General features: G+C 57.1%; 1 protein-coding gene across 1 annotated transcript; it reads right to left on the bottom strand.

Moving 5' to 3' along the window:
* Positions 1–354: 354 nt before the first annotated feature.
* Positions 355–27,280, bottom strand: CLMN (calmin). The gene is made up of 11 exons (XM_081107088.1): positions 27,191–27,280; positions 24,909–24,992; positions 22,454–22,546; positions 20,396–20,586; positions 18,140–18,333; positions 17,207–17,289; positions 11,539–13,065; positions 8,347–8,543; positions 4,537–4,597; positions 3,884–3,954; positions 355–1,874 (listed from the first exon to the last, which is right to left on the bottom strand). Exons 1-11 carry the CDS (start codon positions 27,224–27,226, stop codon positions 1,706–1,708), a joined length of 2,706 nt encoding a protein of 901 aa, XP_080963214.1. The 5' UTR covers positions 27,227–27,280; the 3' UTR covers positions 355–1,705.
* Between the last annotated feature and the right edge of the window lie 43,188 nt (positions 27,281–70,468).

Genomic DNA, 70,468 nt, shown 5'->3' on the forward strand with positions numbered 1-70,468 from the left:
GGGGAGAAGGCAGGCTCGAATCAGAGCGGGGTAGAGGCCGGACTCCGCTGCCCAAGCAGATGGGCCATGCGAGTCCTTTTGGCCACGCCGGGGTTCTGTCAACGTGAACCTTGCTGCCTGACATACACGAGTCCTTGGCTTTGCGAGAGCCACACGTGGTTCCTGGAGTGAGAGCGAGGCTGGTCTGTCAGCGGCCAAGGGTCCCCAGCAGGAAGCGGGGACGGGCTTGAGAGTGAATAGAAACTCTTCGTGGGAACATCCGAGAACGAAACAGAGGCTGAGAGTTGGCCTAAAAATCCTGGTTTTGCTTCCAAGAAGGTCATTCTTATCTAACCATTTTCTCCTTTTTTTCTTCAGGACATTCATGGGCACAATGGGAATTCCCTAAAAGGGGTGACTCTGGGCTGGGCGCTGGGCGGCCTGGGGTGCTGGCAAGTCTGCTCCTGGGGAGGTGGGCGACTTTGGCCAATCCCCTCTGCCTCTCGGGGTTCAGCTGGACCAGGTGCTGTCTGAGGGTCCCTCCTGGCCTGACCGCTTGTGGCTGACAAGTGTCACCTGACTTATGTTCTCCGGGGAGGAAGCCACACGGCCCCGGGACCTGCATCTCTGCAGGAAGCAGGCGCAGAGGGAGCCCAGCCGGAGGGTGGGAGGGCGGCTGGGTGCCCTCTCCTCTCCCAAACCGCCTGCCTTTTCAGGAAACCGTTGCGAAGGACCACAAAGGATGCCCGAGCCGAGACCGCACGCCCAGGCAGGAGTGCCAGGCTGTCTTGGGCAGGAACCTGCTGGACCACGTCCAGCTGCACCATCAGCCGGAGCTGGTTCCTGGCCCAGCCTCTTCTGTAGTCGTCCTTCGGCTTTTGCTAGGGCGTCTGGAGTGCCAGGTGGAGCCTTTGGGGGTTAGCACAGACCCCTCAGGAGCCCCCCACGGAAGCCAGGGGGCTGCCTGGGCAAAGTGGGAGGGGTCCCAGGCCTGCCCCGCGTCAGCCAGAACTCTGCTTTTATAGATCATCTAGACTGCCCACACTCCGCCCCAAGAATTCATTTGAAAGGAGGGTTCCGTTGGTGGAAAAGATCTGAAGATCCAGCTCTACCCCAAATCAATCAACGCAGAAGTGAATTAAAACGCACCCCTCCTGCTCAAAACAAACACCGCGGGCGAAACAGCGCCAGCGCCCCTCAGCTCACGTACAGCGGTCGCTTCCCTGTTTGGATTCTGCTTTTCGCAGATGCCTTCCTGGGGGTGGCAGCTGTGTGTCCCCCTCGGATGTCCCCCCAGCCGCCAGACCACACAGGTGCACGGACACCAGGCCCCTTTGCTCCCACGCCCCCTCGGCCCAGAGGCGGCTCTGCCTGGGGCCTCCACCCCCTTTCTCACCGGGAGGGGAGAGGAACCCGAGGCCACCCAGGACCTTGAGGACCGCGTGTGGGACGGGCTGAGCCCGGGCGCTGGCTAGATGCTGACAAAGCAAGGCACGCAGCACAGAGCCCACGGGGGCCCGCACCCCGGAGGCCGAGGACGCGGCCTGAGAGAACGCACGCTCAGGACGCCCAGGAGGAAAAGGAATCGTGAAGGAAAAAAAGCAAGGCGTCCACGTTTGCTGGGAGACCCTCAGCTGTGTGCAGAGGTCCCTGTCCAGGGCCCGGAGACAGTGAGAGAGAAGGCACTCCCGCCGGCCGGTCCGGTCTCTTTATTGCGCGGGCGCGCTCAGAGTCTGTTGACGTCGAGCTGGGGGAAGAGCAGCAGGCAGTACACCAGCAGCCAGAGGAACAGGATGAAGTACATCATGTCCGGCTGCTGGACGAACTGCGTCAGGGAGTCGCTGTGCGGGCTCTGGCTCTCCCGCAGCGAGGCTTCGCCCGAGTGGTTGGCCTTCCTGCAGGAGGGAGACACGGCTGTTACAAGCGGGACCCGGGGGAGCGGACCCCACCGCTCCCATGCTCCCACCTGGCTGCCCAACCGGAGAGCTGCGGGCAGCCCAGGGAGGCGCATGGAGACCCAAGGAGGGCGCTAGGGGCCAGGCGTCTGCAGCACGCAGAGGGAGGGGCTGTGAGCCCATTGCACAGCTGGGCAGACTGAGACTCACTGGGTGGCGGGGCTTGCCCAGGCCACACGAGGACTGTGATAGAGCCGGGCTCTGGCCCAGGTCTCACTCCCAGGCCAGGACACCTTCCTTGCCACCTCAGTGGCCTGAACACCGTTAGACACGGGCAGTTCTGTTATTAGGGACAGAGGGGACTTCCTGGGTCATACAAAGGAAGAGAGCATTCCCTGATGTCAGGTCATTTGAAAACAGCGGTCAGAAACAAATGCCAAAAACCCAAAAACTACCACCAAGTTTGGTTTTGGGCTTTTAAATAATTAATGACTAGATTTGGTTTTGGTCAGATTGGTCTTTCTCCTTTTTTTTCCCCCCCGCAGAAGGCAGCATTAAAGCGACCTTTAGCTTTTGCCTGGTGGATAAAGCCCAGAAGTTCCAAATTTTCACATCTGGTTGGAAGGGGTGCTGGGAGCCTCTGCTTGGAGCTCACTGGGACGTTTTGGGGCTTGTGATGGAAGCTCTGAGAGGGAACCCTACTTCACCCCGACCGTCTCCCGCACAGTGACAGGCCAGGCCAGGCCTGGGCCTAGGAACCCAGCGATTCACATGCGGAAACCCGACAACGGACAGAGTTGCTTTCTCTTTCTCAAAACTGTTTTTAGAGAAAATTTAAACTATATTCTTTATTGCAAAGGTTATAAATGTTCAAAATCACGGAAAACTGCCCGGCTGGTGTGGCTCAGTGGTTGAGCAGCGACCTGTGAACTGGAAGTCACAGCTGGATTCCCGCTCAGGGCATGTGCCCAGGTTGCGGGCTCGATCCCCAGGAGGGGGCGTGCAGGAGGCCGCCGATCAACGATTCTCTCTCATCACTGATGTTTCTCTCCCTCTCCCTTCCTCTCTGAAATCAGTAAAAATGTATTTTACAAAAACAATGTGGAAAACTGACTGCACGTCTCCACCTTGCTGGTTCCATTTTCCGAGTGACCCCCTCATAACAGCTAAGCGCCGTTTCCCCAGGAGTGTGTCGAGCCCGACGGAAAATGTGAGTTCATCTCTCCACGTGACGGCAGGAGAGGGAACGGGTCTGGCCTCCAGTGAGGCGCCGCAGAGGCGGGACTCCGGGCATCACGCTCCTGGGGGCGGGGGAACATTCAGGCAGAGGTTTTCCGTTCCAATCATGTAAGTCCTTCCAAGCCCATTCAAATCCATGGCAGATATTAAAAAAAGATCAGCAAAATGAAGCGAGTCAGCGACTCGCACAGGCACCGGGAGCAGGCCTGGCTTGATGTTAGAGGTTTCCTGGCTCCCTAGGCCCTAAGTGGGCAGCGATGCGGCAGCTTAGCCTAGTTCTCCACGGTAAGAGATACTTTCATGGATATCCTGGCATGTTTGCACTCCCTCTTCATGTCTGCTCTGATGCCATAAAACTGTAAAATCAGCTCAGTGAGCCTCTGAGTATTGTACCTGCAGTGGCGACAGAATGAACAGGGCTGTCAGGCGCATGGCATTCCCAGCATCGCATCCCTTCCTCTCCCGCCTGGCCCTCCCTGGCCCCCAGCACACGCTGCTCACAGGCAGGTGCCCGACCCACGCCTGTCTCTAACGGAGCAGCGCTTTCTGCTCATTAATATCACTCTTCCCTCCCACTCTTCGTCAGTTCCCATTCATCCCCTCGGGGACCGTGAAGCTCTTTGGCATGATCTCAGACTCCATTTTGTTATCGACAAAGCCTCGCTGGGGAATAGCCACCCCGCCCCCACCTTTTGCGGACGGTTGGCTGCACAATTAAAATAGAAAGAGGTTTTTTGAAACCCCACCACCCTTGGAGGGAAGCCACCAACCTGGTTAACATTCGGTTTCTTCTGTCATCCAGATCGGCTGCATTCCTCAACTGAACATAGCTAGAGTGATCCTACAGTGAAATTCATAAACAAAACCCCCGCAACCCAATTAGTAAAGATGAAATCTCTGAAACAGAAAATAAAATGATTTTAAACATACAAAACCGAGCACGCCCCGCTTCTCTCAATATCGTAAACATCTAGTTCCTGAGGCCAAGTGCTCAACCATGTTCCACAGTATTCCACCCTTTACGCCGGCCCACCCCGGACTGGGGGCCCCATCCCCTGAGTCAGGGCCATGGACCATGGTGCTTTGGGTGCCAACACAAGCAGAGCCACGTTGTTGCAAGCGTCAAGGACCCTCCTCTCCCGCTGCACCTGCCATTGAACTTCTCTTTCTGGATATGGTGGGGGTGGGGGCATTGGGTGCATTTTCTTATATAACAAAGAGACCTTTGGGCTTTAAAATCATCACTTTATTTACATCCCCTATGGCCCAAACTGGACATCCGACTGGACTGTGCTTAACAACAAGATTTCAATGTGCTTGCCTTCTATCCAAAAGTATAGTTGTTGCATGCTGGGGAGGAGGAAGGATGGAAAGGAAGTGATTAGCAGTGGCGCTCAGAAGAAGAAGAAATTCGCATACTAACCGATTCCAAAGACCTGTTAGTATGTCGTCGAATGTAAATGCTGGAGTCGCTGTGGCTAGTCCTGAAAAATAAACACACGTTTTGAATTGGTGCCACCAACAGCTCCGCGTGGCTCAGCGGGGCTCCCCCACCTCCCGAAGCTTCTGCATTCGCATTAGGCAAACCGCGACTTCAGACCCAGCGAGGGAGACGAGACCTTCCACCCAGGACGTCCACACGGGCGGGAGAGGGCTACAGACACCAGGATGGATGTGAGACACAGTGAGCAAGCACTGCACACGGAAAGCAAAGCACGTGTTCTCGAAAGTCACAGGATTTCGCAGCAGAAAGGGCTCTCTTTTCCCAGCGGCCCGACGTCTGGGGCCTGCCATACGCCCTCTGCAGGTCCACCCAAGGGTTGGAAGAGCGGAGGTCAGACCTGGGCCACGACCTGGAACCCGTACCCTCCCAAGGCTGCGTCCCAGGCACCGCCTGCCCTCAGCTCGGCTAACCCTTGGCTGGATGCCCGCTTCTCATGCGCGAGGAGGCTGATTTCCTGCCCGTGGCTTTGAGGCTGATGTGGAATAGATCTGACCGTCTATGGTCAGTTTTCCTCGTCTCTAAAATGGATCACTCCCCCCCACCCCCGTACTTCACACAGCTGGGGGTGGGTAACAGGTCAGAGTGGCCCCTCTGGCTGCTCAGCAGGAAAACTAGATGCTGGGTGTCGACGTGCCGGCAGACAGTCACCTCAGCTTCCTCCCGGGAGACCGACTGTGTGGCACCCAGGGGTCCGGAAACAAGGCATCGGATGCAGAGCTGACCCTGAAGGCATTCCCCAGCGAAGCCCCGGTTCGCCCGCCCCCTGCAGCTCTGCCAACGTCAGCCAGCCCTGCCTGCGCACCGGGCACATTTCAGGGACTGCTCGGTGCGGGGCGCCCGGCCAGGCCTCGGGGAAACCTCAGCCCTGTCCTTCACCCAGAGCCTGTGCTTGTTTGTGCTGGTGTCACGGCACCAGAACGCAACAACAACACGCGCCCACAAAGAAAAGAGCCCCCCTGCCGTGTCCTTGAGAGCGGGTGCAGCGCTAGGGCCGGGGTGCAGGCACTCTCTCCCGGATTTGTGATGTTTTCTAGCAAAAAGTGCATCCCCCCCAGGGCGGGGCCTCCCACTCTGCCCACCCCGCTCCCAGATGCGTTCTTCTAGGTGGGCTGTGTCACAGTGCCATCCGCAGGAGACTAAGGTCTGCTCCCTGAACGTGGATCTCCGAGCACGCACAGCACCCTCAGAGCCCATGGGTGTCAGGCACTGGGCCAGGTGCCCAGGCCCCGCCTGCCAGGGAGCCAGCCACTGCCTGTAAGCATACGTTCCTTCCTTTATTTGTCCACCCACAGAACGCCTCCTGAATGCCAGCTGCAGCCAGGCTGTGCTAAGGGCACGGGCAATGCTGATGCGCCCTCCCCTCCCCCAGGGCACTGGCCCACCTCCAGTGAGGAGCCCTGGTAAACATGCTCTTCCACAAGTGATTAGAGAAGCCCTGCTCTGACAAGAGCGGTGGCCGTGAGAACATAGAAAGGCAGGTCAAAGACAGCCTGGAGGAATCCAAGAAGGCTGCCTGGAGGAAGTAGAAGTGAAGCTGGGATGGACCCAAGGGAGCAGCACGGCAGGAGACAGGCAGGGGACAGAGGGTCCTCAAAGGTGAAGGAACTTGGATGAGGGGGTGGGCATTCAAGGACCTCAACTAACACCAGGTGCCTGGAGCGCAGGGAGAAGGGGACAGGGTGCCTGAGGTGGACGGAGATGAAGCTGGGAGGCAGGTCACGAGGGTCCAGCAGGCTGGGGACCCCGGGGCCTTCCTGCCTCGACCAATAGGAAATCACAGGTGGTGACTGAGCCAAGAGACAGTCGGAAAAGCATCCTGGGAAGAGAGATGCCCAGAGCTCAGTCCCATTCAGTCGCCTGGGGCCAGGTCCTGACTTTAAACTCAGCACCATCCACACTGCAGGGAGCAGGTGAGCGGGCCGGGCCCCAGGAGGGCCCCGCGGTCCTCACTAGTCACATCCAGGAGCACACCCGCACATGCCCCGCCCGCCGCTCCTTCCCCCATGCCCACCTCTCCTCCTGCCCCTCGCATGCCACCATGTGTACTGAGCGCCCCGCATGCCAGCCGCCTGCCCAGCTGTTTCCTTCACCTGCGATGCCTTCCCTTCTCTCCCTCTCCCAGGTCCAAATCCCGCAGAATCCTCAGCGCTCACCGCAAATGACAGGCCAGCCCCCATGCCACCCTGACCCTCCATCTGCCTCTGAGGCCTAAACCGTGAAATCCCCACTTGCCTCTTGACACCTGAGGCGTCCGTCCCCTCCAGGCCTAGTCCTGGGAGACCGGAAGGAGCCGTCTTCTCTCTCCAGCTAGGAGGCCCTGGAGGACAGAGCTGAGCCTGCACCCCACTGTGACTGACCTCCTCGGAAGTCCCCAAGCCTCGCGGACACCATCACAGGTGGCTGCCCACACATCACTGAGAACTAACTTAGGGAGGAGGTGAGCGGCCTGACAAGTGACCTCGGCCCCTCCCCAGGCTGTGATCGAGTAGGTGACAGCGGGCCGTGGGCCTCCAGTGTCGGCAGCACGTACAGCAGGCCAGCTCCACTCTAAGACACAGGTGTCTGCTGGACAGTCACGAAACGGGCGGGGAGAGGGACTCTGGAGTCAGGGCCAAAGGTGGTAGCAGTCTCCCATTGTGCCCCTCCCCCCACCCCCCCGAAGCAGGGCAGAGGGGAGGCGGGAGGCTGAGCATCTGCCAGCCACTTCTCGGCTCTCCCGTCTGGGCTTCTCACCACCCCACACGCAAACCTCAACAGCTTCCCTTTGCAGCCAGGATGGCTCCCCCTGCAAGGCCACGAGGGGCCAGGAAAGCTCGTGGTGGTGCGTCCCACAGGTCTGAGTCCGAGACCCAGCTCTGTGGCGTCCTAGGCTGAGGGTGCTGCGAGCCTCCTTGTCCGCCATCATGAGGCACAATCCTAGCCCCTGCCTCTGGGGGTGCCGGGGGAGTTAAAGAGGAAACGCATGGGAGATGCCTGACCACAAGGGCAAACAGAGACCCCGTGACAGGAGTGATAATGGGGAGCGGCCAGGGTCCCCTGGAAGTCAGCAGTTCAGTGTTTTCCCTGGGACGAATCCGGCCCACCTGGTGGCCGGGGAGTGACAGAGTGGATGCACGCTACACACCTCGTGCCCATCAGTTCAAGTTCATGATCCTCCCTGACATAAAGGAACCATCCTGAGGTCTTCAGAACCAAACTCCCGGGCGAAGCCAGGGCGTTCAAGTCCAAATTCCATGTGACGGCTGTGACAGGCCCCTCCGGCCCCATGCGGCTCAGCCCTCCCAAGTCTGGAGGACGCTGATAGTCAGCTACGCCCCATTTCTAACTGCGCAACCCGTGGTCACCTGCGGGCCGGGCCGGCCATTGCTCGGCACACCCCACACCTCCCCGCGGCCCAGCCACGTCTCTGCTCACTGCTCCTCCCCCACAGGGACCTGGAGGAGGCAGGGGCAGGCTCCCGTCTTCCCGCTGTGCTGCTCGTCAGCAGGCCTGGCGACGGTGAGGGCCGGCGGGGACCCAGGTGGAGAGCTGAGGAATCGGTTTCTGATTATGGCAGACGGCCACCTTGCCAGACGAACTTGGTATGAATCGGAAGAACCTTCTTACAAAGTTTCCTTTGCTGCCAGTCCCACCCCCCAACCCCGTCACGTCAGAAACTAACAATGTGCTGGTTCAGAGACCCTCTCTCTCTAGCTGGGTCTCCCGGGTGAGGAGACGGCGACACAGTACCTGGAAGGGACTCTGTGGAAGCCAGGGTCTTCGTCCAGCTCGTCGGAGGACCGCACAGCCCCGGGGGTGAGCAATATTGAACTTTCTACGTCGTCCACATGCTTCTTTTTTTCCTTTTTTTTGCTGCTGACCGATTCTTCCATCACTTTTTCTTCTAAAGCGTTTCTTAAGTTTTCTGAGTTTGGGGATTCCTGGGACTTAAGGACAAGACAACCAAATATAAGTCAGCATTTCATGCTGAGACACCCAGTGGGTGACACCATCCCGCACCTGGACCCAAGGCCCAGAGGGGGCCTCCCTCTCACTCTGCCTCTCCCACGAATTCCCTCCAGCACAGCCTGCCGGGGAAGGGGGGCCATCCGAACTCCTGTCCCCAGTGCAGAGTTCAAATGCTCCCGACAGGTGCGGTGAAATGCCAGGAGGTCTAGAGTCCGCAGACTCTAGTTTCAAACCCTGACCAAGTCAGCTCTCTGACCTTGAGTGGCTGACTTTATCTCTCTGACTCTCAGTTTCCTTGTCTGTCAAACCCTATATAATAAAGAGGTAATATGCAAATTGACCCTCACACCCACACAAGATGGCTGCCTACGACCAGGCCGGCAGGGGGTTAGTGAGGGATGACCAAACGACTGAACAAACAGGCTGCATGGGGCGACCAGGCTGGCAGGGGGGCCGTGAGGGGTGACCAGGCCGGCGGGGGGGGGGGGGGGGAGGCAGTTGGGGATGACCAGGCCAACAGGGGAGGCAGTTGGGGGTGACCAGGCCAGCAGGGGTGGGCAGTTAGGGGCGACCAAGCTGGCAGGGGGGTACAATTGGGGGCAACCAGGCCAGCAGAGGGGGGCAGTAAGAGGCTATCAGGCTGGCAGGGGAAGGGATAGTTGGGGGCAACCAGGCCAGCGGGGTGGGGTGGGGTGCAGGAGTGCAGTTGGGGGCGATTAGGCTGGCAGGGGGGGTAGCAAAGGGCAACCAGGCCAGCAGAGGGGGCAGTTAGGGGCGATCAGGCCGGCACATACAGGCAGCGAGGGACGATCAGGCCAACGGTGGCGGGGCAGTTAGGGTCAACCAGGCAGGCAGGCAGGTGAGTGATTAGGAGCCAGCGGTCTAGAATTGTGAGAGGGATGTCCGACTGCTGGTTTAGGCCCAATCCCCAGGGATCGGGCCTAAACCAGCAGTCGGACATCCCCCGAGGGGTCCTGGATTGGAGAGGATGCAGGCTGGGCTGAAGGGACCACCCCCCCTCCCCGTACACAAATTTCGTGCACCGGGCCTCTAGTGGGTATAATGATGACCAACCTCTTCCCACAACATGATTGTGCTTCCTATAAAGGATGTCCCTCACAACGGGCAATAGTTGGACCCTTCACATAACCATCAGCCGCTTAAACAGAGAAACGACTCCTGGAAGCCAGGGGGGGCCCAAGGGTGCAAGGTCGCCCAAGTTTGGAGACGTGCACACACAGACACACGTACAGCTGGTGGGACGACCCTTCCCTGTGCCCTGGCTGGAGGTGGATTATAGGGCGCCTCTCGCGCTTACTGGATAAGGAACGTTCTTTGAGCCGTGTCTACAGCCAACACTCTGAAACCCGTTGGCAGTGCTCGCGAGTGAAACCAAGAAGCGTGGGAACGCTGGAGCAGTGTCTCGAGAATTCCTTCGGGGCCGGAGGAACCTGCTCCACAGGCGGTGGACTAAGCACTGAGCTGCCGGCCTGCGCAGCCACAGAACAATGGCTTGTGCAGAGAGTAAACCGCCCTTGGCAACTGAAACTCCAGCCTCTCCTCCGTCATCAGTGGTACCTTTCTGAGAGGTGAAATGAGGAGACACCTTTTTTTTTAAAGACTAGAAGAACCTGCCATTTTCTGGTCTCTTTTGAAGGCATATTTTCCTTTTTTCAAGGAGGGCCAGGCATCAGAGAGATGCTCCCTCCTGTGCTGTCCTGGCTGCCCAGGGGCAAGGCTCACAGGCCTCCCCTGCCACTCTGAGCTGCACTCCCTCCCTCGGCGGACCCACAGGGATCAAGGCCAGGGCTACCCTCGGGGCCAACAACAAGGTGGGCTGGAGCGCAGTGGGCACTGCTCGGGGGACAGGTGAGAGCCAGAGGGAGCAGATCAGGGCCGAGGGCAGACCCGGGTCAGTATCAGAGTTCCAGTCTAGGTTCTGGTTTCACTCCCGGCCCAGGGCTCCGCAGCCCCAACCCAAAGCACTGGCCACTGGCTGGGCACACGAGCAGGTGTGCAACCTACTTTCGGCAACTACCGCAAGGAAAGCGGAAGAGATCGAAGCGCCTCATCTGCGATTCCATAGGCCACGTTCAGCCAGCCGGGGGCAGGGGGAGGAGGGCTGAGCCCCTAATTAGCCATTTCAAGTATCACAGAGGGGCAGAGGGTCAACCCGGGCTTTCTTCCCACCAACACTCGGTCCCCTGTCTTTTGTCCTAAGAGAGTTTTTTGGCCCATAACCACCCAGAGAATAGCCCCATTTGCTGTCACGGCCCCCCAGTCTGAGGACCCCAAGACCTGAGCTCACTGAGGGACATTTCTAACCCCTGGATCTTGGGGTTTCTGGCAGGAAGAGCCTTCTGGGACAGGGCTGGTCTCCCACAAGCCCAAAGACAGCAGGTAGAGTGGGTGGAGGACTGGGGTCAGGTCCCTTCACGTGGGGGCAAACGGGGAGATGGCAGCGGGCCCCTGGGGACCCATCCAGCCCTCTTCTCCATCCCAAGATGGACAGAGTGAGTGCCCCTGACTCCCAGGGCAATAGGAGCTCCCACCGCGCTCCTGGGAGCTGCACACCCCTGTCCAGAGCTGGCAAACTGATAAGCACAGTGACCACGCTGGCCTAAACGCTGAGTGCCTCATAAGGCTGCTCGGACCCCCTCCTCCTTCGGCCCCCCAGCGGCAAGCCGGCTCATTCCTCCACCCCTCCACTGCGTGAGCCAGAGCATCGTCGTCTATCTTGGCCTTCAGTGCACCCTACCTTCACCTTTCACCCCAAACTACCACGCAAAACACACCTTCGTCTCCCAATTGCAGGCCGTCAGGGGGTCTCCAGAGCCCAAACCTGAATAGCAAACACGCACCTCTCCTGGGAGAGACCATCCAGCCCGCCAGACTGGCGGGGCCCTGGGAGGGAGGCTGTGCCGGGGCAGGAGCTGAGCTCTGGAGGCAAACTCCCCAGGGGGCGGCCCCTACCTGCTGGCTGGCCGCAGGGGCGCGGGCTGTGGCCTCCCTCTGCTGGTGGTCCTCTGGGGCCAGGGCGGGGGGACGGCCCGAGGCTGGCTTGGCCCCCTGTGCCCCCTGGTCCCCGTCGGGCTCCTGGGTGGGGGCCCGGGGGAGGTCCTCGCCCAGGCCCCCGAAGCTGCCGCTGCTCTCCGAGGCCTCGGGCTCGTCCTCGTCCTCCCTTTGCTCCAGGTCAGACAGGTAGTCCTCCGGGTCTTCAAAGTCCGCGTCTTCGGCTTTGAAATCCTCCTGGCCTTCCGCGTACGCCTCCAGGACGGCGGCCAGGGGCACCTCGTAGTGCGGGTAGTAGAAGAGGTCGTGCGGGATGACGGAGACCTTGGAGAGGGGCGGGGAGGGCCTGAAGTCCAGGCCCTCCCCGCTGTGGCTGCCCAGCGTCTCCAGGCTCACTTGGCTGCTGGGTGGGCTGGAGGGCAAGTCCCGCTCAAACGCGGGGGGGTCCTCGGCCTCCGCCTCCTCCTCCCCGCGCGGGGGCCGCGGGGACTTGCGCTTCGCCTTTTCATACACCTCTGGCTTCCTGCCCCCCGGCTCCTCCTCTGGGGCCACCACACGGCTGTGGTCTTCGTGTCCGGGCTGCCCCGGGGGCTCGTCCGCACCTTCCATCCTGGGGGCGGACGTGCTTCTCCCGTTCCCCCGGTTCTCGGCCTGCTCCTCCGCAGCCTCCGCCTCCGCGGGCCCATCCTCCGCGGGCGGGGGGTCCTCGCTGAAAGCCTGGCTGGTGGAGGCAAAATCGACGAGGTCACTGTTAAATTTAGAGGCTTTCAGGGGTATGCCTTCGAAATCGTCTACCTCGTCCGTGGCCTCTCCGGTCTGCAGCGTCACCTTGATCTCCGAGGAATCGGCCAACATTGTCTCCTCTCCGAGGCGCGCCCGGAGAGTCTGAGAACGGCCGGTCTGACTGTCCGCCGGGCAATCATCGCCCGGGGCCTGGTCCGGGGCTGCCTCCGGCCTTTCCTGGGCGACCTCCGGGCCGTGCCCATCCTGCTTCCACAAGTCCTTGGTCCCCCGCGGGCTACCTTCGAAGCCGCAGTCTTGGCCGTGGACGGGGTCCTTGCTGCAGGAGGCGTCCTTGTAGACGTCCGCCTCAAAGTGCACCATTTTCTTGACCGGCAGGGAGCTGGACCTCTGGCTGTCCTTTCTGGATAAGATGGAAGATTCTGGAGGCGGCTCGCTGAGGCTGCAGGTCCTGCCGGCGGCCCCGAGGGTGTCCCAGTCCGTGCCCTGCTGTGTGACCTCGGTGGGGCTGTTTGCCGGCGTGGGGCCAGAAGCGCCACGCGGGTGGGAGTCCTTCCCGCGCGCGGGCTTGTCGCAGACGAAGACCTTGGAGGGGGGCGGGTGGCTGGTGTCGTGGTTGACGGTGTAGGCCCGCTCCCCGTCGTCAGTCACATAGAAGACGGTGCTCTCCTGCTCCGAGGGCGTTTCTTTAATGCGGACGAAGGTGGACTCGATCGGGGCGTCTTTATCTGGATCCACAAAATCCTCCTGCGGACAAACACAGGGCAACAGGGTGTCAGCAGCACCTTGAAGTACAACGTATCCCCCTCTCAAAGGGCACAGCCCAGAGCAGGAAGGTGGCTTCCGAGCGAATGCTCAGTGTTGTAACTAACGTGCAGATGGTTGCCAAGGACTACTGTTTCTGCCAAAGTATTTCACAAAGACTGCATTTCCCAGCTCTGGATACAAAGAAATCTCAATGCACTAAAGTAAGTAGGATGAGCCCTTCTAAGTGAGCTAAGATTTTCAGCTTTGTTTTTCCAATATATTTTTATTGATTTCAGGGAGGGGGAGAGGGAGAGATAGATCAATGATTCTCTCTCATCATTGATATGAGAGAATCACTGATCAGCTGCCTCCTGCACAGCCCCACTGGGGATTGAACCCACAACCCCGGCATTGCCCTGACCGGGAATCGAACCGTGACCTCCTGTTCCAAGGTTGACGTACAACCTCTGAGCCACACAGGACAGGTGACTGTCAGCTTCGGTGGGCCACTGCCTAGTCTGGGGATGGATAGGAGGAGCGCTGACCCACCTGAGATAAGGAAAGATCAGCCCACCCTTCACTGATTGTGTGGGCAGGTATGAATCTAAAAGGACCCCAAATGCAAAACCAAATCTCCTGACAGTATGATAAGTCTCCCACACGGGGACATTTGCTAAGTAAGAAACAGCTGTGGGCAGGGCTGCAAAGCAGAGAGCGACCTTGGGGTATTGCCGTGGTTGACACCGGGTGCACTGGTGGAATCGGTGTGTTGACCTCATCTTAAAATGATGTGAAACCAGAAAGCCAAAACTAAATAAAACTGCACCATATCCCTTACTGAGTCCTGGGAAGGCCAAAACGATTAGTTCCTCATTGTAAATCCTTGTTTAGGAAAGGACTACATTCTTGGGGGTGGGGGAGAGGGAGGGAATGTTCATTTATACACTCGGTCTGACATAAAAGAAACAATGTTAAGATACCAAGAAGCAGGGGAATGAGACCCATAAAGGAGAGAAACAACCATCATTAGAAGTAGACCCATATATGAGCCAAGATTAGAACTAGCAGATAAAGATGCTGAAATTAACTATTTAACCTATGCTACAAGAAATACACAGGCAGTTCTTTGGGCTGAAGAGAAATGATCATAGAGGGAAGCCAGGATCTGAAGGAGGGAATGAAAAGTGCCTGAAATAGTAAATATAGGGTCAATATAAAAAAACGAAAAAGTTTTCTTAAAAAGCCTCCTACCGCCGAAATCGGTTTGGCTCAGTGAATAGAGCGTCGGCCTGCGGACTGAAAGGTCCCAGGTTTGATTCCGGTCAAGGGCATGTACCTGGGTTGCGGGCACATCCCCGGTGGGGGATGTGCAGGAGGCGGCTGATCGATGTTTCTCTTTCATTGATGTTTCTGACTCTCTATCTCTCTCCCTTCCTCTCTGTAAAAAATCAATTAAAAAAAATATATATATATATATATATATATATATATATATTATTAAGCCTCGTACCTATTTAAAGCAAAAATGTGACAAAGTATTGGGATTAGAATATAGAGACGTGAGGTAAATGACAGTAGTAGCACAAAGGAATGGAGAGGAAGTGAGTGGAATTAAATGTTTACATATATAAAATATATAAAAAATCCATTTTACTACAAGTGTTATAATAGGAATTCAACGTAGACTGAGGTATGTTCAAGATGAGTAATGTAACCCCTAGAACAACTACCAAGAAGATAAAACAAGGAGAGGTAGCTAAAAAGCCCACAGTGGAGCTAAAACGGAAACAAAAGAATAACTGAATCATCCAAACAAGGTTAGGCAGGAAGAACAAAGGAACAGAGCACAGGCAGGACCAGTGGAAAACAAGAGTCAAGACGGTAGATGAAATCTCTGCAAATGGCCGAAAAACACACTAGTTAAATGACGTGCTAATTCTTGTCAGAATGGACAGAAAGCAAGACCTGACGATAAACTGTTTATAAGAGACGTGTTAAAATATTAGCACACACACACACTGCAATGAAAGAGAAGGAAAAAGACATATCGTGCAAACAGCATGAGAAAGCTGCTTTGGCTACATATTTCTATCAGACAAAGTACCCTGCCAGAGAAAGAAAGAACCTGCGTAAAACTACAACCACCGAGTCACCAGGATGCTACACCCATCCTAAATGTGTATGCGTCTATAGCATGGCTTCAGCATCCACACAGCGAAGACTGACAGAGCAAAGAAAAACAAGCCCACAATCACGAGTTGGAGATTTTAAACATTTCTCTCTCACACTCACTGATAGGGAAAGAAGAAATAATAGCAGTATGCCTATAGAGTGTGAGAACAGCACATTAACCAACCCGGCCTAACTGATACTCAAAGAATGTTAATTCTTTCCACGCATAGGACACATTCTTTTCAAGTGCATATGGCACACGTAACCAAAATAAACCGTATATGGGGACAGCAAGCTGGGCACAGTGTCCGGTACACGGACGGCTAGGGCTTAGAGAATGTCTGTTGAAATGAACTACACTCAGCTGAACTGCCAAGGAACAGTCCGATGGTGCCTAGATTAGTGGGGGCTTGTTGTCTGTCGTCCCCTGGGGATGTGTATGGACTGTTCTGTGGCAACGCACTATGTTCTGGGACTCAGGGGAACTTTGTCAGGTCCCATCCTGCTCCACCTCTCCTTCCCCCGCCCTGTCTGCAGCACTGGGGAGAGCCAAGTGTCAGAACTGCTGAATCCTGGCTGTGACCCCTACAAACACCGTAAGTTTGAGTTGATTTCAAACTTTGCCTACATCTTAAGGGCTCAGGGCTAAGTATCCCCGAGTTTAGTCATGGACTAGGAAATTTACAAAATATTATTATATCATACTAGAGGCCTGGTGCACAGATTGGAGCACCGGTGGGGTCCCTTGGCCTGGCCTGCACCCTCTCACAATCCGGAACCCCTCGGGGGATGTCCGACTGCCAGTTTTGGCCCAATCCCCACAGGCCAGGCTGAGGGACCCCGTGGGTGCATAAATGTGTGCACCGGGCCTCTAGTATACATATAAGATCTTTGGTTAATCTCTTCCTGCCCTTCCTTCTGAGGTTCATCAGTCTGTTCCATGTTTCCATGCCTGTGCATTGAGCATTTGCCTATGGTGGTCAGTGTGCATCATAGATATCGGCTGAATGGTCGCTTAGGCTTTTATATTATATAGATACTAGAGGCCTGTTGCACGAAAAGATTCGTGCAATAGGCCTTGCCTTCCCTTGGCTGCCGGCACTAGTGTTCCTCCAGCACCGGGACCCAGGCCTTTGCTCCGGCCGGAGCCGCCTTCAGTCTTTGCTCCGCCGCTTCATGCCTACATATGCAAATTAACCGCCATCTTTGTTGGTGGTTAATTTGCAAATCTCGCTGATTAGCCCATGGGAGGTGTAGTGAACGTACGGTCAATTACCATGTTTGTCTATTATTAGATAGGATTGTATAATGTATACAGCTGCACAATTTAATATATTAGACTATATATTGTATTATTATAAAAATAATAACAGTCCTAGCCTGTTTGGATAGAGTGGATAGAGTGTTGGCTGTGGACTGAAGGGTCCCAGGTTCGATTCCAGTCAAGGGCACACGCTGGGGTTGTAGGCTTGATCCCTAGTAGGGGGCGTGCAGGAGGCAGCCAATCAATGATTCTCTTTCATCATTGATATTTCTATCTCTCTTTCCCTCTCCTTTCCTCTCTGAAAAAATAGAAATACATTTTAAAAAAATTGTTACAGGTGTGTTTTGAACATTGTCTTTTATAAATTTTCACACTCTGATAAAATCTGGTAGACTGCTAAAATGTTCTATCTGACATCTAAAAAATCAAGTAAGTTACCCATATTAATGCGAGCATCTTTTATAACCTTAATACAGTTTGGCATGTGAAGAGGTTTGCGAGAGGCGTAGCTGCCTAACTTCCCGCCCTGCTTTTCACATAATACACATCATACGTGATTTTGAAATTAACGTGGGGCAGGGCAACGCTCAAGGGGCTTGAGATCAAGTTTTGATGATTCCCCCTCCTCAAACAACACAGCCCAAGCCCCAGCTTCAGTGGGTGGAAATGTAGTTTCAGAATTAAAGGCAAGGAAAACCAACATACGGCTTCCAGCTCCGGGAAATGTTCTAGAAACTGTGCCACGTAAGTCACGATAGACTGCTCGTCCGGAGTGTCAACCATGATGTCTGTTAAGAGAGACACAGGCGTTAGAAGGACAGGTGAACATGCGGTCTTCAAAGAGGCCCGCGCAGGACGCCCAGTGTGAGGGATCCGCTGGCCGCCGCGGTTTTTCCCGTCTCACACTGGAGGGAAATCAGGCCGAGAGGGGGAATCTTACTCGGGCGCCCTGAGCCCCGAGCCTCACACTTACTGGACTGAAGGCTGGTGAATGGGGGGCCCGAGTGTAGAACCCAGGACTCCTTATTCCCAAGTTCATCCATTACTCCTCTCCGTCCCACCACCGTGAGCCGCCAGCTCCCGGCAGCTCTGTCAGCGGGTCCGGTCACCCAGGACCTTCCTCGCTGCTGGGGGGAGCCCCACACTAGCCTGGCCCACTGGGGAGCCCATCGGACAGTGAGAGCCAAGGGCCCTGGAGGGGCGTGTCCTTTCCAACCTGCCGCTACACGGATGGGACTGGTCCTGAGGGTAATTGAGAGGCCCCGGGCTTCCTTCAGCGAGATGCTCAGTGAGATGCAGACAGGACTGTTTCTGCAACAGCCCAGGGTGCACCCGTGGCAGGAGAGCCTCGGAAACATCGCGATGCCCAATAGAAATAGGTAATGAAGACACACTAGCCCCATGCAAAACACTTACCCCAAAAGTAAAATGTTAAGTAAAAAAAAGGAGAAACAAAACCATGCATACACGGAATGATCCCATTACGTTTTTTAAAAATGTAGTTAAACGCATAGAAAAGCACTGGAGACATGAGCTCAGCGGCAGGAATGTAGACGTTATAAAAACATCGTCATCAGATTTTTCTGTATTTTCTACCCGGACAGCATGTGTGACGCAGAGCGCGAGAGCCGCCGCTACCTTCCGGCTCCAGGAGCCTGGGGATGTGAAGGGCGTCGTGCGCGATGCGGAAAGCCTTCTCCAGATTCTCCGGCATGGAGTCCTCCAGGGCCGCCTTCATGTCCACCAGGCTGGGGTCGATGGCCTTGATCACAGCCAGGAACGCCAGCCCACTCCTCCAGCTGCCCGCGAAGTCCTGCACCGCCACGCCGTACCTGCGGGAAAGCAGCGGGCGGCCCAGCAGCTCAGCAAAGAGAACCACTGACGGGGTCAGCACGCAGCAGCCTCCCGGGCCCCCAAGTGCGGCTGGAGCTGCGGACCGCACGAGGCCGGGCGCCCCGAGCCCCGAGCCCCGAGCCCCAGAGAGCTGCAGGGAGCCATCACATGTCCCTTCTGGACAAACGGAAGGGGAAGGTACGTGTCTTACAAGGAGGCCGCGCAGGAAGGACCTCGTGTTCCCCGATGTCCAGATAGATAAGGAGCAACGTTATAATGCTCATCTTCGCAGTGACATTCAGAGCAGCAGGCAGCATGCGCTGTGTAAGACAGTGGAGCCAGAAAGTCCCCCTGCACACCCGGCTGCCCCCTCTGGGCTTCCTGGCCGTGGCCTTGGGCAAGTCCTGGCCCTGCCAGGCCTCAGGCTCCTCAGGGATAAACAGGGATCACCGCACGGTGACCTCCTGGTGGCGGTCGCAGAGAATACTAGCTTGAACCCCAAGAGTGGGCATGGCAGGCGGACACCCAATGGGCCACGCAGGCAGCACCTGGGCGCCAGCCACTCAGTGGCAGCTAACGTCGTATGTGAGAGATGCAGAGAGCGGATCCTGCCTCACCGCTTCCTTCAGAAACCATCCCGAGACCTGCCAGTTTCCCCCCGTGGCCACCGAGTTCTCTGGGAAACAAACAGCCCGACCTTTTCCATTTAGGAACCATTAAGATTCACAAGAGGCTGGAAAGCAGCGAGCACCGTCCGCCCCGGAGTATCTCAGCCAGGGCACTGACGCCGGGGCAGACGACCAAAGGCGCTCCAGGCCTTGTGGGTCTCCCCAGCTTCCTTTTCATGGGCGGTGTATGCGCCGTGACATCTTACCACAGGCTCAGAGGCCTGGAGCCACGGCTGGGAGCCATGGAGACTCCGACTGCGGCATCACCCCAAGGACGCCTCCCCTCCTCATCACCCCCACTCTTTTTGGTTGTTTTATTTTTATTAGAGAGAAAGAGAGAGGGAGGGAGAGAAACATGGATGAGAGAGAGAAATGTTGATCGGCTGCCTCCTGCACAGCCCCTACTGGGGTCGAGCCTGCCACATGGACACGTGACCTGACTAGGAATCGAACCATGATCTCCTGGTTCATGGGGTTGATTTCTTTTTAAACAACAGGTAATGACTATTTGCATCCATCAACTCCACTGTGCTCTGCCCCTCAACCAAAGCTCCAAAGACCCAGCCTCACTCCCATCTTTTTTCCTTCACCGTTCCCCCCTGTGCACGGGGAGAAGGGACAGGGTCTCTGTGCAGCGCTTTAACGTGCTGGTGCCACAGGCACTTTCCTGGGGTCTCTATCATCTCAGCCTAACCGCCCTGCCAGGCCGCGGATGGTAAATGACCATCTTGCAGCTGTGGCCGGCGGGGAAAGCGATTCTCCGGGATCCCACCCAGCGTGATCATGGCAGAGCCGAGGTGGCCCTGAGCTGGGGTGGCTTTTGCCCCGCGTGGCCTGGCTTTCTCCCCAGCCTGGCCCACAGCCCAGAGGCCCAGGGGCTGTCGGCCACCGCCAGTTAAAGGCCTGACACCCAACTGCTAAAAGGCCTCACCTGCTACCGCGCAGGGTCAAACAGGAGGCCGGGAACTTGGCTCCAATTCATGGTGTGCATTTTGGAAAGGCCAAACCTAACTCTGATCAGCTGCAGCCTTTACTGTTACTAGTTAAGTGGGTGCAGACTGAGCGACACCTGGGCGCTTGGTAAGGAATGTGTACGTGCGATTAGGATCCAAGAGACAGCCCCACTGTGGGGCTGAACGCGGGGGAAGCCCCTCTGCTTTGTAGTCAGATCCTCCCATGAGCTCTCTGCGAACCACATTCTGCAAATACAGTTCTCTGCGCACAAAACCTGCAGACGCCCCGCGCGGCCGCTCTGACAGGCTCCACGCAGCAGCCGGCAGGAACTGGCGCCTAACGTCATGGCCGCCAGGCCCCCTCCGCCGCCCCCTCCCCCCCCCCCCCGGGAGGTCCTGCTCCCCTGCCTGGCGGCGGCCTGGGCGGGCGCGTGGCTCACTTGCGCGTTTTCCGCTGCACCCACGCCAGCAGGGTCCTGATGGCCTTCCTCTGGTCTTTCACGGACAGCGCCGCGCTCCTCTCGGCCGTGGGCGTGGGTGGGAACGAGGAGTCGGAGTCTGTGCCCCCAGAGCCCGGCGACAGGCTGGACGGTGGCGAGTTTCTGCTGAGGTTGCCCGTGAGCTCCTTAATCTGGAAGGAAAAGAACCGTTTCAGACCCGGAGACAGACCCAGAGCCAACCCTCGTCTGACCCCAGGGACCCCGGGGGCCCCCGAGTGGCGGGAGCAGCTCACGCAGACGGGAGGCCCCTTCCCGACGCCGTGTGGGGGCCACGCCACACGCGAGATGGCCTGCCTATTGCACGTGCCCGGCAGCACACGCAGTGACACAGACCGGGGCGTCACCTCTCCCGAGTCTCTCTCGCTGTGGCTGACTCCGCACACAGGTCATCCTGACCGCCTCCCCTTGTCCTCTCCCATCCTGCCTCTGGCTCCCAGCCCGCTGCCTGTGCTCTTCCGGGTCCTGCTGCTGGAAGGTCCCTTTCCTCCATCACTGAACCCCTGGCCACTCAAAAGGTGGCTCCCATCACGGGGCACGTGGGAGAAAGGCAGACGCGCAGGCCCTGCCCCAGAGTCAGAATCCGCAGTCCACACACACACACACACACACACACCCCTGCGATTCGTGTGCACGGCAAGTCTGAGGAGCACTGGTCTGGCTCTGATGTCACTTCCCGTAGGCTGACGCTGCGGCTGGGAGTCTGCCTCACGGCCCTCTCCCCTCCGAGGTAACTGCCCCTGCGCGGTGCTCTCCCAGCTCTCTGCTCACACCCGGAGGGCGGCCTGCCCCGAGAGCTCTGTGAGATACGGCAGACTCATCTGTGATCCCAGAGGTCATGGCTGAGGACTGGGCATGCCCAGAGCCTGGCACGTAGCGGAAACTCAACAGACAGGTACGACACATTTTCAGGATGTTCCCGGCAGCTCTCGGGGAGTAACTGAGCCTGCAGATAGCACGCCAGCTGCCCGTACGCTTCCCTCACAGCAGCTCTGCACGCTCACCACGCCTATGACCATGGCCCCCCCTTTCCCAGATGTGGAAACTGAGGCTCAGAGAGAGAGGCTTTGGTTTTGGACGTTCAAGGCTCACCTAGAACTTGATCTGTTACATCCAGACTTTGTCTGGGCTCGTCCCTCCCTGATACAGAAGCATTGAGCCCAACCCCCAGCCCATCGCCACCATCTGGGTCACTTTCACTCGGGAGGGCGGTCAAGTGATGCGCCACGCGTTCTATTTCAAACGAGGGGCGTGAGAAGGCGAGGCGGCAGCCCCTGCTCTGGGAGAGGACGCGAGTGTGACTTTCAATGCCGCCTTCGCAGCCCGGCCACGTCCCGCCCTCCCTCCCTTAAGCCTGCATTTCCACGGAGGCGCTGCCGCTGCTACGGGTGGAAGGCCTCCCGCCACGCGCGCCCCTTCCTCCCGCTGTCTCTCGGACGGGCCTTTACCCATCTCTGATGAGCACGGCTCACTCTGGGAGCGTCACTCTACCACATTCAATCGTTGGAAGTATCTCCCCAGTTCTTGTGACACTTTAGAGCAGTGGTTCTCAACCTTCCTCATGCTGCGGCCCTTTCATACAGCTCCTCATGTTGTGGTGACCCCCGATTTCATGGTTACAAATCGAACATTATTAAAGCATAGTGATTCATCACAAAAACAATATGTCATTATAGATGTGTTTTCCGATGACCTTAGGCGACCCCTGTGAAAGGGTCGTTCGACTCCCAAAGGGAGTCTCAACCCACAGGTTGAGAACCGCTGCTTTAGAATGAACTTATTTTTTCAAGATAAATATTTAATTCTTCCATTCCCAAGAGGATGGATAGATGCTTCTGTGAACAGAGCTCTCACCACTTTTAAAATCACGGGGACTCAAATCTTTAGCCTGCTGGACACTGAATCCCACTGTCGCCTCACTCTGGCCCCACTCCATGCTGCGGGCCCTGAGCAGACTGGAGGAGACTGCTGCTGCGCGCTACAGAAAGGCAATGATCGTACCTGGAAGAAGAGGATTATGTTCCATATCAGCCCAAGAACCAAGGAGGGGTTGCCGTCCGCTATTTCTGCCGCGTCGATGCTAACCAGTTTTACCTGCAGGGAAGCAACGGATGAGCTTAGCGGGGTGGCCACGTACGAGGAAAACAGGTGGTTTTCGGATGCCCTCGTGGGCCTGTTTCTCTGTCACCTGCCCTGCTCAGCATTGCCAAGGCCGCCTCTCAGGGCCCAGCGTGCAGAAGTGTGCGGAGGAGTCTTTTATCATCACCTACAGAGGACTTACCCCGCAGACACTAGGCTAAGCTCCTGAAAGTATCACCTCAGTTCGCCCCACACCAACCCCTCCACGCAGGTACTTCGATGAGCCCTGTATTTCAGGTGAGGGAATTCCAGAGAGGGCAGACGTGACGTGCCCAGGGTCGGTCATCTTTTCCAGGACAGGTGGTGAGAGCCCGGCAGGTCTGTGCATGCTACACTATCACCCTCACACCTGCGATTGAACACAGCCGTGGACAAACACAGAGCAATGACATTGGCCATCGTGGGCCCCGATGGGAACGAGAATGACCCGAATGGGTGATCGGACACAGTGTGCCGGATAAGGCTGCTACCCGGAGTTTCGGCATCATTACCAAATAGCCTACTGATTGGCTAAACTGCCCGTCTGAGGAGCCCTGAGGCCATCATCTTCTGATTAAACTGCTGACCCCAGGATGACGCTCTTCGCAATGGTTCTGAAGGCAATGGTTCTCAAAGTGTGGGCCCCAGACTGATCTCCTGGGAACCCCTTAGAAACGCAAATCCTGCCCCAGACCTACTGAATCAGAGGCTCTGGGAGGGCGCCCCATGTGCATTTAAACCGGCCCTCCAGGTGACAACAAGGACCACGCCCTTAGTCACGTCGTTCTGCAAACAAAACCCGAGCCCGCAGATCAGAGAGGAATCTGCAAGACGCTGCAGGCCGCTGTCTGTCATGCCCTCCCCTTGGTTCTCTACACCCTTCATCCACGTGAAAGCCACTCTTCAGGGGACAGAAGGGGGAGGGAAGTCACACTCCATCCCATCCACCCCCTTAAAGCACGTGATTCGCTGGTTTTTTAATGCGTTCACAGGTAAGCACAGCATCACCACAGTCCATTTCTGAACATCGTCATCCCACTGACAACCCTGTCCTCTAGTTCCCTCTCCCTGAGCCCCCGTCCCCTCAACCCTAACCGACCACTAATCACTTCCCGACTCCAGGGACCTCCCTGTCCTGGACGTGTCATAGGAACAGGATCATGGAACACGGCGTCCTCTGAGCCTGGCATCTTTTATAATGTTTTCCATGTCCATCTATGTGGCAGCCGGTACGGGTACTAGGTCCTTTTTCATGGCCGAATAATATTCCACAGATGGGCACTTGGGCGGCTTCCGCCTCTTGGCTCTTCTGAGTGACGCTGCTGTGAACCGTGTGAGCTTTTTGGCCGCCGCCATCTGAAACGCCTCCTGTGCCTGGGCTTTCCCACAGCCTGGGAGGCAGGGCACCTCCCCACTCAAAACCCGAAGTCCTTTCCTCACAAAGCTCCCCTGGCCACCCCAGAAGCCGGGGTGTGGGCAGGGACTGATGCTCGGGAGCCGGCCTTGGACTCTGAATGTGTGACACTGAGTTCATTCCAGGGGCGGTGATGTCCCCTCAGCAGCGGTGGGGACAGTGCGGGGCGGCCATGCCCACTTGGATGGGGGCGTGGGGAGCTTTGCAGTGGGCGCCAGGCATCCCTGGGTTCCGTCTCTGGTCCCCCCAGCTTTGCAGTCGCTCTGTGCGCTCCCAGCATGCTTTCGATACATCCCTTTCCTGCTAAACTCAGCCAATCCGAGCTTCCCTTGCCGGCTGCCAGGGATGCCAAGTGAATGGCTTCCTGGCCAAGCCGCACGGCGGGCAAGCTGCGTGTTTCACCCGGGCTGCCCGCAGAGGCTCCCTGGGGCGCTCCATAACCTCATCCCTCTCGGCCACCCGCCCCATGGAGGACACCAGGCAGCGTCAAAACATAGAAAAAGCGAATGAAAGTCTAGAAAGTTCTATCCAAGAGGGGAGGTATTTGTAAGTTTTCCTGGCTCACTTCGCCCTGCACTTCGCCCTGATGCGGGGTTCTAGGAGGCGGGGTTACACTGCGAGGCTCACCGCGCTCTTAGTCAAAGGCGGGAAAATGTCACCTGACCCTAAAGAGCGGAGACCCCGTCAGCGTCCCGCCCTTCCCACGTGGGGTGCCACGGGAGCTTTGTCCCGATGGAGGCCCGGGGGGGGGGGGGGGCAGGGGCCGCCTCGCCAACAGACGGGTTAGCCGAGTTCCGTTCACTTTGAACGTGGGCTGTAGGCCTTTCCCAGGCTCCCTCTCCACGCTTCCCCGTGACCAGCACTCAGCCACGCGTCCTGGCAGCTGCCGGAAGGGCCTGCTCGCCAGATGGGTCGCATACTTACGTTGCTATCTTCCAAAAACTTAAGTGCTTTCGCTATGTTGTTCAACCGAAAGATGCGGTGGGACGAGGATTTGTACTCGTGGAGCTGAAACAAACCAGACAGCCCGCGTCAGACAGCGCATCCCGGCCCGGGAGCCCGCGGCCGCCGCTCGCCTTCCCCGGCTCACATTAATCTCGGGGAAGTCGGGGGGCCCAGCTGAACCCACCCTTTATTTATGGTTCCTGGGACTTCACAGGGCCGAGCCGGTGAGTGAGGGACCCAGGGGTTAAGCAGGGGACAGATGTGTCAGGCTCTTCTCTCTGACCCAGCTCCTGGCCTTTGATCGGCCTCCCCCTCCAGAGCCCCCAGCGACGTGCTCGCTCCCACTGATGGTTTCTGTCAGAGCAGGAGCCTCTGCAGCAGCTGCTAAATCATCCGCCGGTCCCACCGGGGGCAGATGTTCCGGTTTGCTGGCCAAGAGCTTTGTGAACAGTGATCTCAGGTCAGAGAGAGATGGGGGGGGGGGGGGACAGAGACAGGCAGGGAGGAGGGGGGAGAGAGAGGGAGGGGGAGACACAGAGAGGGAAAGAGACAGACAGAGGGGGGAAGAGAGACAGAAAGAGAAAGAAAAACAGAGAGACAGAGAGAGAGAGAGAGAGGAGGAGGGGTGGGGTGGGAGGGCAGAGACAGGCAGAGGGGAGGGGGGAGAGGGAAGGAGGGAGGGAGGGAGAGAGAGAGAAAGAGAGAAACAGAGACAGAGGCAGAGAGAGACAGAGAGAGCAAGACAGAGGGAGAGAAAGAGACAGACAGAGAAGGGGGAAGAGAGACAGAGATAGAGAGAGACAGAGATAGAGGGAGGGAGAGAGACAGGCAGGCAGAGAGGAGGGGAGAGACACAGAGAGCGAGAGGGGGAGGTGCCTGCAGAAGCCCAGCCCCAGCGATGCCCGCTACACTGGAGCAGCGTCAGGGTGAACATCCCACACCGCACCCCCTCGTGCCCCTCCAGGGCCTGGGCGGGAAGAGCTGACGCCCCCACCCCTCCAGGAGGGTGTTTACAGGGAAAGGCAAGCCAGGCGGTGTCGGTCACCCCGGCCCACACTCGTGGGTTGTGGCTGCATCTCTGTGTCCGCCACCAGGAGCCACGCAGGGCAAATCCAACCCTGATGGGGTCATTCTGGCCAGGTCACTGCCCCCCCCCTCAGGGGACATCTGGCATGTTGAGGGGACGTGTTCGGTTGTCACCCCTCGGGTACCACTGGCACCCAATCGAGTGGGTAGAGACCAAGGATGTTGAACAGCCTGCAGTGCGCAGACGGCCCCCCCATGGGAACCCTCCCACCGAGTCCTCAGAGCACCAGGCGGAGCCGCGGCCGCGAGGGGGACAGGGCCGGCCTGCGCACGGCAGACGCCCCACGTGAAGGGGGTGGGCTCAGATCAAAGTGAAACAGCCTCAAGACCAGCGGGTCCAATTCCATTCTGGTCATAAGTATAAGAAGGCTCTAGAAGCTGGCAGTTCGTTTCAGCCTTGGGATGGATGATAGAATGTGGGTGTAATATACCTTCCCATCATCCCGATTATTTTTTATTTTTTTTTAAATCTTTATTGTTGAAAGTATTACATATGTTCCCCTTCTCCCCCATTGACTGCGGCTAGCTCGCCCCCGCACCCACCGCAGGCCTCCACCCCGCTATTGTCTGTGTCCATGGGCCATGCATATGTGCACACAAGGTCTTTGGTTGATCACTTCACACCCACCCACCCTCCCCCACTTCCCTCTGAGATTCCGCCTCTGTTCCCTGCGTCCATGTCTGTGGATCTATTTTGTTCATCAGCTTATTTTGTTCATTAGGTTCCACTCTGAGTGGGATCGTGTGACACTTGTCTTTCTCTGACGGCTTATTTTGCTTAGCGGGATGCTCTCCAGGGCCTCCATGCTGCTGCAAGGGTAAGAGGTCCTTCTTTTTCTACGGCCATCACCCTGATTCTTAGCTATCGTTCTGGTTAATACAATGGCTGGCCAGTTCTTATTCTTTGCCTTATCATATTCACAGAAAACACGGGGCATTTATTCATCTACTTACTAAAGTATATTTTCTCAAACAAAAAAAAAGAGGGAGATGCTGCCTAGTTACGCGGGATTGTGTCAGTCTTATCACCGAGGAAGGACCGTCACCCACAGTTTGGTGCCACGGGACGTGCGTAGGGCAGGACGCACGTGCACAGGGGTCTGTGCTGCCAGAAGCCTCCAGCACCGCCTCCCTCAGCCTTTTCTTTCCTTCTGACCCTTCCGTGCCGTACGTACCAGGTTTCGCCCGGACAGGACTTCTAACAGCGCCATTAGGATTCTGCCGTCTTGTATGTCAATGAATAAATCTTTAACTTCCAGAGGAGGGTCGCACTGCGCAAGGAGGGGAAGAGGTCGGGCGATTAGAGACCTGTAACTCCCGGAACTAGTCCCCGTGTGTGGCTGTCACTCAAGAGAGAACTTCCCAGCACCCACATCCGTGCACGGGCAGTCAGACCCATCCACAGAGGCTCCTCCTCCCCAGGGGACGCCCGAGCCGCGGGGGGCCTGGGGAGCTGCGGGGAGTCTGTGTCAGGGGCCCCATCAAGCGAGTGACCCTTGGGGACCCTTCTGATACCTTAGACCCCAGTCGTATTACACCCACGCTGCTCTTCAGGGTAGAAAGAGCAGGCATGCCCGAGAGTTACAGCCTCCCATCGGATGAACTAATTCTAGAAGCAGGGCTCACATCAAACGCCCGGGGGCGAGCCCTTCGCCTCAGGTCTGGGGACTCCGAGGCTCCAAGAGGCTGGGTGACATGCCCAGTGTTTGGACGAGTCAGCTCTTTGGTGCAGTCCTGTTCCATCAGGACACACTGGCTGACCACAGTGCCGCCCGACCCACCCCGCAAGGGCGTGACCCTGGCCAGTGACCCTTTGGGCCTCGGTCCAGATGTCAGCAGGGCTCCTCCGTCCCCAGTGCTGCTCGGTCCAAGCATCACGCCTTCCTGAGGGGCCCATGGTCCACGTCTGGAAGTGGGGCACCCCCGGCCGTGGAAGCCGGAAGGAGGCTGGTGTTGATGGACACACAGCTGGACACACAGCTGGCCCGCTGGATGCTGGGAGTTGGATGAAGGGAGAGAATCTTCCCTTCCACCCCCAAGTCTGCAGGTCTGCCAGGATCTCAGCGTTTGAGAGGCTGAATTAGACGTGCATTTATATGCTTAGGTATACAATGCAACACATGCTCATTATAGCAAATTAAACTAATTAAACTTGTTTTAAGAAGTTGATCGGTGGGATGTGACTGCCTCTTGCCTCCACCACACCAGGCCCCCGAGATAAACTGTTCTCTCAGATGCACCTTGCGCCTGTCCCACGAAGAGGCAAGGGGGTTAGACACACCTGAGTTCAAATCCAGGTCTACCCCTGACTGAACTTGGCCTTGGCATTTTCCTTCACCTCCCTGGGCCTGAGTACCCTGGGCTGCAAGGTCGGGCCTGGAATCCGACCCACCACAGGGACGGGAGCTGCAGTGGGGTGAGGTCGTGCAGGTAAAGGCCTGTCCTCCCCCACAGCACCTGTGCCCCAGACCAACACCGCCCATCAAACCAGTTTCCTATGGAGGGGCTGCCTCCCTGCAGGTCTCGGGGTGCCCAGGCACGGATGCCTCAGGGCTGGGAGTCCTGCAGGGAAGTGTCCTTAGCCGGCGCCGCTCCACAGGGAGCCACCCTGTGAGCATCGTCTCTATGCCCCACTGGCTTCTCTCTCTGGGTTCCCAGGGTTGGTAAATGGCACCCTGGGCCCTAGCTCACCAGGTTGTCCCGCTGCCTGAGGAAAAGGCACCTCTCCACGGGGGATCTGGGGGTGGAGGGGCCTGGCCGGGAGGAGTAGACGCCCCACTCCCAGCCGGCATTCTTCTCTGAGCCTAGACCTGGAGGGCCTGCTGTCTAGGTGGCTGTGCCCACCAAGGGTTTGGCTCGATGTGGCCGGGAGCCCACAGGGCTGCTGGAACTGGTCGGTCGGATGCGCCAGTGCAGGGATCTGCAAACTGGGCTTCCCAGGCCCCTAGGCTTCAGCAGAAAGGGTGCCCTCTGGGGGCTGGGGCCAAGGAGGCTGATCCATCGCACCCCCTCCAGCTCCTAGGGGCCTTTCCTCAGGGTCTCATGCAAGAAAGCCTTCTGTGAACTAAAGCTTTAATGCTGCCTGGTGCAGAGCTACTGCAACAGAACCTCCGGAACAGGGTCCATAAACCTGCATGCTAGTGAACCCCACCCGATGCTAATGAGCCCCCATCCAATACTAATGAGCCCCACCCAATGCTAACGAGCCCCACCCAATGCTAATGAGCCCCACCCATTGCTAATGAGCCCCCACCCAATGCTAGTGAGCCCCCATCCAATGCTAATGAGCCCCACCCAATGCTAGTGAGCCCCCACCCAATGCTAATGAGCCCCACCCAATGCTAACGAGCCCCACCCAATGCTAATGAGCCCCACCCATTGCTAATGATCCCCCACCCAATGCTAATGAGCCCCACCCAATGCTAACGAGCCCCACCCAATGCTAATGAGCCCCACCCATTGCTAATGATCCCCCACCCATTGCTAACGAGCCCCACCCAAAGCTAATGAGCCCCACCCAATGCTAATGAGCCCCCATCCAATGCTAATGAGTCCCACCCAATGCTAATGAGGCGCACCCAATGCTAATGAGCCCCGTCCAATGCTAATGAGCCCCGTCCAATGCTAATGAGCCCCACCCAATGCTAATGAGCCCCGTCCAATGCTAATGAGCCCCACCCGATGCTAATGAGGCCCCATTCAATGCTAATGAGCCCCACCCAATGCTAATGAGTCCCACCCAATGCTAATGAGCCCCCACCCAATGCTAATGAGCCCCACCCAATGCTAATGAGCCCCCACCCAATGCTAATGAGCCCCACCCAATGCTAATGAGGCGCACCCAATGCTAATGAGCCCCGTCCAATGCTAATGAGCCCCACCCAATGCTAATGAGCCCCACCCAGTGCTAATGAGCCCCACCCAGTGCTAATGAGCCCCCACGCAGCACAGATTCCCTTTAGTTTCAGGGCTGGGGCCTCTGCAACATTAAACAGTCAGGCTGGTGCTCTCTGCTCCCGGGGACAATGAAAGGGGGTGTCCACAGAGGTGATGAGGACACGGTGTTAAGTGGGGTGGGCAGCTGTGACGCCGGAGACTCACGGTGGAGCTGGGGCCCAGGCACCCTTTCCTCCGGGAAGGCTCCTGCCCGGCCAGCCTTGGAGGCTGTGGTGTCCAAACACAGGGCGATCCCACCCATAGGTGCACAGCAAAGGGCTTCGCTTCCAGGGCAACAGGACTGCCTCTGAGCCACAGGCAGGTTATTTTCTCTGCAAACTGCCGCAGCCCCTTGGGAGCGCTCCGGGCCGAGCACCCGGGCATTGGGTATGGAGCCTTTCCCGGAAACACTTTCCCTGCCAATGGGAGGCAGCGATCGAGAGACCCAAACCAACACCCCCTGAGGGACGGACAAACAACGTTTCCCGTGAGCAGCCCCGACTGTGGCCGAGCCTCATGTGCGAGCAGAACTGGGAGGATCTGGGAGCCTGGGCGGCGGCAGCGCTCGGGCCTTGGCCTCGGTCCATCCTGCGCGGGGGCAGGCGGAGGAATTGAACCGGCTCCAGGACAAACACTCCGGGCCCGAACGTTCCGTGGGCTTCATGAGATCGGTATGGCCGAGCAAACAGCACCCCCAGGGCTTTCTTCATGATCTAACCCTTCGGTAAATGAAGGAATTTTTCCAGAAGCCAGAGCCTCGGTAAATATTTCTGACAGCCTTCAAATTGCAGGTAAGCCCCCTTCCCCCAGGAGGCCTGGGTTTCCTTCCCATGAAAGGCTGCTCTTGAAAGTCTCGGGGTTGGAAACGGGGCTGTTAATTTTGCCCCGTTTATTAGGCATCAGTTCCAGGTGCTGCCTGATTTATCCTCAGAGTGGGCGCGGCCCACCTGCCCGGATGGAGCCGAGCCGGGCCGGGCCGGGGGGAGAAGCCCCCGTAGGATAAATGCTAACGGAGGGATTTGCTCTATTCCCCTCTGTACCTCCCTCTATTTATTTTTTAATTAAAAGCAAAAAAAAAAAAAAAAAAAAAGAACCAGAACGGAAGAAAGCCGCCAGGGCCACACTCTGTCCAGCAGGAGGAACCGCTACCCTCACACTCATCGGGCGAACCGGGAGTTCAGTGAACTCAGGACTGGGATGCGGGCTCCCTTTTTTCCAGAAGTAACACTTCTCTTTACGAGCCCTGGGAAATGCACCCACAGTCAAGTAACTGGCGAGTGATTTTTACCGCTTCACCCACGATAGGGAGGCTCTCCCCTGAAGAGTTCAGGAGCCTCCTGGGTCAAGGGTACCCCATCCCACAGGTGGGGGACAGAGGTGTGGGTGGCCAAGTGCTGCCAGGGAAACATCCCAGGCCCGGAAAATCAACTCCGTGAATGAGAATTTCAGCCAAGAGCCCCACTCCCCACAAACCACATTCATTTTCTCTGCTGCCTAGCTGCTCCCACGGTTCCCTCTCAGGCCCTCATAAGGGTTAAGTCTAGGACAGTCCGCAGTCACTCCTGTCCCGGTGAGGGGGCAGGAGAGAAGGAAGCAGGACCTGCCAGGCTGAGGAGGGAAGGAGGCTGGGGCTGCCTGTCCGGAGACCCAGGCAGTGGGATGTCCGAAGAAAGAAGTGACGCGGGTGGGACGAGTCCTGGTGAGTCAGCTTTCTGATAAAGAGCAAAACAGCTCGGCCGGCGTGGCTCAGGGGCTGAGCATCGACCTATGAACCAAGAGGCGAGTCCTGGTTCGATTCTCCGTCAGGGCACAGGCCCGGATTGCGGGCTGAATCCCCAGTGGGGCATGTGCAGGAGGCAGCCGATCGATGATTCTCTCTCATCATTGATGTTTCTATCTCTCCCTCTCACTTCCTCTCTGAAATCAATCAATAAATAAAAAGGTAGACCTTTCCTTCCCCAACTGGACTGACAGCCCCGGAGGATAGAACCGCGCCTTACTCACCTCCCCGTTCCGGCCGGAGCATGATGCCAGGCTGTGAGAACACGCACTGTGGAGTTTTACATGAATGACGACAACAACCACAAAAACCCACTGCCCCGCGTGCCCTCACCGGGCTCCTGAACCAGACTCGGTTATGGATGAGCCCTTCGTCACCCAGACCCAGGTGCCCGCTTACCTTCTCCAGATGGAGGTTTATCCACCGAGTGAAGGTCCTCTTCTGCACATTCTCCCTCTCCTCTGGGAACAGAGAAACGCGTCAGCCGGGCACAGAGAAACATGGACGAAGCCCCCCTGCTCCTCCCCAGGGGGTCGTGGGCGGATGGCAGGCAGCCCTGAGGGTCCCATGGACGAGCTCAAGGGGCTTGGCAAGAGGTTGGGTGGCACCTGGCATCCACCATCCCCAGCGTGTCCCACAGATGAAGCACCACAAACTGAGACGCACAGAACAAAACGTTCTACACGCCCTCACGCGAGCATTTGGGCCCTCGACCCTGCAGCTTCGTAAGTGCTGGCGGTGGCTCGGCGGTTGAGCGCCAACCTATGAACCAGGAGGTCACGGTTCGATTCCAGTCAGGGCGCAGGCCCGGGTTGCGGGCTCCATCTCCAGTAGGGAGCGTGCAGGAGGCAGCTGATCCATGATTCTCTCTCATCATTGATGTTTCTATCTCTCTTTCCCGTCAATAAAAATATATTTCTTAAAAAAGAAGCGCTGGTGGTAAGATACAAATTAGCCACAGGTGACGGCGCTGCGACCCGTCTGGCCAGAGCCATGGGGCTGAGGAGCGGGGACCCAGGAGAGACGGGGCAGGGGGAGGCCAGCGATTAGGGGTTGGGGTGCAGGCTCTGGGGTGTGCCAGCATGGGGTGGAGAGAACGGACAGGCCTGGGTTTGGATTCTCACTGGGCCCTGTCATCTCCCAGCGGGGTGCTCTTGGCCAGCCGCCCGTCCCACGTGGGACCTGCTCACTCCCAGGCCGCCCCCAGGGACCTGCGATCCCGCAAGTCAACTCAGCACAGCACCTGGCACAACGGCTGTTCACTTACTTTATTTCACATTTTGTTACTATTCTTTCTAGAGCCAAGAAACATGTGACCTCCTCCCAGGAGGAGAGTCCCGCAGGAGCCACAGAGGCCGGAGGGGCCAGAAACCAGACGGCGCCTCCTCCGCCGACAGCACCCCACACAGGCTCCTAGGGAAAGAGCTTCCCTTTCCAGGGGTCCCTGCCATCAACTCTGTTTCCGTGCATCTTTACAACCTGACAGCACTGCCTGCGAGCAGAGTTATCTTACAGATGAACGAAATGGGGCCCAGCCAGGCACCAGGACTGCCCAGGGCACCTGCTGGAGAGGCAGGACTGGGCATCACCCTCAGGTCAGTCTGCCCCCCATGGGCACTTGGAAAGGAGAGGTCTGGGTTCAAATCCCAGCTCTTTCAATTACAGCAAAAACATCGGCAATAACAGTAACAGAGATGGGAACACATTTACCAAGCGCTCGCTCTGTGGCGGGTGCCCATCTGGGCCCTTCACCCTTGTTCACTGTTCTAACCCTCCTACCACCCGTGGAGGCGGACGGGAAACCTGGCACCGGCCCAAGGCCCCACGGCCACGAAGGTCACCACTCCTAGTTTGCAGATGAGGAAACGGAGGGTCAGGTAAGGAACCAGCGACACTGGGACTCGGAGCCGGTGCTGCGCTCCTCCCCCTCCTCCCCAGCCCTGTGGTGGTCCTGGCCTGGCCCCCTGGACCCGAAGGTTGTTTGGAGATGTGGCAGCGGGGTCCCGGGGCTGGGCCCGCCGGCAGCCCTGCCAGCAGCCCCGCCAGCTCAAGACGCTATGCCTCTCAGGAAGCTGACTCTCTAGTCACCGAGTTCTGGGTTTCAACAGCCAGGGACACATCACACATACTTCAGACCATTTCACGTTTCTTTAGAAAACATTTCATAAGCAAATGAGAGGCCATTTATCTCCTGCGGGAGAAAGAGGGCTACAGTTTTCTCTGATGACTGTGGTTCTTTTTTTCCTCTCGGCCTCATTACTGGGTAGATAGTGGCGCCCATAAATCAAATTTTAATATTGTGCCCTTCAATCTTTTTAATTGAAGGGCCAGCAGACAGTAATTATGCTTTATGAGACGGGTTTTTCTCTCTTTTTCCTCCTTTTCTATAAGGGAAGGTCGCTGGCAAGTAGGCCTAAGGGTTAAGTGTCTAATTCTTGTAACTGGTGCGAGGAAGAGGAGGGAGAAAGGGAGTTGAGAGAACTGAGGTAGGGAGGGGGGCCTCTGCTGGGGGCATGAGCTTCAGAGTCTCGGAGCTTTCCAAAAGGTCGGAGACAGCTCCCCAAGCCCCACTGGAGACCTTGGTGCCTCTGCAGCTTTTCCCACAGCTGGGTGTCCATCTCTCTGTTGATGGGCACTTAGCTACTTCCCGTTTTCGCCGTTACGAGCACCTTGTATAAGCGCCCGGCATGTGGCTCTCTGTGCACAGGCCCATGCATACATGTCTCCTGCCTGACAACTAGAAGTGAAACTGCTGGGTCTTAGTGGTAGGCACATTTAAAATTTTAATAGCTACTTCCAAATTGCCCTCCCAAAAGGCTGCCCCAGTTTATACTTTCGCCCCCAACTGTCTTTAAACAAGTTTATGGGGATTGTAAAGTATTTATACACACGTTCTAGCACTCGGGCTGGTTCCTCCATATGGCGTCAGAGAGAGCAAAAGTATGAAACAGAAGTACATTCAGTGGAAGCCTGAGAGGACCTGGGTTAGGCTGCTGGTTTAACTGTGCAGAAAGGTGTAAATAAGGAAGCGGGTATCTGTTAGTCTATATATGCCTCATCCATCCATCCATCTTTCCACCCAACCATGTATCCGTCCTTCCATCTTTCCATCCATCTATCCATCCATCCACCCACCCAACCATGTATCCATCCATCCATCTTTCCACCGAACCATGTATCCATCCTTCCATCTTTCCATCCACCCACCCATCTTTCCTTCCAACCTTGTATCATCCATCCATTCATCCATCCATCCATTCATCCATCCATCCATCTTTCCACCCAACCATGTATCCATCCTTCCATCTTTCCATCCATCCATCCATCCATCTTTCCACGCAACCATGTATCCGTCCTTCCATCTTTCCACCGAACCATGTATCCATCCTTCCATCTTTCCATCTACCCACCCATCTTTCCTTCCAACCTTGTATCATCCACCCACCCATCCATCTTTCCATCCATCCATCCATCCATCCATCCATCCATCCATCCATCCATCTTTCCACCCAACCATGTATCCATCCTTCCATCCATCCATCTTTCCATCCATCCACCCATCCATCCATCCATCTTTCCACCCAACCATGTATCCATCCTTCCATCCATCCATCTTTCCATCCATCCATCCATCCATCCATCCATCCATCCATCCATCCATCCTTCCACCCCACCATATATCCATCCTCCCATCCACGCTTCCTCCCAGCTGATACTTATTCAATGATTATTACATGCCAGGAACTATGCCAGACCCTACGGGCAAAATCAGATAAAGAATTAAGCATTCACAGAATCAGCACTCCTTCCATTCCAGCCATGGCCAGTGGGCACATCTGAGCACAGACAGTTCAGCGTGGACAGCGAAGCTGACCCACAGGAGCACAAGGTGGTGACTGAAGTTATGAGGGAACCATAAGACTAAACCACGGCCTGGCCGGTGTAGCTCAGCGGTTGAGCATTGACCCAAGAACCGGAAGGCCACCAGTTCGATTCCCGGTCAGGGCACATGCCTGGGTCATGGGCTCTATCCCCTGGGGGGCGGGGGGGGGGGGGTGGGTGCAGTAGGCAGCCTATCAGTTATGTTTCTTTCTCATCGATGTTTCTATCTCTCTGTTCCTCTCCCTCTCTCTCTAAAAAATCAATAAAAACATTAAAAAAAAAAAAAGACTAAACCACAAATAACAGACGAGTCCCAAACTGAAACTGGGTGCAGAGACCATATTTTCTGGACCTGAAACTGGGACACATCACTCAATACACAGCAGCGAGAGCGTGTGAATTTGGAACATCACGTGAGAGCCACACGCCATCAGCTGGGCGACCTAGGCAAGTTCATAGCTTTCAAAAACCGTTGCGTCAGTCTTCCCTCTGCAGAAGGAAGGTGACTGTGCCGCTCACCCAGACTTCCATCGGATCACCTCCACTCTCCCTGACACCCCCCCCCCCCCGCCCCACGGGCACGCCCAGCCTCAGCCGCGGTGCCTGGTGTCCCACACAAAGGTCTGCCGCTCTTCAGGGCTCTCTCCGCCTCGAAGCCCCCACCCCCATGCTGCAGGCCTTTGCTACTTCTGGCCTGCCAAGGCTCCATAAACTTTATATAGTTTCCATAAAGCCAACGGCCCCTTTTTTCCACCGCACCTATCACGTTGTAAAGGTGTAGGAAACCATGGCCCGGGAAGGGTCTGGCCTGCTCACACGGCATTTGTGGGGCCCTGTGTGGTTTCCTGGGCAACGAGAGTAGTAACAGTGCTGTAAAATGGCCCTCCCTGGCTCTGCCTGGCTGGCCAGGGTGCCCAGTGCCGGCCAGGGTGGGCGAGGAGGTCACCAGGCCCAGGACTCCGGCTCACCCACCATCGCTATCCCCAGGCGTGAGTGGGGTCCCTGCTTTGCCAAACGCAGACAGTGTGGAAATGAGAAGGCGGGCCTCCCTCCCCTGTGCAAGCTTTCTCAGGAGGTGGGAGCCACGGAGGGAGGGACACAGCTCTGAGCGCAAACACTTTCACTGACACAGCAGGCGTGGCCTTCTTTCCCTCTGCCCACGGTCCCCACGCACCCACATCCTATGTCATGTTTCCTCTGTAAAATGCCTGCTCTTCCCGCCCACGAGGCAGGCGTGGTGGCTGTATCTGTTTATAAAAACTGTACACTGATTACAAACAATTAAAACCATTAGGAAAGCATGTAGAAATATATCTAAAATATCTTGAACTCTCAGCATACACAGAGATCACCACTACTGACATTTTATTGCCTGTCCTCCCGGAAGGGCGCACGCGCACACACACACACACACACACACACACACACACGGAGCTAAGGCTGGAGAGAGATATTACTGCGCACCATTTCAATGTGATCAGTGAACGACACAGTGCTTCTCGAAGCAGGACCCACAGATCACAGCATCAAGGGCTGACAGGCTAATCCCTGGACCCCCGCGCCCCCCCCCCCCCATGACCTACCGACTCACTCCAGCTGGGGGTGACGACGGCACATAGTTTAGGAGGCCGGGTATTAGCTGGGAAGACAAGTGCCACGGCTCCGTGGTCCCCCTTGGGCAGAGTAGGGAAGGCCGTGGCACGTCACCTGGCCCAGGAGAGGCGGCAGGCAGCACGGGGCCCACCGCGGGCACGGGGCCGGGCGGACTGCCACCCCCGCTGGCTCCCGTTCCGTGCGCATCGCTCAGGCAGGAGCGTCGCTTCCGTTCCTTCTGTGGCCCAAGCACTTGCAGGCGGCGGCTGCCGTCACCGAACGCAGTCGGGAGTCTCCGATCCTGGGAGATGGGTCGGGATTCCCCGGCGAGGACTCAGTTCCCAAAGGGAGCCGTCCCTGTGACATCGTCCAGTGGGTCCGTGGGGGCCTCTGCGTCCAGCTCCAGGGCGCTGCCAGGACAGGAGGAGGGAGGGACCCCGACCGACACCGGGATGAAGGCTCTGGGCAAGCTGAAGGAAGCCACTCCCCTCCCCAGGGAAGCTGAGGAGCAGGAGGGGACCTGGGAGTTAGGGAGCCCACCCCGTGCAGCCGCTGGGAAGGCCTGAACGCAGCAGGGGGGGGCTGCGTCACGCTGCTGTCCACTGGCATCCCCGAAGCTGGTCTAGAGCGGTCCCCTTTCCACAGAGGAGGAGGCTGAGGCACAGAGCCTCTCCCTGGAAGATCGGGATTTGAACCCGGGCTCCAGGGTGACGCTGCCCCATGTGCCTCCCACGTTTGCAGGGTCCTCCGGGTGCCCTCAGCCAGGCTGCTGACCTTGGTGCCCCAACACTGTGCAGGTCGGCCAGGGGAGTTCAACCAGGGGAGCCTCTGCCCCCAGGGCACACTGGCAGGGGCTGGAGACACTTCTGATGATCACAGCTGAGGGACATTCCCCTGGCATCTAGCAGGTAGAGGCCCAGGATGCTGCTCAACACCCTACAGTGCCCAGGACGGCGGGAATCACCATAGGACTGCAGTGGTTTTGAGGATCAAATGCATCCCAGCTGCCTTACCCACCACGCGCGGGTGGGTGGCAGAGAGTCCACCAGCCCGACTGCCCCCAGCCCATACATGGGCACCCACGGCCCACGGACAGTGCCCAGGGCAGCCACCCGGGCGGCCCCGGCCTGTCCCCTCCAGCCGCGGTGCCACTGGACTCCCGGGATCCAGGGCGGCTCGGAGAAGAGGCCACCCCGTCTGGACGCGGCCAGGCCCCCGGCCAGGCCCTGCCCGGTGGTTTCGCTCTTTCCCGTCTTTCAACACCTCCCAGAAACACAGCCTCATTACATGGCCCCATGCTGGTTCACTTGAGAAATAAAACTCAGAAACAAATTAAATGGCAATTGCTTTTCAAACAGGAGAGGGGCCAGGCTGCAGGAATCCCGGGCCGGCGTCCTTTGGTTCCGACTCCTGGGGACCACTCCCCGGCCGGCTCTGGCGGCATTAAAGCCGGGGCTCCATGTGGTCTGCACCAGCCGTGATTTTTGCATTTAATTTCCTTTGTTTTTCCTCCTCAAATGTTTGCTCTGACCCAAGTCGCTTTTATCGAGACTTTGGCCATAAAATGTAAAACCCTCCTTGGGACCGCAGACGGAGCAGCAGGCGACTCCTGCACACCAGCGTGCAGCCCTGGCGGCCGAGCAGGCAGCCGCCCCCTCTGCGGCTCCTCCGCACCTTCGCTCCTGTGTCCCTCCTACAGGCCCGGGACGCGGGACCCTGGGCCTCGGGACAAAGACAGAGCAGCCGGCCCGAGCCCGCACAGACCGGTGGTCTCCCACTCCTCGCCCCCACGGAGACAAATAAAACTGCCAAACGCATTCTAACGGGGGACTTCAACCCAATTCTCTCACGGGTCCCAGAGGCCACCAATTAACGGGCCCCGTTCCGCGGCTCTGCCCTGCCTCTCAGCTGCTCCAAAACACATAACGCAGGGCTCCAAAGGGCGAGTCCCAATTACACACCAAATTAAGTTTTAAGCTCCATAGACATATGCAGGGCTGGTGCCTGCAACTAAAATAAAAAACCTGCTCTAGTTTTTTTCCTGAGCGCGACTCTACCCTCAGTGCTAAACCTCAGCCCACCTTGATTCATGACAGATGACGCCAGCCAGCCATAAAACCCCAGCTTAGGGAAAGGGGCTTTACATCCACCCCGATGGGGAGCCGGGGCACCGCCAGCCCCGCAGACGGCCCTGAGGTGAGCAGCCGGCCGAGACGGGCTGCAGTGGTGTTGCCCGGGCGCCCGCACCCACCCAGGCCGCAGACGTGAGGACGCTCAACCCCAGAGAACACTATGCCCCAGGCTCCAGGAGAGGGGAAGGGAGAGAGGGAAGGGAAGGAGGGGAGAGAGAAAAACACTCTCTTCGCACATCAGGAAGTCTCGCCTCAGGTGCACCCCGACATCCCGATCCCTAGGGCACCCAACTTCCTGGCGGGGACCGCACATTTTGGTGATTTTTTAAATTCCACTGTTTACTTGGAAATGTTCTGGTTTCTCGATATAAACTTGAGCAACTTCTAAAGCAGTGTTTTCCCAACCACGTTCTGCTAGTACTAGCGCTAAGCCCTCTAAGGGGAGCCGCTGTGTCTGGAAATATTGCCCATTTCCCGCCGTGGGTACTTATGGTGGGAGGGCAAAGGCTCTGACAAGCCCGGTGATAAAGACATTGGTTTCACTTGTCCAAACTACGCTCACGTGAAGCCAGGCCCCTTTCCTGGGTCCAACTAATCACCACTTCCTTGCAAGCACCCTGCTTTGGAGATGTCGAGGGGTGCTCATTAGCGGGGGGAGATGTTCCGTGGGGTCTGACAGCCACCGAGTTAGGCAGCCACACTTCCTGTGACACAGACCACCACACACTCGCCAAACCTGGCTTCCTCTTCCTCCTGGGCACTCAGCCAAACGACACTTCCCAGCCTCCCTTGAGGCGGCTGGGCTGATGCAGTGTGGACAGGGGGGTGCAGCCATGCCCCCTTCAGACAGGGCCAGCGGTCCTCCGTGCCTTGCGCCACTGCCCAGAGGCAACGCAAAGGACGGAGAAGACAGAGCCACCGGAGGGAGGAGGCCAGGCTCCCGGGACCCCCTGGGACAGGATCGCCCAGTAGAGATGCCCCACGAGGAATGCCATCGTGGGGCCGCTGGGTGAGTGAGAAATCCTCTTGGCCGTCATTTTGGGTTGTTGCTGTAGCAGTTGCCCACCCTGGCGAATAACACTGCCGGGGGTGAGAACCAGCGCCCCTGCGAGGAAGGAAGGGAGGAAGGGAGGAAGGCAACGTTTCTCAAGCCCCTTCCAGGCAGGGAGGCTCCCGTGACGTCCGCTGTGAGTCCTCGCGGCAACCTCGACAGGCAAGAATGACGGGGACTGTCTCGGAGAGGAAGGCACTGGCCCCGGCATTCGGTGGGAAAACTCAGAGAAGGACCCAGCGCAGTCACTGTGAGCCGAGCCCCTCTCCCGGCACCATGAAGGGAAGGCTGAGCCCCTGCAAAGCATATCTTCCTGAAGAACCTTCCTGAAGAGGGTGGCATGCGCAGGATGGCTCACCTGCAGAGCGAAGGCTGACCTGGTGCTGCCCTGAGGCACAGAGCTTAACACGCCTGATAAGAAGCATTGGCCCAGGCCCGGCCCGCGGGGCTCAGTGGTTGAGCACCGACCTTCGAACCAGGTCACGGTTCGATTCCCAGTCAGGGCACATGCCTGGGCTGCAGGCTCGGTCCCCAGTGTGGGGTGTGCAGGAGGCAGCTGATCCATGATTCTCTCTCATCATTGATGTTTCTCTCTCTCTTTCCCTCTCCCTTCCTCTCTGAAATCAATAAACATATATTTAAAAAAACCCAAAACAGAAGCATTAGCCCAACTGCTTGGGTTCAGCTATTTTTTTAAAGGACATTAAAAACACTCACTTCATACAAACGACCTTGATTTGCATACAAATGACCTTGATTTGCATTTTCAAGGACATCTGTCTTAAAAACACCCACCTCACTCTTTGAATACCACCATTTTTATTACATGCAAAGGCCACCCAGCCCTGTGAACCAACGGGCCCAACTGGCCCAGCATGTTCAGTGATAACCTGGGACGGCCCCAGGCAAACCCCAAACCCGGAGGCGCCGGTCACTCCCGCTAACAGACCCGCTAACAGACCCAGAGTGCGTTCCGGAGAGCTGGCCCGCAAGGGACGCCGCAGGGAGGGCAGGAGGCCCCGGGAAGCTCCTGGGAGAGAAGACATGAAGGCCACGCGGTTAATATTTGCAACGTGGTTAATATTTGCAACGTGGTTAATATTTGCAAGGTGGTTAATATTTGCAAGGGATAAAGCAAACTGTGAAATTCCCATTTACAACGTCTACCTGCCAACAAAAAGTGACACCGGCGCTTGAATTCCTCCCCTGAGCGGGAGCGGCACGGCTGGAAACTGTGATGGGGAAAGGCAAGAGGTGTCACGTTCTCCCGGAGCGTGACGTGTCACCAACATTTCATGTTAATTAACAGGAGAACAGAGGTCGCGGAGCCGGAGCCCAGGGACCGAGCTGTGCCAAGACAGCACATGCGAGCGCTGTACACGCCACTGGGGCCTTGGTGAGACACATTTGTTTGAAAACAGACGCGTTATTACTTACGTAAATCATCCAAATGTACGCACTCATGCATGCTCATGTGTGTACGCACGCACACACACACACACACACACACACACATTCCCCTCGCCGTAATGGGCTCACCTTCAACCCTCTTCAGGGAATGAGCCCTTAGGGCCCCGGAGAGAGTCACCATGACAAGGTGTCCCTTAGTTCAGCCTCAAGGGTTGCACTCTGACCTTGAGGTCAAGGTCAGAGCATTGTCCCTGGGGGGAACTCTTAGAATGGCCAATTCCGGTTGTGTAATCTTAAAAAACCCACCGAGAGGAGACCTGGGATCCTCAACCTGGCTGCACACGACCGTCACCTGGGGAAACGTTGACACACAGGCCGGGGTCCGCTCTAGACCACGGGAGCCCGGACCCGGGGCGGCCCAGGCCTCTGCATTCCGCGAAGGCTCCGTGGGGATTCTGGCACTCGGCTGGCACCGGGAACCACGGCTCTAGGCCGGGTTGGCCACATTTTCCTGCCAAGGGTCAGACAGCAGATGCTTTAGACTCTGTGGGCTACACGGTCCCCGACCACTGGTCAACCCTGCAGCGAGGTCGGAAGCAGGCAGACAATGCATAAATGGGCGTGACCGTGTTCCAATAAAACTTTATAAGAGCAGGCGGTGGCCGCAGCCGGGTCTAAGCAGCTTTCTAGAGCTTACTGTGGCTGTGCCCGGCTCAGCACAACTGTGAGTATTCGGGCTCAGCTCCAGGAGTGGGTTTGTTTGCATGACGTTCACTGTCCTGAGGAAATCGAAGAGCAGTGGCGGACGCAGGGGCAGCAGGGATGTGTGGGAAACAGACGCAGCAGAAAAACCAGGGTTTTGTCCTGCAAGCCCGAGAAATCCACTGGGTTTTCTCCTTCCACCACCAAAACCAGCCAGAAAAGTCAAATTTGGCAACCAGACTTTTCAGTAATTCTTGCCTTTGCTTTCCTGCTTCAGCGACGGAAACTTTCCCCATCAAGTTAGGTCCCATCACCCACCCCTCTCCCTCTGCGCCCCCAACTAAACACCCCCTTTGTAGAATCCAATGGGGACATGGACAGGAAAAATGACTCCAAACAATCACACTTGATATTTTTTCTTCTTTCATAAAGTTTTTAAGTTGAAACAGGTTTTAAAAAAATCAAACAAGGCTACTTGGGAGGTAAAAGTTCCCAGTAGATCAAATTTTGTTCAAGGACAGTCATCGCCCCCAATTTCTTAGCCCCGAGAGAAACCCAGAATTATTCTGCCCAGCAGGGCACCTGGCTATCACTTTTCTGATTGGCGAGGTCATTGCACACCGAGGGTAGCTCCCATCCAACACAGCCATCGAGGCAGTCGTCCAGCATCTGCTTGAATGCCTCCCAGGACGAGGAGCTCAGTACCCATCCACCATCAGGCTTCCACCACCTCACAGCTTGTCTTGCAGAAAAGGGGAAAGTGCTAGGGTACAAACTCGGACCAGCAGTTGGGCGGTAGGGATGGCAGGTTTCGGCCCTGCCACACCCTGTTCTGTGGGTTCAGTGGGACTCCTGTGCTTCTCCTAACGTAAGTGCAATTTTGTAGCTTAACTGTTTCTGTTCATTACAATTAAAAGCCCTCACCAATTTCTTCAACAAGCAAACTGCAAAGAAAAAAAAAAGAAATGAAGAGAAACCTGTATTTTAGGAAAGGCTTAGGGACGCCTACCGATTGCAATGTCTGGTCCTTATTGAGTCCTGATTCAAACAAACAGTTTTTTAAAAAAGGAATTATATTTTGAACGTTTGAAAACATAACTAAATAAATTCTTAGGCAAATATAAAGTGTGACAATTGGGGCAAGAAGAAAAACGAAATTTAAATGCATCAATACATGTTGAAAAGCAACAGGGAGTGCTTAATGGTCAGGGTCCTGTTTCCCATTCTACAGACGCACTAACCAAGGCAGGAACAAGTTAGGTCACCCATCTGGTCGGCAGCAGAGCCAGTTTCACACGCAGGCCGGGCCCCCACGCCCGCATCCTCCCCGAGACGCAGTGCTGCTTCCTGACCTCGCCCGTGACCTGGACACCACCCACCACAGCGACGCGCGGACTTCCAGGGAACCAGGTCAGAAATCGTTAGCAGAACTATTCTCACTCCTCCCATTCAGGTCACTGCCTGGGCGACACCGCCTGCCGCTGGGCGGCCGCCTCTGCACCTACTGCAGCCGGTTCTCCCTCTCCAAGCGACAACTTCTGCAAGGGAAGGACCCCCTCTGCAAGTTATTTAAAACATTTTAAATCATATTTGTATTGATTTCAGAGAGGAAGGGAGAGGGAGAGAGAGAGAGAAACATCAATGAGGAGAGAGAATCATGGATCGGCTGCCTCCTGCACGCCCCCTACTGGGATCGAGCCTACAACCCAGGCATGTGTCCTGACTGGGAATCAAACCGTGATCTCCTGGTTCATAGGTCGATGCTCAACCACTGAGCCACACCGGCCAGGCTGCTATTTTATTTTTTTAAAACTATGTGCATATAGTTCATAAAAATTTTAAGTTTCACTTCAAAAAATGACTATGTACTCAACCCTGTGCATGGTGCAATATTTCTGAGCTATCATCCTCAACAACACTGGGGGAAATATTTATAAAATGTAATGAATTTTGTTTATGTAATTAATAGCTTACCACTAACAGAAAAAAAATTAAACATACAGTGGAAAGAAAGAATCCCATGGATTACATGATCCCAAGGCAGCTTTTTTCCTTTCACACTTTTTTAAAACTTTTGCTTGCTTACTTTAACATGATTCTGGCCACAGTGTATATGCAATGTGGTGTTCTGTGGGTTGGGCTCTACTGGTCACCTGCCCCTATCCTTTCTCACCTTTCCGGAATGGCAGTAGCTTGTTGTTGTTATTATACTTGGGGCCCGGTGCATGACTTTGTGCACATTGAAAGGAAATTAATTAGAAGAAATACTTTAATATCGCTATTCGCCCTTTCTCTATAATAGAAGTATCAACCAAATTCACGATAGACAATGGCAGATCGAAACAACACACGTGTGCAATTGGCACCAGCGAGAGCTTTATATATATAGATAAACTTGCTTAATTAGACCTGCTTTCTGATTTAGCTAAACTTTTTATGGCCCAGTGAAGCACCCCAACTTCTCTTTCAGGAAATTGTCAGCAACACAGCAGTAAATATGAACACGAAGCAGATTATTATTGTAGATCACGCAGGGAGAAGAAAGGGTGAAATATTTAACTGCAGCCGTGTTTGACTGTATTCTGCTCAGGGAGAAAACCTGAAGTCATGTTCAAGGTCCACCATTGCTTACTTCTTTTCAGTCAGGTCAAGTTTCCAAGCTTTCTAAATCTTCATTTTCCGGCTAATGAAAAGAAAATAGGATTCCACCAAGTCTCCTAGCTACCTACTCCAGGACTTCCGTGAGGATCAGATGAGATGAGGCACAGGAAAACGCTTCACAGACATTTGGTTACAGTGTGAGATGTTTCCACCTGGCTGTAAAGCAAGTCATGTTCCTGGGCTGAAGAAACTCCAAGGAGGCTAGTCGCTAGGGAGAGGAAGCCGGGCGTTGCTACATGATGTCATTACCCGGTGCCCACAGCCACCGTTTCCGGGCTGGGCTGGGCTGTGGGCCGCATTTTGCGCTATGGGGTCTCGGCAGAGTCGGCTGCGATTTGGTGGGGTGTTGTTCCCGGGTGGTGGCGGGCCTGTGTCCCACTTGGGGGAAGCTGAGTGTTGCTTTGTGGGCGCTGGGTCCACGGTGCCGTTTCTCTGTAAATGGCCAGTGTGCGTCACGGCAGCTCCAGCGTGGAGCGTCTGCCCCCTGGTGGTCAGTGTGCATCATAGCAACCGGTCGGACACTTAGCATATTAGCCTTTTATATATATAGATCTTATTTTTTTTTAAATATATTTTATTGATTTTTTACAGAGAGGAAGGGAGAGAGATAGAGAGTTAGAAACATCGATGAGAGAGAAACATCGATCAGCTGCTTCCTGCACATCTCCTACTGGGGATGTGCCCGCAACCCAGGTACATGCCCTTGACTGGAATCGAACCTGGGACCTTTCAGTCCGCAGGCCGACACTCTATCCACTGAGCCAAACCGGTTTCGGCATATATAGATCTTATTGATCTTGCTCCTTCTCCATCACTGTGCTGGGGGAGGAGGGCAAAGAGCTTGTCTTGTAGTTTACAGGCGCAAGGAACCTGACACACTCAAACTTGATGGGGCACCGGCATGGCCCCTCACGGTCCTGGATTCTGAGCCCCAGCTGTGATGACACAGTGACACTGCAACTCTCCCCTGGGGAAGAAGGCGGATGAGTTCTGATATGAAAAGAAGGGAGGAGGGATGCTGGGTGGCTAATGGGGTGGACTATGGCAGACACTGCTAGCTGTCTCCCCAATGGACACCCTTCCCTTCTTCTCAACTAACAGAATGCTGATGCTGAGTCAGCAATCTGCCTAGTTTAAAAATGATCATTCTGCCCTAGCCAGTGTGGCTAGTTGGTTGGGCGCTGACTCATGCATGAGGTTGCTGGTTCTATTCCTGCTCAGGGCACATGCCCAGGGTTTTGGGTTCAATCCCTAGTGGGGGGCATGCAGGAGGCAACCCATCCATGTTTCTCTCTCACAAAGATGCTTCTCTCTCTCCCTCTCCCTTCCTAAGAACCAATACAAAATCTTAAAAATTATCATTCCAGCCCTAGCGGGTTTGGCTCAGTGGATAGAGTGTTGGCCTGCAGACCAAAGGGTCCCAGCTTCGATTCTGGTCAAGGGCACCTACCTCCGGTTGCAGGCTCCTCCCCTGGTCGGGGCACATGCAGGAGGGAACCAATCGATGTATTTCTCTGACATTGGTATTTCTCTCTGTCTTTCCCTCTCTCTCTCTCTTTTCCACTCTCTCTAAAAATCAATGGAAAAATATCCTCAGGTGAGGATTAAAAAAATAAATAAAAGAAATAAAAAATACTTTTAAAAAATGATTATTCCCCAGCCTCCCCTGCAAGTAGGTGTAGTCATGTGACAAAGCTCAGCCAGAGAAGGGGAAGGGAAGCTAGGGGGCGGGCTCTCAGGGGTGCTCTGTAAGAGGGAGTTGAGAGTGCTGGTGTGCGCCCTTTCCTTTAGCCCCGTGGCTTCCTGCAATGGGCTGTGAAGCTGGAAAACCCAACAGCCAATGCTAGGAGTGACTGCGCAGCGGGCAGAGGGAGCCAGCACCTCGATGGCGCTGCAGGGCCCCAGGTTGCAGGTCCCGGGTTTCATCGTCTGAGAGAAAGAAATCCTCTTGGATGAAGTCCCTGCACGTCGGGTTTGTTCCTTGCAGCTGAACACACTCCGAGCTGATACAACCCCATCTTCTTGCTGTTACAGCCCATCCCCTGTGTTTGTGAACAGAAGGTGCACTGAGCCACACAGGCCAGCCCATCGCTTTGCCGTCTGTAAATACTCCAGAAATAAGCACTCTCATGCCTGAACCTGTGGGGCCAGTACGGCACTTTATGAGCTGCACAACTCCTTCGCCTCCGTTCCCTCACGAAACCAGAGAAGGTCAAGATAAGATGGCTCAGCAGCCAAGTCATGGGCAACGCGTCTTTCACGACGGCCTGTCTCCTTCATGCTCCCCCAGCATCGAGGTTCTGCCCCCAAACCAGCCAACCTCAGTAAATAGTTGTGCCGGGTCGCAGCGAGAAGTGAGAAACGGTGACAGCGCGAAGAGCTTGGATCGTGTCATCCAGGCTCCCCAGCCCTGCAGATCAGCCTTAGGGAGGTCACCCTGGAAGCCTGTCTCCAACCGCAGGGCGCAAAGGACGCACAGGCGCAAGAGGTCACGGCGCGCGCAGGGGCTCAGAAATGCTGCAGAGTGCTCGGGGCCCTGGACCAATCCTCGGAGATAACGAGACAAGTCTGTGTATGTGTCAGGGGGTGGCCTCATGGAGTGGGGGTGGGGGTGGGAAAGGACCTGCATCAGAAAAGGGGGCTTGCCTGGCCGTGTGGCTCAGTGGTTGAGCGTCCACCTATGAACTCTAAGGTCACAGTTTGATTCCCGGTCGGGGCACATGCCAGGTTGGGGGCTTGATGCCCAGAGTGGGGCGTGCAGGAGGCAGCCGATCCATGATTCTTTCTCATCACTGATGTCTCTCTCTCTCCCTCTCCCCTCCTCTCTGAGATCAATCGTTTTTACAAAGAAAACAAGAAAGAAACGGGGGCTAGCCCGTGGGATGTTGAAAAGGCATTAGGAGAGGCCGTGCTTGGCGACAGCGCAGGAAGGCTGCTCGGGGACCACCTGGAACCAGCCCCCCGGGCCTCTGGGATTCCTGACGCGCTTCCTATTTCCCAGGCGTCCTCGCTCGGCGACTGCACACAGTGGCCCTGGGGTGGGGGGGGGGGGGAACTGCGGGACCACAGATGACGCCCACCTTCTCAGCTCGTAGACAATGTTGGTCCAGCCGCCACGCACCACCCTGCATTCTGAAAAAGCGGGGACCCCTGCACCTGGTGTCAGCTCTGCGATGGGGCCCAGTCATTCCGGCTATAAAGTGAACCCTGTATTCTCGCTGTCCGACCCTAGAAAAACAGAGAGTGGCCTCCGGACTGGCTTAAGCACATCTGCTCCTCGCACGTCCAATTGCGAGCGTCTCCCAGCCCATAAACGGAACTCACTTGTTAGAGCGCAGGGAGCACCCACTGTCAGAATCCCCAAGGCTGCCTGCGCCTGGACTGTGAAACGAGGCGCCTGTATGTATTGAGTGCTGGGCGCTTGTGAGGCGGCGTTAGCATCCCCATTTTACACGCGAGGAAACCGAGGCTCAGACAGGCGAGGGGATGCAGTGCTCCAGATCACACAGAAGAAGAATTCCGCTCGGCTGGCGTGGCTCAGTGGTGAGCGTCGACCTATGAGCCTTGCGATCACAGTTTGATTCCTGGTCAGGCACATGCCCAGGTTGTGGGCTCAATCCCCTGTGTGCAGGAGGCAACTAATCCATGATTCTCTCTCATCATTAATGTTTCTCTCTCTTCCTTCATCTCTAAAATCAATAAAAATATACTAAAACAATAAAAAGAATTCCAAATGTCTCAGGTAGGTTTGCTCCGGTTCCCGGAGCGAGGGTGTCTCGGAGAGAGCTGAGGGGCGTCTGTGGTGCGCACCCCCCTCCGGCCGCCCAATGCTGTTCTCCTGAGCAGCGGCTGGAACCCTCCGGGCCCATGTTTTGCTGGGACACATGCCTCCGCTTCTGCCGCCCTCCAAGCTGCAGCCCAGGTTCTAACTCGGCTCCGAGGGTCGGAGCCAGGCCTGGGCGTCCTCACGCAGAGAGGTTTCCTGCCCTCGGCGCCCCCCCCCCCGCCCCCCCCCCGAGGAGAAGGATTAGCCAGCAAAGCCCGACTTAATTGAAAAATAACTTCCCTCCGGGCTGCTTTATGGCGCTGCGCTGCTTCCTTCCAGCTCTCGCCGAGTCTGGCCCCCAAACCGGGGGACGGGGGTGGTCGTCTCCCAGGGCGGAAATCACAGGAACCCCGGGGTGTCCAGCAGGCGCGGGACGGAGAGCAGCCACTTAATTAAAAAGTCAAAACGACCGCGGCCGACCGCGAGGGGTCCAGCTCTGTGATGGCGAAGTGCTTCCCTCACTGTCCCCTCTGCCAAGAGCGGGGAGGGGACAGGCCCGGCACCACAGACAGAGCCACGTGGGACACGCAAACACACGCGTGTGTGTGGGCACCTCAAACACCTGCCAGCTCCCATGTTGCTAAAAGCCACGCCATCCAGCTCGCTAGGGGCTGACGGTGTCCCCTGCCACCTCCGAATGCGCTGCCTGGGAGCGGGGTGCTTAGGAGAGGAGTTCGCTCGGCCGCTGTGGCCCCGGGCAGCCTCACCGTGTCCCTGGAGGAGGAAGTGAGGGCACGGAGGGACCCCAGAGCCATGCGCGCACAGGAGCCCCGGGAGGGCGCAGCGGGACGGCCGCATCTGCCAGCGAGGACAGAGGCGAGGGGGACCCAGCCCGGCCAGCACTCCCACCGGGACTGCCAGCCTCGGACCCTGAGAAACGCGTGCCCCGTTCCCGCGCCTGGACTGACAGCCGCGCCCAGCCCCGCTTTCCTGCTCGCAGGTGCCCCCGTGTGGGCCTTCCGGGAGCGCGGCCGCCATCGCACTGCTGCGCTCGCCTCCGCAGGTCAGCATGGAGGCTTTCCCCTTCACGCAGCCCCGGGAGGCAGGTGCTACCACCCACTGTGAACATGAGGACGCTGCTGGCAGCGCGGCACAGAGAGGTTAGGGAACTTGCCTGCAGTCACACAGCCCACGGGATGCGCTGTGGTCACCGGGCGCCCTGGGGAACAGCCCACGCTCTCTCCCCGCGGCGGCCCCTGCGGAGTCCGCACTCAGCGCTCACAACCCGCAGGGGGCGAGGACGGACTGGGGCTCTCACCTCAAACCCGCGTCTACATGCAAGTCGCAAGTCGCAGGCTCGGAACGGCCCACGGGAAGGGACTCTGCTCTCCTCGGCGACAGCGACCAGTGGCCTTACGATCCAGCGGGTTCTTCCAGGGCCCAGGCCCCGCACGTGCTTCCCCTGGGACACGGGTTCCTCCCGAGGAGGCGCCGGGCACGTGCCACCTGCGGGCCCAGGCGGAGTGCTCCCGAGGCCCGCGCCTCCCTCCACGTCCTACATGCCACTAGAGCCCTTAACTGAGCAGAGCAGACAGGAGGCTCCCGGCTCCCGGCCCTTTCATTCACTCACACATGGAACCCAGCCCCGCGCTGGACACCAAGGTGGGTCTGGGCTGGTGGGGGAGCAGCCGCCAAACACCGGGTCCCAGGCCGCACCTGCCGGCCCACTGGCCCAGGACCCCGGGTGGCAGGGCAGGGCGCTGTTGTGGATCCGGCCACCGCCCAGGGGCGTCCCGGGTGGGGTGCGCAGGGCAGGCACTTGCAGATGGTGGGACTCGGGAAGCGGGCAGGGCACCCACACGGAGGGGCGGGGCCCCAGAGGCTGGAGTGGGACCAATAACTGCAGGTCCTGAGACTTGGGAAGCCCCCGCTCCGGCAGGGAGGGGCACGGAGCAGAGCTGGGTGACAGCCTGGAAGCGGCCCCAGGGCTCCTCGGGACCAAATACACAGTGAGGCCACTACTCACCGATCCCGCACATCAGGACGCGTGGAGTTGGAGGGGTAACCAAAGGCCAGGGCGAGAGTAAACCACATGATACTCCCTCCACCCCGCGATACTCCCTCCACCCTGCAGTGCTCCCTCCACCCCGAGGTGCTCCCTCCACACCAAGGTACTCCCTCCACCCTGAGGTACGCCCTCTACCCGCGGTGCTCCCTCCACCCTGCAGTGCTCCCTCCACCCCGCGGTGCTCCCTCCACCCCAAGGTACTCCCTCCACCCTGAGGTACGCCCTCTACCCGCGGTGCGCCCTCCACCCCGAGGTACTCCCTCTACCCGCGGTGCTCCCTCCACCCTGAGGTGCTCCCTCCACCCCGCGGTGCTCCCTCCACCCCAAGGTACTCCCTCCACCCTGAGGTACGCCCTCTACCCACGGTGCGCCCTCCACCCCGAGGTACTCCCTCTACCCGCGGTGCTCCCTCCACCCTGAGGTGCTCCCTCCACCCCGAGGTACTCCCTCTACCCGCGATACTCCCTCCACCCCACGGTGCTCCCTCTACCCGCGGTGCTCCCTCCACCCCGAGGTGCTCCCTCTACCTGCAGTGCTCCCTCCACCCCGAGGTGCTCCCTCTACCCGCGGTACTCCCTCCACCCCGAGGTGCTTCCTCCACCCCGCGGTGCTCCCTCCACCCCGAGGTGCTCCCTCTACCCGCGGTACTCCCTCCACCCCGCGGTGCTCCCTCCACCCTGAGGTACTCCCTCTACCCGTGGTGCGCCCTCCACCCTGAGGTGCTCCCTCCACCCTGAGGTACTCCCTCTACCCGCGGTACTCCCTCCACCCCGCGGTGCTCCCTCCACCCTGAGGTATTCCCTCCACCCTGAGGTACTCCCTCCACCCCGAGGTGCTCCCTCCACCCTGAGGTACTCCCTCCACCCCGCGGTGCGCCCTCCACCCTGCGGTGCTCCCTCCACCCTGAGGTACTCCCTCTACCCGCGGTACTCCCTCCACCCCGCGAGGCCCTGCGGCCAGCTGCGTGTGGATGAGGACCTTCCTGTGACTGTTTAGTCGTGTCCCCTCTCTCTCCTCCACAAATGATGGTTTGCAGCCGCTCTCTTGGATGCGAAGGGAGCCAGCTGCAAAGGAAAGTGCTCTTCGTTGCCAAGCACCCGCCGCAGCCATGCAAAATATTGTCCATGGAACCTCTATGTGCTTAGTGTTAAAAATACTTTGCCGGCACCTCATTAATTCATATTAATCTCTCTTAATTAACTTGCACAGGGGGTGGGGAAGGGAGAGGGGCGCTAGCATGTCTGGAGGCCGGCTGTCGGCTAAGAGCTCCAGGAACACCATCTTGATTAATTCTCGCAAGGACGGTGCGAGCTCCCCCTTTCAGAGGCTGCCTCCTGCCTCCGAGCGCCCCTGCCCCGGGGCGGTGAGGGGTATGGAGCGATCCTGCCTCAACGTGACTCCCCAGGTCTAGGCCATGACCCTGCCTCGGCTCAGAACCTGCCATCGTCACAGCTCGGCTGGCTGAGAGGATGAGAGCCACTGAGCCAGGGAGCCTCTGCCCTGGGAGCCGAGGACTGGGAACCACAGAGACCAGTGGGGACGCCTCTCCCGGGACTGAGCAGTGATGTGAACTTGAGGGCTGATGCGGCCACATTGCCCGCTCCGTGGAGAAAGTCAGTCTAGAGCAGGGGTTCTCAACCTTCCTAATGCCGCGACCCTTTAATACAGTTCCTCATGTTGTGGTGACCCCCAATTTCATTGTTACAAATTGAACATAATGAAAGCATAGTGATTCATCACAAAAACAATATGTAATCATATACGTGTTTTCCGATGGTCTTAGGCGACCCCTGTGAAAGGGTCGTTTGACCCCCAAAGGGTTCGCTACCCACAGGTTGAGAACCGCTGGTCTGGAGGATGAGAGAATTAGACAAAAGGCAGAGGAGGGACGCAGTTGGTGATGCCGAACCTGGTTCCCTTTTCCGCTGCGTCCCTGCCCGGCCAGGCGCTCAGGATCTCACCTGTGAGCCCCAGGGCGGAGGGGTCCCCTTTTTTGCCTGGACTGGCTCAGTTAGATTTCTGTCAGGTGCCTCCAGGAGTCCTAGCAGGCAGGTAACATTATCGCCTCCTCAGCCATGATGAAGGGAGCCTGGGGGCGCGTGCCCAAGGCCACGCTGCTAGAAAGTTTCAGAACTAGAATTTGACCCCAAATCTCTTTTCCAATGTACCTTTGGGCATGTGCACTAGGAAAAGTCTCTGGGATTGATGCTGTACCCCTGGAGTTAAGGACATGGAGGTATGTGGGAGGAAGGATCTTCCACTCTCCTCCAGCCCTTCCAGAAAGGCCCCACCCCACCCCACCCCACATAGCCGAGGGCGAGGAGGCGCCTCTGAGGTGGCTGCTCAGGCTGCTGCCCTGCCCCCCTCTGGAGTCCAGCAGAACGGGGTTCCTCTCTTAGACCGTCACCGGCTGCATGGTCAGGGCCGGGGGGGAGGGGGGTGCTTCTCTCAGGGGCTGCACTGTGTTCCCTCAAAATTCCCATGTTGGTATCCCAACTCCCAGTGCTCAGAACTGACCCTCTTTGGTAACAAGTTAAAATGAGGCCACTGGGGGTGGGGACGCTAACCCAGTGTGACCAGTGTCCTTAAACACCCATAGAGCCCAACTAGCGTGGCTCAGAAGTTGAGCGTCAACCTATGAACCCGGAGGTCACAGTTCAATTCCTGGTCAGGGCACATGCCCGGGTTGCGGGCTCGATCCCCAGTGTGGGGCGTGCAGGAGGCAGCCAATCAGTGATTCTCTCTCATCACTGATGTTTCTCTCTTGCCCTCTCCCTTCCTCTCTGAAATCAATAAAAATATATTTAAAAAACAAACAAACAAAAAATCCACACATGGGGATCGTGTGAAGACACAGGGAAAGTCGGCATCTACAAGCCATGGCGGGAGGCCTGGCACAGATGGCTGCTCCCCCAGCACCCTCATAAGAGACCAGCCCAGATGAACTTGACCTTGGACCTCTGGGCTCCAGAGCTGTGAGAAAACAGACTCCTGTTGTTGAAGACCAGTCGGGGTTCCCTGTCATGGCAGCCCCAGCAAACAAGTAGGCTCTCTGCATTCACTCCTCCCTGCTGTGGAATGACTGATGCGCACCTGGGACCCCCGGAGGGCGTGATAAGATTGAGAGATTACACATACAAGGCCAGTGCCATCAGCAGGCCTTCAGCATAGCTGCTCTTCATCCTATCTAATAAAAGCCTAGTATGCTAAGTGTCTGGTCGTCCAGTTGGCCGTTCAACCAATCAAAGCGTACTATGCTAATGATATGCTGTGACATGCACTGACCACCAGGGGGCAGACGCTCCGACTGGTAGGTTAGCTTGTTGCTGGGGTCCGGCTGATCAGGACTAAGTGAGATGGGCCGGACACGCCTTGGAACCCTCCTGTGGTCCCTCCCAGGCTGGCCAACCTCTCGAGTCCTTCCCTGGCCCCGATTATGCACCAGTGGGGTCCCGCAGCCTGGCCTGTGCCCTCTTGCAATCCGGGAACTCTCAGGGGATGTCGAAGAGCCGGTTTCAGTCGATCCCACAGGCCAGGCCAGGGGACCCCACTGGTGCACAAATTCATGCACTGGGCCTCTTGTGCTCTAATAATTACACTGCCCCATGAGCTGCAGAAGTTTCTCCGCCCTTTGCTGGTTCTTCAAGGAAGCCCCGGTTTCTTTGGCAACGCTGTTCTAAAAGAGGTGGCGCATTTGCACCTTTCCTTCCTGACTGCCAAGAGCGGGCTGGTGGGGAGCCACCTGGGTCCCTGCGTGCGGGGCTGGGAGGCTTCCAGGGGGGGCCCAGCCCGAGCCGCCCAGGATGTGCCTGGGTGGTGTGCAGATTACTTTAAGCTTCAGGTTCAAGAGGAAGTTCTGCCCTTCCCCAGTCACTAGTCTAAAGATTTTTAAAAATACATTTTTATTGATTTCAGAGAGGAAGGGAGAGGGAAAGGTGGAAACATGGATAATGAGAGAGAATCACTGATAGGCTGCCTCCTGCGCGCCCCACACTGGGGATCGAGCCCGCAACCCGGGCATGTGCCCTGACCAGGAATCGAACCCAGGACCCTTCAGTCCGCAGGTCGATGCTCTATCCACTGAGCCACACCAGCTAGGACTCTACCTAAGAGATTTTAATCAGGCCTTGTCCATGTGTGATGGTCAGAGCTGGCTTCTTCCCTCTCTCTAGGGGGCAGAAGCGTCTGTGTTCTCACGGCCTGCTTCCTCATCTGCAATGACCGTCCACAGCCCAGGCACCGCACCTCTGGATGCCTTATCCACCTCACCCCCTTTCCTCTGGCCCCTCATGCACGCAAGGTTCCGTGCACGATATGAATGCGGCGTTCTCGTCAGGCTGCCTCCTGCTGACTTGATTTCTTGGCCAAAAAGAAGCGGAGGAGGGAAGGGGGCTTTCCCGGCCCCCCAGGAGGGACTCACCCAAGGGAAGGGGGAGGGGAGTGAGGATGGGTCAGCAGGTGCCCCCAGAGGGCGTGTGGAGGAAGCAGTGGCCTGGAGCTCAGAGAGGCCCGGGCGACATGAATGAGAGCTGGCCAGGAGCCGCAGGCCCCGGGGCCTCAGCAAAGGGGCACGAGGGAGAAGGCACGGCAGCAAGTATCTCCGAGGAAACAGCGTGTGGGGGCTGGGCCGCAGCCGGTAACAGAGCGCATCTCCTGTGAGGGGTGTGGGTAGGTGTGTGGTGTATGGGGGTGTGTGTATGTGTGTGGTGTATGGATGTGTGTATGTGTGCGTGCATTGGTGTGTGGTGTGTGTGTGTGGTGCATGTGTGGTATGTGTGTGTAAGTGTGTGGTATATGGGTGTGTGTGTGGTATGTGTGTGGTGTGTGTGTGTATGTATGGTATATGGTGTGTGTGTATGTGTGTGGTGTATAGGTGTGTATGTGTGGTGTATAGTGTGTGTGGTGTATGGGGGTGTATGTGTGCATGTGTGTGTGTGTTGTGTGGTGTATAGTGTGTGTGGTGTGTGTGGTATATGTGTGTGTATGTGTGTGGTGTGTGTGTAGTGTATAGGTGTGTGTGTGTGTGCTGTGTGTGGTGTATGGGGGTGTGTATATGTGTGTGTATTGGTGTGTGGTGTGTGGCATATGGGTGTGTGTGTGTGTGTGTGGTGTATAGTATGTGTGGTGTGTGTGGTATATGTGTGTGTGTGGTGTATATAGTGTGTGCTGTATGGAGGGTGTATGTGTGCATGCGTGTATGTGTGTATGTGTGTGCATGTGTGTGTAGTGTATTGGTGTGTGTAGTGTGTGTGTGTGTGTGTGTGCGCGCGTGCTCAGGGTTGCTGCTGGGCCTGGAGCGGAAGCAATGGCAGGCCTGCTCTCAGGGCAGGGAGAGCAGAGGAGCCGGGCAGACAGCCCTCCTGTGGGCCGGAGGGCGCGAGGTGACGGTACGTTGGCTGTGGCACAGGGCAAACCTGAGCGCTCCATGCGGGCTCGACCTCAGTGCCAGGGCAGGAGGACACGCCTCGTGGACAAGCCTTCACGGGACCTGGGCGCCAACCACGGGAGGGGAGGAGCGCCTCTCCCACAGCGCGGCGGGAGCGGCCAGGAGGGGATCCTGGTCTGTGTGGAGCCTGTGTCCGGGCCTGGCCGCTGGGGCGGACGGAGTTACTTCTGTGGGTGTCACCCCGGCTCCCCTCCTGGGCGGGGCCCCCCGAGGACCACAGGCTGCGCAGCCCCGTGAGCCGCCCGCCGGCCACACACGGTGGAGAGCTCCCCCCAACGTGTGCCAACTGTTGGCTAATTAGGGACAAAAGCATCGTCCAACCACAAACCATCAGTGCCCAGCCCCCCTGCAGAACCCACGATCCTCAAGAGACAAGCAGGGGCCCTGGGCGAGCACCCCCACTGTCCAGCTCTCCTCCCTCCCTCGCCCACTCCCCAGGCCACCATGGCTTTGTGCTGCCCATCTCTGTGGCCCCCAGCGGGCCCGCTCGCCCTGCCTCCAGGCCTGGGCACTTGCTGTCCCCACTGCCTGGGACACAGTCCCTGCACGTCTCCATTTACTGTCAAATTCCCCAGGAGGCCGTCCTGTCCATCCTAAGATGTGGGGGCTCCTCTCTGCTCCCCACTTTGCAGCACCCAAGAGTCTACGTATGATGACTTCCTCATCCTCCGGCTTTGCTGCCTCCCACGGGTGCCCGGCTTCAGGAGCACATCATTCCTTCACCCATCCAGCCTTCTGTCCGCTTGTTCGTCACAGGAACAAATCCAACACGCCAATCAAATGAAGGAGTCGTACGGTTACTGCATTGCCTACTGTAAGCAGGGCTCAAAGACTTCGACACATTCCCAGCTTCAGGGGTTCATCATATTGTCGCTCATGAGATAAGCGTATAGGAAAAAAAGACTATATCTTGCAGTCTATGTTATGTGTCAAATCAATGGTAAACATAAAACATATTGTGGGGCATGATGGGTAGGGGAAAGGTTATTAGGGGCTGGGAAGACCCTGGGGGCTTCCTGGAGGAGGTGGTGTTGAGTCAAGTCTTGAGTGACTACATGACCCCACGTACCCCTATTGACCCAAGGTAACAGAGTTGATTCTCGTTATTCACAGCGGTTATGTTCTAGACCAGCGGTTCTCAACCTGTGGGTCGCGACCCCTTTGGGGGTCGAACGACCCTTTCACGGGGGTCGCCTAAGACCATCGGAAAACACATATATAATTACATATTGTTTTTGTGATGAATCACTATGCTTTCATTATGTTCAATTTGTAACAATGAAAATACATCCTGCATATCAAATATTTACATGACGATTCATAACAGTAGCAAAATTACAGTAATGAAGTAGCAACGGAAATAATTTTATGGTTGGGGGTCACCACAACATGAGGAACTGCATTAAAGGGTCGCGGCGTTAGGAAGGTTGAGAACCACTGTTCCAGACGGTCGCCACGAACACCAATGAGTAAATACGAAATGAGTGCTCCTGGGGAAAACAGACGAGGCTCCTGAGCCTCTGGGCACCACACGTTTGTCAGCCGATCGATGCATACGTCGCTTTATGTGTGTGTCTGTCTAAAGACCCCTTATTCGCTATACACTGTTGACTCATTGACACCGAACTCACGGCCGGCAGCGCTGTCACTCACGCCGCACGAAGCTCAGCTAACGCACGGTCCTCCGAAAGGCACGTCGCGGCTCGCGCTTTCGGCCCTGCGTGGGGAACGGCACGCTCACCCACAAAAAGCACAGACACGCCACAGCTGGCGCCAAACCCCGGCGAGGACTTGTTTACAGAGCGAAAGCTGCCCTGAGACGCCGGACTGTCGCCCTGTCCCATCGCGGCTGGGACACGTGCGGCCGATGGCTCGGATGGCTGCCACTCTGCATGTCTGCGGGTGACCGTGACAGCCCCTCAGGCCTGGGTGGTGGGGTTCCGCTAGTTTCAGCGAGTAGGGGAGCGGCAGACATGGAATCCGTGAATAACAAGCACTGACTGCAATGGACAGCAGCCTCTGGTTCACTTTCTTTGTCTTTTAATACATTTTTATTGATTCCAGAGAGGAAGGGAGAGGGAGAGGGTGACATCAAAGATGAGAGAGCATCGTTGATCGGCTGCCTCCTGCACGCCCCACACTGGAGATTGAGCCCGAAACCAGGCCATGTGCCAGGCCATGTGCCCTTGACCGGGAATCAAACCGTGGCCTCCTGGTTCATAGGTCGACGCTCAACCACTGAGCCATGGCGGCCGGGCTCTAGTTCACTTCCACAAGTTTGAGAGTCACCAGGACCCAAGCCTTTGCAGTGGGACCCAGCAGAGCACATAACTGCTCTCAGGGCGGCTCTTCCGACCCCAGCCGTAATCCTAAGCCTGCAGGTGTGCTGGCTCCTCCCGCCCCTTGCGTGCCCCAGACACACGGGATCCCCACGGCCCGTCTTCCAGCCGCAGCCAGAACCTGGAAACCATCACCGTCCTCTCACCACCCCACCTCTGAGAGCATCCATCAACGCTGCTCCGAGCAGGAGGGACACCTGACGACCTGCAGGCAGCTCCCCCTCCTGTCCCCCCCCCACCCCCCCCTCCCCACTTTCCTGGGAATCTGTCCGCAGAGCAGCTCAGGGCTCAGGGCTCAGGAGAGCCAGCATAAAGCCTGGCTGACAGGCACGGGCTGGGCCAGCATCCGCGTCTCCACTCCCAAACGCCCCGGGACTTCCATCAGAACTCCCCACGTGTCTCCCCAGCGTGTGGGCGTCAGCATCAGCGTCATCACCTGTTGAACAGCATTAAAGCCGTTCTCAGCCGACATTCCATCGGAGCCCCTGGGTGAACCGGGTCTCGGCCTGGCGACTGAGCACCAGCTCTGCCCAGCCGGTCTGCTCACCAGAACACCAACCCCAGCCCCCTCCACAAGAGACACACATTCCAGTGGCCAGGGCACAGCCCAGCACGCTCGGCCTGAACACTAACCTAGAGCCAGCAGCGTCAGCCGAGGGGGTCCGCTTGGCATCGGGTAAGCGACGAAGACAATGGAGAGCGTTTGCTGGGCGCTTGCTGTGTGCCAGGCAGGCACTGTGCTACGTGCTCGTGACTTACAGATATTATCGAATCTTGTCGAGTTTGAGATATGGGCTTTTTAAAATATATAAATTTTTACTGATTTCAGAGAGGAAGGGCAAGGGGGAGAGACAAAACCTCAATGATGAGAGAGAAACATTGATCGGCTGCCTCCTGCACGCCCCCTACTGGGGATGGAGCCCTGACCAGGAATTGAGCTGTGATCTCCTGGTTCATGGGTAGATGCTCAAGCACTGAGCCGCCCTGGCCGCACGTACGGGCCATGCTTTCCCCATTTTCCTGCTGAGGCGGGCAGGTGTGAGGACTGGGGGCAGTGCTCCAGGTCACCTGCTTGTCCCGGAGGCGGGCTGTGAAGACAGGGCTGGGCCTCAGAGTCAGCTCTGAGCTACCTCGCAGCGGGCGGCACTCCGGGTGTGGCCTGTGGCGGCCGAACCAATTGCCTGGTGGGCATGTGTCTCATCTGGGACAGGAACCCAGCAGGCCAGAGTGGCCCGGGCACCAATGAGAGAACGGGGCGGCCACCGCTGTCCAGAGAGGGGGGCTCTATGGCCCAGGAGGAGACCGAAGAGCCAGCTCTCTTCACCCCAAACCCAGAATGTCAGCCACGAAGCTGGGACATTTACTCGACGTGTGAACACACAAGTAGAATATCAGGTTTCTGAGCTGGAAAGGAGGGGAGAGCGCTGCGGACTGCATGTCTGTGTCTCCCCCAATTCAAATGCTGAAACCCAACTCCTAATGTGATGTGCTAGGAGGAGGGGTCTGGGGAGGTGACCAGGCCATGAGGGTGGAGCCCTCGTGCCCTTATCATTAGGGGGCCCAGAGGGCTTCCTGGGGAGGACACAGGGACAAGATGCCATCGTGAACCAGGCGCGGGTCCTCACCAGGCCCAGAGCCTGCCGGAGTCCTGACGTGGGCTTCCAGCCCCAGAACTGCGAGAATTACATTTCTGTTGTTGGTAAACACCCGGCCGTGGCACCTTCTTACAGCACCTGCCCTGCCCAGACAGAGGCCTGCAGAGCGGGGAGGAGCCACGAGTGACGGGGGAGGTGCCGGAGAAGAAGTGAGACCTTGGGGACAAGTCACAGACGCGGAGCCTCGCTCTCCTGGGAAGTGAGGGTAATTGCCGTGCCCACCGCATGGGGTGGCATGAGGCTGGATGGGTTAGCGCCTGGGAAGAGGTTAGACAAATGGCCGGCACGCCAAGGCCCAGGAAGTGCCGGCTGCCGCTGTCACTGTCACCACCATCATCACGGCCGTGGGTCTGCAAGTCCAGGTGAAACACCACCATTCCCAGTGGGGCCCGGCCTGCACCTTTTCTGATAGGTCCTCGCCCCCGCCCAGTGTGCAGCGGTGGGAAGCCTGTGACCTCCGGGCCAGAACTGGACCCCGGGCCCCCGTCTCCCACTCAGCAGCTGTGCAACCCTGGGGTCGTCCCTTCCAACACCCTGCCTTGAACTTGGGAGAGAACCGGGAATACCATGCTCAGTCGGAGGAGGGGCTGCAGAAAGGCCAGGATTTTACCTGGGCCCAGAGGCCCAGAGGTCAGCATGCCCTTCCAGAGCAGCCAGGAGGAAGGCTCACACCAGCTTCCCTGCGTCCACGCACCGGGCAGGTCCGCTGCTGCTGCTGGGGGCACATCTGGAATACGCGCAGTCTGCTCGTTGATGTTATGTGTTGACCTGACTGGGCCGTGCACCCAGATCTTTAGTCACACGTAATTCTGGGTGTTTCTAAGAAGGTTGTTCTAGAGGAGATGAACATGGAAATCAGTGGACTTTGAGTAAAGCAGACTGCCCTACAAAATGTGGGTGGGCCTCATCCAATCAGTTGAAGGTCTGAATCAGGGGTCCTCAAACTACGGCCCGCGGGCCACGTGCAAATACAAATATTGTATTTGTTCCCATTTTGTTTTTTTACTTCAAAATAAGATATGTGCAGTGTGCATAGGAATTTGTTCATAGTTTTTTTTTAAACTATAGTCCAGCCCTCCAACGGTCTGAGGGACAGTGAACTGGCCCCCTGTTTAAAAAGTTTGAGGACCCCTGGATAAAACAAAGACTGAGCTCCCTCCAGCAAGAAGGGGTTCTGCCCGCAGGTGGCCTCTGAACTTGAACTGAAACCCTTCCCTGAGCCTCCAGGTACCCTACTCTTGGTGAGGCCAGCCTCCATGATCGAGTGAGCCAATTCCTTAAACTACATCTCTCTCTCTCTACCTATCCTGTTGGCTCATCTCCGGAGAAGCCTGACTAACGCACACAGGTGCACACTGTGGCAGGTGCGCGTGCGGGCAGGGGAGGAGAAAGGCTCCACCTGGGAGTGGGGCCTCCGGTCCGCAAGGACTCGCAGCTGCTCCCGCCACCTCGGGGCCTCGTTTCCCGTCCAGTGAGCCCGGCGTCGCGCAGCTGCCGGGATGGGGATCGGGAGGAGCGAGGCTTGCTCTTCAAGCTCAGCTCAGCACTGCGAGTAGTCACCTCCCAGCAGCCTGACTCAGGCAGGAGGAGGGAGGCGGGCCTTCTCTGGCCGTCGGGAAAGAGGACGTTCTGATTTAATGAATCTGAGTCTGCAGACAATCAGGTTTTCTCTATAGCAACAGCTCCCCACACAGCCTTCTTGGCGGCTGCCAGCAGCAAGCAGGCATCTCTTGGTGAAACCCATCCCACACGCCGGCCACGGGAGGGGCTGCCACTGACACACGAGGCACCGGAGCCCTGCTGGGGCCGCCACATCCAGACAGACGCAAGTGGGGAAGAGCAAGAAGCGTCACGGCCCTTCACCCGGAAGCGTGTAGGCGTTTGTGTGGCAACCCGCCTCCCCTCCCGTGGGTAGACCTGAAATGGGGGCGGACGGCCCGAGCCAGGCCAGAGCGGACACACATCCAGGAGCTCTGTGTTATATTCCGCCTTTCCCCTCCGCCAAGGCCTGCCACCCAGGCCCCGTGGATAGCCGCGTGGACGCTTGCTGTGGCCCACAGGCTCTGCCGACCTGCAGTCGGGTCCGGAGAGGCCGGCATCAGGTGGATAACCATGGAAACCGTCTAGTCCAGTGGTTCTCAACCTGTGGGTCGCGACGGTCGAACAACCCTTTCACAGGGGTCGCCTAAGGCCATCGGAAAACACATATATAATTACATATTGTTTTTGTGACTAATCACTATGTTTTAATTATGTTCAATTTGTAACAATGAAAACACATCCTGCATATCAGATATTTACATGACGATTCATAACAGGTGCAAAATTATAATCATGAAGTAGCAACGAAAATAATGTTATGGCTGGGGGTCACCACAACATGAGGAACTGTACTAAAGGGTCGCGGCGTTAGGAAGGTTGAGAACCACTGCTCTAGTCTGTTAGCGGGGACGAGCGCTAAAGCGACAACGAGTAACGGAGGAAGGGAGATTGTGGGGGAGGGAGGGAGGGTAGGAAGTGGTGATTTTTACTTTCCCCAATTTAAACTTAAATTTGTCCTTAACCTGGGCCAATTTTGCCCCCCAGGGGACAACTGGCCATTCCTAGACCGGGTTTGGAGCATCACAACTGGGGAGGGTGCTACTGGCCTCTAGTGGGCGGGGACGGGGCAGCTGCTAAACACCCCACGACACAGGGCATCTGGCCCCGCGACACAGGGCATCTGGCCCAGCTAGCCCGCAGGATGCGGTCAGGGCCCCGGCCTCAGCACAGTGGCAGGGAAGGCCTTGCTGAAAAGGCGGCATTAGATCCAGCAAGTCCCTCTCCGAGTCCATCTACCTGGCTTACTTGCCAAGCGGGTGAAATCTCACAGCGGGGAGCAGAGAGCTAAAGCGGGAGGGCTGCCCCCTGCATCCTCCCCGAGTAAACGCTGACACGTAAACGCTGACACGTAAACGCTGACACGTAAACGCTGACACGCGCAGAGGACAGGAAACCCAGCAGCGCAGGCACGAAACCCTCAGGGCGGAGCTCCGATCTTTGGCGAATGTCTTTCAGGGATGAGAGCTTCACGGCGATGCAGCGTCAGAGAAGAAAGGCTGGTGAAGCCTCTCAGTAAAGAGACGTCGCCTCAACGCCAAGGCTGTTCTCCTCGGCGCTTGTCATTGTAAACCCTCCGCTGAGCAGGGGCTGCTCCATGGCCCAGGCTCCGGCCAACAGGCTGCCCCCCAGAGGGCGTCCCCAGACACCCCGGTCCGCAGGGACCTCTCCCGCCCCCTCTCGCATCCTGGCCCGGCACATATTCTGTTGGCAAAGGAACCGCCCTGACCGTGACGGGGGTCGGCGCCGTGCCCTGGCGTCTTGGGTCGATCGTGCTCAGCGATTTTCCTCCTGGAACTCCCAGGAGGCACGCAGCCCGGCTGGTCCCTGGCCGCGAGGCCGCAGCAGCCGCGGACCTCAGGGCGCTTGAGGGATGCAGGTGGGGGGTTCGAAATGCAGGAGCTCATTTGTTCCAGCGGCCACAGCGAACGAACACCGGCCTCACGGCTGTGAGGCGCCGAATGCAGACATCCCTGCGGCTCACAGAACGCACCCCCCCAACCCCTGCCCCGGTGTGGGGCGCACAGCGGCAGGCCCTCAGCGCGGGGGGTGTGAAGGAAGCACCGGTCAGGGCACAGACAGGCAGACCTGGGTACGATGCTGGCTCTGCCTCTTCTCAGCTCACCTCTCTGGGCCTCCGTGCCCTGTCGGTGAAGCAGGCGTTGCTTTACCTGCATCGGTTCGGCTTCATTTTGCTCCGGTTCTAAGAGCTCACGGAGGGGGCATTCCGGCAAAGGGCCCGAACGTCTCAGCAGCCCAGGAATCGTGATGCAGAGAAACGGGGGCCCGGAGGGCGTGGCGCCGGGGCTCGCAGGAGAGGTCACAGGAAAACACGCTGGGAACGCACTGGGCCCCTGGACTGCTGGCTGCCAGTGATGCCTGGTGATCACTGTTGTTATTACTATTACTATCCTCCTAGCCACCTGCCCAAGCTCTTGTGGCGGAGTCTTAATTTCCAAAAGAACAAGAACAATTGAAAAATAAAAGAGATTCCTAGCCGGCTTGGCTCAGTGGATAAAGTGTCACCCACGACTGAAGGGTCCTGGGTTTGATTCTGGTCAAGGGCATGTACCTCGGCTGCAGGCTTGATCCCTGGCACTGGTTGGGGCGCATGCGGAGGCCACCAATCAATGTGTCTCCCTCACTTGGATGTTTCTCTCCCTCTGTCTCTCCCCTTCCCTTGCACTCTCTGTGGAAAAAATATCCTTGGGTGCATATTAATAAAAGGGAGGGAGGGAGGAAAAAGAAAAGAAAAGGAAAGGAAAGGCACCTCCTTGGTAACGGCTTCAGCGCCTAGAAGGGCCCGGGGCTGCGAAGTGTCCTTGGTTACAGATGACAACACCCACGGGCTGGGCAGGAGGCGGGGCACTTCCTGTCTGCCTGGGCTTGGCTGGCCCTCCAGGGGCCCAGCAGCCTGGCGATGGCTCAGTAAACAGATTCCGCCTCCTGCCCATGGGAGTCTGCAGCCCACAGCCCTGCAGCGCCGCCCCTCTCCGAGCTAAGACTGGGACCGCAAGCTGCCCACGCCAGGAACAAACACCCAGGCACAGGCACCCTCCCCGGAAACGCCGGGAGTGGGCGCCTCTCACCCCCACAGGCTCCTAGGTAAAGCACGGCCAGGTAGGGCCCTTTGCAAAGAAGCATCAACCCTCCAGGTCGGTGATGGGGCGGGCGGGGCGAGATGGTGCTGGTCGGTCCCTCCCTCCCTCCCTCCCTCCCTCCCTCTGGAAAAGCAACCTGGTCTCACGTGACCCAGCGCCCCAGAAATAAATTCCCATCGCCTGTGACCCAGTATGTCTACATCCCGGGACTGGTCCTAAAAGACCATCAGAAACGGGGACGAGAATGGGTGTGCAGGGGGGTCATCGCAGCAGACACAGCACAAGCCGCGAAGCACGAGACTGAGGGCGCAGGGCGGCCACGGAAACCATAGGGGCTTCTCGTGCAGCCACAGCAAGGGCGTGCGAACAGCCCATGTTTGAGGCGTGGGAAAATTCTGAGACCAGAATACAAAAGGGAAAATGGAGGGGTCCCTAATTACGTAACACACGGCCCACTGCAATGGCTAATGGAGGTGGCAAGCATTTATTGAGCGCTTACTGGGTGCCTGGCACTGTGCCGGGGCCTGACGTATAACCACAGGACGTCTTTTAGTTCCACTGCGAGCCTGTGAAGAAGTCCACCTTCAGGCCATTTCCCAGATGGAGGAGGAAGAGGATAAGGAGGGAGGGAGGCGAGAAGTCTGGCCCTTGGTAACGGCTTGGTACCAAGGGCTGCCCAGCTCTCCAGGCACCCCCTCCCCAAGCAGCCAGGAGGGCATGGTCGGCCTGCCTGCTGAAGAACCGAAAAGGAACTGTCCCCCGCAAGGGCGGGGACTCAGGGAAGAGGCACAGGCGGCTCGGCCCCTCCTCCCAGCCTGGGGACCTGGCTGGCCCCGGGCACTGACCACCTGGCACAGTAGCCCTATTTGCTTGCCCCGTTTGGAGGCAGTACGAGGTCTTGCTCTGGATGCCAGGGAAAGGGCACCGTGGGTCCCCAGCCTGGGTGCAGAGGAGGCCACAGAGCCTGGGGGGGGGGGGGGGGCGGGGCGGGAGGGCGGTCGCGGCCAGGATGGGTGGAACGGAGGACAGGCTGCTGCCACTGGGTGCCAGGCGCCTCCCTCCCGAGCGTGTCTGTGTGTCCAAGCCTGGCGTCAGGCCCGTGATACGGGAAAAACAAAGCAGAAGCTCAGAGGCCGTGCAGCTGGCCGGCGGCAGGGCGGGGACTCCCATCAGCCCGCACTCACGGCCAATGGCATCCCCCCAATGCACACTTATTCCCACTCCAACAGTTCAGTGGAACACGGAGCAAGTCGCCCTGACCTCCCTGACCATCCCCGTGGGCGCACCTCTCTCCATTATCGCCACCTTTTCCCGATGCCTGGGGCCCTCCCCCTCCCTTCAGCCCGGCTCGCTACTGGGATGCTCTCCTTTCAAAGGGACATCCATCTTGGGGATCCCGCAGCCCCAGGGAATGCATCTGCCCACTGCCCCGCCGTTCTGCCCTGGCGTGCACAGTCTGTCCCTGCATGAAGCTGTGGGCGTCTGCAGCCCCGGCCCCACACTGCCAGGTCTCAGAGCCGCCTCCCACTGGCCATGGGACCTTGGACGGGCGCCTAATCCGCTCAGCGCTCAGGCTCCCCCTGCCAAAGGGGACGGACACATCACGGTGCCGCGCCCGGAAAGGGCTCGGAAAGGCACCCTGCGGAGCAGACAGTGGTGGTGCCGGGAGCCGGGCCCGCGGGCCTGTCGGAGTTAAGGGTGGAGTATGTACGGTTGGATGACTGGGACTTGGGTGACTCCAAAGTGTGTCGTCTCTTTACGGCGTTCTCCACAGTGCCGCTCCGCCGAGACACCGAGGGCAGAGGCCACGCGTAGCTAACACAGTGGGAGTCCTAGAAATGGTCATCATGGGAAACGGAGCGCCCCAAGGGTCATATCCACATTCTCTCTTTAGTCTCCGTAACAAGCTAGAGAGAAAGGCGTCACTGTGCCCATTTCACAGATAGGAAAACTGAGACCGAGAGAGGTTGGAGACCGGTCCAAGGCTCCAGAGCAAAAACACGGCAGCACTGGGTGTTCTAGCAGAGACTACTGGCTGTCTTCCCCACCCCCAAGGCCTGTTCTCTCTTTCCTTCCCTGAAGGAGAACCACCCGTGCTTAGGTGGGCACTGCAGACACTTCTCAGCCTCCCTCAAGGTTATTCGCAAGCACAGGACCAAGTGCTGGCCAACAGGTGTAAGCGGAAATGCCACAGGCATTAGCAGAGCCAGCATGCACCTGGACCCTTCTTTACTGTCCCTTCCTCATTCCTGCTGCCTGAAACTTAACGTAATGGCTGGAGCGTTCGCAGCCCTCCTGGCCACGAGGGCACAGCCACACGGGGGGATGGCAGTACCCTGAGCTGGGGAGCCGGGTGCCTCACAGTTGCCATACCAACTTTGAACTGTCTGTACAGAATGCAGATGTTTAGGACACAGTTATTCGGGACTTTCTGTAACTCACAGCTGACTCTAATCAAGACTGAGTCCGAGTTCCCCCAGGTCTGCCTCTCAGAGGGGGAGAAAGTAGAGGCAGGCCAGCTGGTGCGCTGGGGGGGGTGGTAGGTAAGGGGGGGACGCACTCTGGGCTCGGTGCCCGCGGGGCCCGATTGAAAGGGTGGCGGTCCGACTCCTCCCTGCGGCTCCCCCGGCAGGTCTCACTTTACTGGGCTTGAAAGGCGTCTGTAAAGTCTCGTTTACAAGGGAAATCTATGCCCGGGACTCAGTGGGATTCCCGTGGCTTTTATGGGGAAGAGATTTCACAGATCAGTGAGACGGTGCGGACTTGCATCGGGGGTCACAGAGCCAGAAAAAAGCCCCTTTTGTGCGGGCCAGTTTCAATGGACACGCGGTGTCACCCAACAGGTGGGACGGGGAGCTTCTCAGCCACCGGCGGTCCCCGCTCTCCTGTTGCCTTAGGTTTACGGAGGCGTAACTCACACAGACCAAGCGACACCCTTTCCCTGTGTATAGTTCTGTGAGTTTTGATGAACAAAGTCACGGAACCGTCACATTGAAGATAGAGGATATCTTATCACCGCAAACAGCGTTCCTGGCACATAGTAGGTATTCAATATGGGACATGCTGGTGGGGAGCCTACTGCCACCGCCACCCACACCATCGTCCACACTTCAATCATCCCCCACCCGGAGGGTCATGCTGGGGGGGAGCGGTCCCTCTGCTGGGGGGGGGAGGGAGGGGGCGTGGGAGGGGCAATTGAAGTATGGGACCTATTTGCTTTGTTTAACAATGGACAGGTTATTTTGATTTTCTGAATTGTATACATCATCCCATTAGATTGAATGACTATCCCATCGATTGTGATCTTACTGGTTTTAGAAAGCACATTCTCTGTACCTGGGAAACAGGACAGCACAATCATCCTAAACTGTTTTAGTGGCCACAGATAATGCGTTCCAGTTGACTCAGTGGTCCCAAGACCAGGACAGCGCAATTACTCTAAATTGTCTCGATGGCTCTAGATAATGAATTCCTGACAGCTCAGTGGTTCCAGGTTACCCAAGGGCTCTAGACCCAAAACTGTAACTTAGATAACATGCCTAAGTTTAACCCAGGTTACCCAGGGCTCTAGATAATGTGTTTATAACATGCTATTTAAACTGCTTTTTGCAAACTAGGTTCCTCATTCCAGACCTGAGGGCTCTAGATAATGTGTTTCTGTCAATTCAGTGACACCACCCCCCCCCCCACCCAAACCTATAATTAACATGCTTAATTCTGCTTCTGTAAACTGCTTTTTTGCAAACCAGGTTCCTCATTCCAAACCTTAAGATGTAATCAATACCTTTGTGATCTTTGCCTATATAAGTCTGGTTTTGCCACCATCTTATCGCTATGAGATTTGGGAATGGCCCCTCATAGTCCCAGATTGCAATAAATGTGACTCTTTAATTCAACTTCTTGAGGCGTCCTTCTGTGATTCGAGGGGTACATTACAATAAGATCTGCCTGGACTGGGAAAGGGGCAGGAAAAGGCAAGGAGAGATGGGCATGGGGGAAGGGAGGACACAGGCACAGGGCACGAGAACCTGCTGTACCCCAAACACACGGAGCACGAAACAGGAGCCCCCAACGCCATGGGCCAGCGTCTGAGCCAACCCACGGCTGTGTGGACGAAAGGGGCCACACGCTGACCTGACAGGCTCAGGGGCGGCCTGCACGGCGGTCTTGCAGACTCAGAGACCTACAGTAACCACAAAGGAGGGTCTGAAATTAAACTTTAACTAAAAGCAGTGAAGGTGGGCAGTTACGTCCTGGGCCAGTATCTTCACTGACAAGGTCACCTTCACCTTAACGGAGCCTGTCTGTCTTTTTGCATCTATGATAACACACCCTTGAAATGTCTGGGTAACTTGTGACTTCCCTTTATCTGGAGCCCCTGGGGCACAACCTAATGTTCTGGGTCGCAGGACAGACACCACAGATTCCTTCATCATCATGTTAATTGTTCCTGCACCCACCTAAGTATGTGTCCATCATTTTACTTTTTATCCAATCCCAGGGGTTTCCCTGCTTTGCTTATCCCTCCTCCTTAGTCTGTCACCAATGAATTTCATGTAACCCACCTACGTCCCTCCTTTGACTGAAATGTATAAATACAAATGTAACCCCGCCATTCTCCGGAGCACTATCTCAATTCGTTGAGGTTCTGCTTCCCGGCATATGTCGACAGTTTGGCTCAAATAAACTCACAAAAATTCTTTACAGGTTTCAATGGTTTTTTTACGTTAACAGCTATGAGTTGCGGGGGGGGGGGGGGGGGGCGGGGGCAGCTCTACATAGCTAAGCCTATTTTATTCTTTTTTTTTTTAATATATTTTTATTGATTTCAGAGAGAAAGGGAGAGGGAGAGAGAAACATCAATGATGAGAGAGAATCATGGATCGGCTGCCTCCTGCACGCCCCCTACTAGGGATGGAGCCTGTGGGAAGCCGCCCATTGCCTTCATTGGCAGAGAGGTGTGGACAAGGAGCCGGAAGGCTGGTGGCCCTTGAGCCCTGGCAAAGGTCAGGGCTATGCACAGACTGTTTAGTGGAGACAATGGTAGCTGAAGCAACTCCCCCACCAGATGGTCATGTCAATCCTTACTGATAAGATAGTAGTCTGCCCGATCCTGGAATTGCCTGCCTAAGGGCTATAGGTGGACCCCAAACTGAACAAAAAGATGGCGAGGCCTGAGCACAAGCGGAGTCCATCCTCTTGGGATGGGCTCTCGCCTGACCCCCCAATTTCCAATTTATCTCTTGTCTCGTCTCTTTCATTTGTGGGCGGCCCCTCTTCCAGATCCCGAACCCTGAACCACGCGGGACGTGAGGGAGCATGCACATCACAC

This window comes from Myotis nattereri (assembly GCF_964212035.1).
Source record: "Myotis nattereri genome assembly, chromosome: 1".
In the NCBI taxonomy this organism is placed as follows: domain Eukaryota; kingdom Metazoa; phylum Chordata; class Mammalia; order Chiroptera; family Vespertilionidae; genus Myotis; species Myotis nattereri.

What these genes read in the sequence shown, in the direction of transcription:
- CLMN (XM_081107088.1), bottom strand. Translation starts at nt 27,226, where the DNA reads ATGGCGCTGTTAGAAGTCCTGTCCGGGCGAAACCTG. An exon ending in TCCTGTCCGGGCGAAACCTG is followed by an intron (nt 24,993 to 27,190) that starts GTACGTACGGCA and finishes GGTTTGTTTCAG; the next exon opens with CTCCACGAGTACAAATCCTC. An exon ending in ATTTCCCGGAGCTGGAAGCC is followed by an intron (nt 13,066 to 17,206) that starts GTATGTTGGTTT and finishes GTTTGTCCGCAG; the next exon opens with GAGGATTTTGTGGATCCAGA.